This window comes from Haliotis rufescens, unplaced genomic scaffold (genome assembly GCF_023055435.1).
Source record: "Haliotis rufescens isolate VD_foot unplaced genomic scaffold, xgHalRufe1.0.p SCAF_20, whole genome shotgun sequence".
Classification (NCBI taxonomy): Eukaryota; Metazoa; Mollusca; class Gastropoda; order Lepetellida; family Haliotidae; genus Haliotis; species Haliotis rufescens.
The window spans coordinates 10,759,697-10,831,785 of NW_025963891.1; the positions used below are offsets into that span (position 1 = coordinate 10,759,697).

Here is a 72,089-nt window from a genome sequence, read left to right on the forward strand (position 1 = left end):
TATTGACGTCAAACATTTGAGCAAACAAAGTTCTATATTGTTGGTTAATGTGATAAACCAAGCAAACGATCTCTGCCTCTGTTTTAATTAAGTAAACGTTTGTTTATTAGGTTATAAAAACTATGAAAGCATTTATTGCAGCGTGTGAAAAAAAATGGATTGTAGTACACATAAGTTGTACATAATAGAAGACAATAATCGTTTTTATGAGAATTTATTTTTATCAATGAATGTCAAATTTATTTATATGAGATTTGGAATTGATATTTAACTCCGTGTTTTAGTCTTGTCACGGCGTGTCAGTTTGTTGAGGGAGCAAAGCCCACAGTGACCACCAGTGTAGAAGACTGTCTGGTGTTGCCCATCGGCACGGGTATAGTGTGGGCAGACCTGGGTGCCGTTGTTCAAAGCGATCGTAACTCACATACCTTAACATCGACTTATGGGTACAACGGCAGCCAGGACTGTAGAAGGGTGTTTGGTGTTACCCATTGGCACGGGTATGGTGTTGACAGACCAGGATTGTTTGTAGAAGGGTGTTTGGTGTTACCCATTGGCACCGGTATGGGGCTGACAGACCAGGACTGTAGAAGGTGTAAGGTGTTACCCATGGGCACGGGTATGGTGCAGACAGAACAGGATTGTAGAAGGCTGTTCGGTGTTACCCATAGGCACGGATATGGTGCTGACAGACCAGGATTGTAGAAGGGTGTTAGGTGTTACCCATGGGCACGGGTATGGTGCTGACAGACCAGGACTGTAGAAGGGTGTTAGGTGTTCCCATAGGCACGGGTATGGTGCTGACAGACCAGGATTGTTTGTAGAAGGGTGTTAGGTGTTACCAATAGGCACGGGTATGGTGCTGACAGACCAGGACTGTAGAAGGGTGTTAGGTGTTCCCATAGGCACGGGTATGGTGCTGACAGACCAGGATTGTTTGTAGAAGGGTGTTTGGTGTTGCCAATAGGCACGGGTATGGTGCTGACAGACCAGGATTGTTTGTAGAAGGGTGTTTGGTGTTGCCAATAGGCACGGGTATGGTGCTGACAGACCAGGATTGTTTGTAGAAGGGTGTTTGGTGTTACCCATTGGCACGGGTATGGTGCTGACAGACCAGGATTGTAGACGGTTGTTAGGTGTCGCCCGTAGGCACGGGTATGGTGCTGACAGACCAGGATTGTAGAAGGTTGTTAGGTGTTACCCATAGGCACGGGTATGATGCTGACAGACCAGGATTGTAGAAGGGTGTTAGGTGTTACCCATATGCACGGGTATGATGCTGACAGACCAGGATTGTAGAAGGGTGTTAGGTGTTACCCATGGGCACGGGTATGGTGCTGACAGACTAGGATTGTAGAAGGGTGTTAGGTGTTACCCATGGGCACGGGTATGGTGCTGACAGACCAGGATTGTAGAAGGTTGTTAGGTGTTACCCATGGGCACGGGTATGATGCTGACAGACCAGGATTGTAGAAGGTTGTTAGGTGTTACCCATATGCACGGGTATGATGCTGACAGACTAGGATTGTAGAAGGGTGTTAGGTGTTACCCATATGCACGGGTATGATGCTGACAGACCAGGATTGTAGAAGGGTGTTAGGTGTTACCCATGGGCACGGGTATGGTGCTGACAGACTAGGATTGTAGAAGGGTGTTAGGTGTTACCCATGGGCACGGGTATGGTGCTGACAGACTAGGATTGTAGAAGGTTGTTAGGTGTTGCCCATGGGCACGGGTATGATGCTGACAGACCAGGATTGTAGAAGGGTGTTAGGTGTTACCCATATGCACGGGTATGATGCTGACAGACCAGGATTGTAGAAGGGTGTTAGGTGTTCCCATGGGCACGGGTATGGTGCTGACAGACCAGGATTGTTTGTAGAAGGGTGTTTGGTGTTACCCATTGGCACGGGTATGGTGCTGACAGACCAGGATTGTAGAAGGGTGTTTGGTGTTCCCATTGGCACGGGTATGGTGCTGACAGACCAGGATTGTTTGTAGAAGGGTGTTAGGTGTTACCAATAGGCACGGGTATGGTGCTGACAGACCAGGAGTGTAGAAGGCTGTTCGGTGTTACACATAGGCACGGGTATGGTGCTGACAGACCAGGATTGTAGAAGGGTGATAGGTGTTACCCATGGGCACGGATATGGTGCTGACAGACCAGGATTGTAGAAGGGTGTTAGGTGTTCCCATGGGCACGGGTATGGTGCTGACAGACCAGGATTGTTTGTAGAAGGGTGTTTGGTGTTACCCATTGGCACGGGTATGGTGCTGACAGACCAGGATTGTAGAAGGGTGTTTGGTGTTCCCATTGGCACGGGTATGGTGCTGACAGACCAGGATTGTTTGTAGAAGGGTGTTAGGTGTTACCAATAGGCACGGGTATGGTGCTGACAGACCAGGAGTGTAGAAGGCTGTTCGGTGTTACACATAGGCACGGGTATGGTGCTGACAGACCAGGATTGTAGAAGGGTGATAGGTGTTACCCATGGGCACGGGTATGGTGCTGACAGACCAGGATTGTAGAAGGGTGTTAGGTGTTCCCATAGGCACGGGTATGGTGTGAACACCAGAAATGGGCTTCACACATTTTGAGAAATCGATCCCGGCCCTTCGGCGTGACGAGCGAACGCTTTAATCAAAAGACTACCTCACCGCCCCTGTATTATAAACATTAACACAAGGAGAATGCGTTTGTAGAATAGCATACAAAAAAGACGTAATTCTCAGATTAAAATTTAATTCGTAAATAAGTACATTTGTTATGCGCTTAACACCATACCCTCGGTGAATGCTCAAAGCGCTACATAAACTAGGGGACAACTCTGCTGATATGTACAAGACAAATAGATGTTGCAGTTGGTGTGGATTTTAGATTTGATAAAAGAGTCTGACCACGAATGTCTTGAGATGGGACTGGAAAATTGATAGAGTTTCTGCTCCTTTCACATGTGATGGGAGATGGTTCCATAGAGTGAGTGAGTGAGTGAGTCGGTTTTAACGCCGCTTTTAACATTATTCCAGTTATATCACTGCGTGTCAGCTTAATGTGTGAGGAAAGGCCGAAGTGATGCAGGTCTCAGACGTTTACCACTTCGGTGAAACCCACGAGCACAGGTATGGTGCTGACAAACCTAGAAACATAATCGGGGCGAACCAGAATTCGAACCCACAATCATAGGTTTCTGGCGTGCCCAAGGGACGCAACTCTGCACAGCGAATCGCGGCGCCAGAGACGACTGGGCCACCTGTGCCCCCGGTTCCACAGAACTGGAGCAGTATAGGTAAATGTTCTCTGCCCATACACATTTAGTAGCTTATTGTACCTTGTACTTATGGTTGGTCTTTCACCATGTCCAAAGCCTATATACGATTTATAACATTTTTAGTTACGACTACCGGTAGATGTCATTGTAATATATTCGATTAAGTGTTTGTTTGATGGTAATGATAATAATAATGATAAAGGAAACAATAGAGTTCATAACAATTACAAATGACGGTGTGCCTTTTTGGTACTTAAAAAAACAAAACTTTCTAAGTGTATATGTATTTCACTTGCTTCTTGTGTTAAATAGATAAATAATCGTGTCGAAACATACACTGTTATAAATCGGCAGTCAGTGGCGTTCACATAATCACAGCTGAATACACCGGATATAAGTATCTTCACGGTAGATGTGAGGATCTTGACCCTCAAAATCTTGAAATGACTTAAGGCTTGTTGGATGCTTGTACTCTGGTAATTAAACTTTTCGCCTTATGCGTGAAGCTGTCACTACCATCGCTACTACCTGACCTGCATGAGTGACGCCCAAATGTGACAACAGCTTCCATTGCTTACCAAAACACACGTTCCAAACTATTTCTCCCATGATAATATTTCAAAATATATATAATTGAGCTTTTACAAACTCTGCATGATATATATACCTTCACTTTAAAGAAGTAAGAACTAAAAAATTAATCCATTGAATTGAGGGACGTAATCCCATACGAGCCACACTCTTCTGTCATTGGATTAGGCAAAGTTATCTGTCACGGTCAACGAAGCGGAACGAACAGTGAACGGAATCCACATCAAAGCTTCACTAGTTTGCCGTAAGCTAAGATCGCCGAGTGCGCATTATTTTAGGCCATATGTATTGACATTCTTTTAAAAATTAGCTACTATACTGATGGATCGGTTTGAAAAGTAAGCCACTGATTTACGTGCCAATTGGACAGAACCTCGGGTATTTATCATCGGGGTTCGGTCACAACAATTTGGTACATTTCTTTTGCAACATAAATATAGACGGATGAAACTGGGTCTTGGTTTCAATTAAATAATGATTCCAGAATTCCATCTGTGTGTGTGTGTGTGTGTGTGTGTGTGTGTGTGTGTGTGTGTGTGTGTGTGTGTGTGTGTGTGTGTGTGTGTGTGTGTGTGTGTGTGTGTCCGCATAGCCGCATAGCCACAGGCCACAGGCAGGTGACCGCACTCGACAACCTCAACTAACCCATGATCGTTCTGGGGTTTCGGTCCTGTCGACCATAGGTGAAATGGGGTTAAACGTAGCGTTCACAACTATTGCACTTACACAGCGACGTGCATGCATGCGTGCGTGCGTGCGTGCGTGCGTGCGGTGTGTGTGTGTCTGCTTGAACTATCATACTCCGGACTAATTCCGATATGACAGTGCTAGATACCAAACCGCAGATTTAGAAGAATACCCCACTGAGTATACTGACTCCGAGCCGACCAGTCATTGTGGTATCCCCATAGTCAGAAGCAGAGTAACACCTGGTACCATCTTTTAACTTCTTTTTGTATGACGCGATCGGGAATCAAACCACCGACATTCCACTCCCTGGGCAGGCGATCTATCCACGAGACCACAAAGGCGCTCATGAATCATATATGCTGTGCATAATAATGTTAGTCTAATTGTTTATAACGGTTCCCAAAAGTTATTCCCGTGAGTTATTTTTTTTATATATTTTTTTATAATTATTATTATTATTATTATCATCATCATCATCATCATCATCATCATCATCATCATCATCAGTATCATCATCATTATTATTATCAGTCGTAGTGACATTTTACTCATTTGCCGAAATATGTGCAGTTTGAGTTAAACGTTCGGGGCGAATCTGGGACCTAAACTCACGATCCGCTGACGCTAGCAGCTAAGGGACACAACTCTGCCCTGAACGATGCTGCGCCTTTACCCACGGGTCCTTGCACATGTAGTGTGTCGTAGCTTTAATGAAACACATATTTCGCAAAACCTGATTGTCACTTTGGAGCTCATCGTAATTTATTGCCTCCCTGTGGTACTGAAACTGGCAGCCTGAGTATATCTCTTCATCCTGTTCCAGCAATTCTTCATCAGAGTGCAGTTCACACAGATCACACGCACGGTAGAACTGTCAGACCTCTGACTTTGGCGTCAAGTCATACGCGCTCTCCGTTTTTTTAAATAGAATCGTCAGTGATAACATTGCTCAAGTTGATTTATTGGATAGCACCAACAGCCTTGCATTCCATCTCATAAATCAGGATCAGAATGGTCAATTTGGCTTCAGTCATATCACTCAATGTCCATTTGGTAAGGATTACATACTGTTTATTCACAAATTATAGATTATGTTTGACATCATCTTAATATTAGTCGGAGGAATAAATGTGTTCTTAACAAGACAAAACAGTTACTATTTTTTCGCAAAACTTTTATCATTCATAATTATTTTTGCTAAATACATTCCCCATAACTCCATAATTATATCCTATTTTTGCTTCTACCAAATGTTCCCGTGGTTATTTTTACAGGTGAAAAGTTGTCTTGCCTTTGCATGTGTTATTGACGAGTGCCACCGTTGGGGCAGGATACGCTCACCTTTTCGAGAACACCTGCTATCATCACTATTTGATAGTGATTCATAAACACATGCTCATGATATAGTCGGAATCGTACGGAAAGGGTTTTGTTTATTTATAAGGTAATTGTGCAAACAAAGATCTGGCATCAAACATTCTTAAAGCAAGGAATCATATCATGATAGTAAGATAGTTTTGGTTTTATTAAATCCTGTAACGGGGACAACCAAAACGTATTCAGTTGAACACGCATCTGCTTCAATGTATGGCGACAACGCTGAATACTTATAAATTAATAATAATTCATAACGTATACCTAACATATATGACATGTTAGTTTCCACCTTACGCTAGACATGCCACGCGAGAATACACGTGACGTTCTAATAAGTCTCGCGACCCGTGTGATATCTCGCGTGACAGGTCGGCAGACATTTTAATAGACTTCTTTCCTTCCAGAAGGCTTCCCACTTAGTCATTACTGAACGCACGCTATTTGGCTTGTAGGTTAACACAATGTGTCTTACTGATTCATAACAAATGGTTGAGAAGAGCAGAATTGGCTTGTGCATATAAGTTAATTATTTGTTGCATTTCTGGCATTGTAACAGCATAGGAAAGTATCCGGGGAAACGTTATTTACTAGACTCTGTCACGATGTGAGTAGACGATGTTCTGAACATACGAACAGGATGAGAAATCTGATTGACATGTACTTATCCGCGTGGAATTCCCAACAAATTATAGTGCATGGTTATGAGTTTAGTGATTGAAACGTTATGTTATAGCATGCTATGGAGGTTTATTTTTGGCATCAGCTCCCGGTTTTAAATGTGTACTTCGGATTCGACGTTTAAATGTTACAGAAAAGAATTGCACTGTGGAAATTGTAAATAATTTCTCTTCCTGTCGACCAAAATTTGCGTCGGAAAAAAATCAATATATGTATGGGTTTGACGCCGCTTTGAAAAGTATTTTAGTTATACTATAGCGTGAGTATGGTTTTATGTCACTTTAGCAATATTCCAGCAATATCACGGTCGGGGAGACGAGAAATGGGTTTTACACATTGTGCCCATGCTATATATAATCCCGTTCACTTCTTGTGAATAAATATGTTTAAATAAAAAATCAACACCATAGCCACCCACCCACCCACCCACTCACTCACTCACTCACTCACTCACTCACTCACTCACTCACTTCGGAGCGGAGAGTCACAAAGTTCAGACAGTCCGGCTTGGGCCTGAACGGTTGCCCTGCGAAAAAAACAACCATGCATTGCAATGTGACATGTATACATGTAGTTCATGATGTATGACCCAAACTCATGATGATAATATAAAACAGAAGTATTTCCTCATAAGAGATTATTTATTATAACGACATTTTATTGTATTTTTGTCTTATCATCAAGCGACTGTCAAACCCGGTTGATTGGCTTGGGGCATAAACAAGTCCATCAGTGGGGGATATGAAACACTGCCCTGTTATCCATGTTAGTGGGTTTCATCAAAGTGACCTGCGTCCATGTCGGCTTTTCTCCACAATAAATGTTTTCAAATCGGCGCTGAACCTAACTCACTCACCCATAAATTTCAATGACCTCACATGTTGTATTGACCCGCGCAGATCCGCGTTAGAATTACTGGCCTTCAGCAACCAATGTTTCCTGTAAGAGGCCACTGACGGAATCGGGTGGTCAGACTCGCTGACTTGGTTGATGCATGTCATCGTATCCCAATTGCGTGGATCGATGATCATGATTCAATCACTGGATTGACTGGTCCTGACCCGATTATTTGCAAACTGCCGTCATATGGCTAGAATATTGCTGAGTGCGGCGTTAAACAACCCAAACAAAAACACTGGATTGTCTGGTTCAGACTCATTACTTGCAGACTGCCGTCATATAGCTGGAATATTGCTGAGTGTGGCGTTAAACAACACAAACAAAATCACTGGATTGTCTGGTTCAGACTCATTACTTGCAGACTGCCGTCATATAGCTGGAATATGGCTGAGTACGGCGTTAAACAACACACAAACAAAACATATGTTGAATTACCTATCTTCCGGTCGTTGTAAACACCTGGCCCCGCAGTAGTTTATATAGTCATGTTTTTTTTCTGAGAATTAGGTCCGCCCAATGAGTAACTTAACATCATCAAAGGTGTATAAACGTTCTGTACATGGTAAAAATGGTAAAAATGTTCTAACGCGGTGTTCGCCGCTGCCTACGGAGACTAAACATCAATTTGTGTGTGGTTCAACATAAGTAGTGTGGTGGCTTTAACAAGTAATAAAATGTTAGTTATTACTAGATCCTCTCTTTATCACAGATCTGTCAGTATGACTCACTTAGTCTTTATCTATTTAACCGCTTAGTTCTTTGCTATCTCTAATCGGTGTCTAGTATATCCTAGAGGCTGCCTGCGATAATAACACATCACTGAAATGGGATCTCAGTTTAGACGTCGTTTCATGTTTGAGTCCTTTGGCTCAATGTTAAATTTTGTTTTAAATATACATATATATGTGTTGCAATAAATCAAAGACCCAACGTGAATTAAAAGAAAGTCAGATGAAGGTTGTGACAAACTATTAAAGTGAAATGTATTGCGAGCCGTTGTTATAAGAAATATTATGGCGGCTAATGATATGCAGGCTGTCAATTGAAATGTAGTCCAATGTTGAGTTTTAAAGAAAATCTTGCAATATCAGCTTTCATTTTTAGCCTAGTTTTGATGCTACTGATCCGGTTCATCTTTAGCCTCGTTTTGATGCTATTGATCCGGTTCAGAGTACTGATGTTCTTGGCCCTACAACCGCAAGACACATCTTTAACATATAAGTCAGTGTTTCGCTGTGGGCACTAATACACGTTAGGTATACGAGAACACTACACTATACTGCTTATTCCTGGCTATAAATAATTTATGAGGGCATTGTCCTTTGCATTCCGTTATTTATCCTTGTTAACTTTGTAAACTCGTTGAAGCACTCCATACAAAACATATAGCTCGCTCTTGCTGTTGCTTATATAGTAATCGGGGGCATGGGGGGGGGGGGGGGGGGGGGGGGGCAAATCGTCTAAGGCGCGTCCCTTAGGCACGCCAGACACATATCATTGTGGGTTCGAATCCCGGTTCGCCCCGATTATGTTTCTAGGTTTGTCAGCACCATACCCGTGCTTTTGGGTTTCACCGAAGAGGTAAACGTCTTTGTCCTGCATCACTACGGGCCTTCCTCCCACATTAAGCTGACACGCCGTGAAAAAACTGGGATACTGTTAAAAGCGGCGTTAAAACCAACTTACTCACTCACTTATATATTGGCTCACCAGACAGCTGTGCTTCAGACATCGTATAGTATGGAAACATATAAGGGACAATGTCGCGTTGTCGCTTTGCGCCCTTTGGGAAAATAAAAAAGATTATTCAAAACGCGAAATTACGGCTACGTGACAATGCGACAAATGGCCAAAATGTCGCGTTGTCGCATTGTCCCATTCTCGTGCTTTGGTTAATTTTGACAATTATTGCTTGTTTTTGGAAGGTCGACAATGCGACATCACGACATTTTGGCCACTTGTCGCATTGTACAGAGCTTTTTTAACCCCATTTAAGCATTCGAAATGAAGGAAACGATATGATTTGGACCCTTTTTAGCCCACAGGATCAGTATAATTTAAGAATTAGAAAAAACCAACATATGTAAATCATTATAATAGGTATCAAATTATCATTTACCTTTGTTTATTTCAATACCACCATGTTTGGGCCTCACAACAAGAATAGCTACATAGTTTGGGCTATGGTGTGTCAAAAAGGCTGATATGAGACGTTTTCAGGAAGCGTTATAATAATATTTGAAGATGAGCATTCACTTGCTTGTACTTTATATTTTAATAAGTTGGAAAATCGCTCCTTTTAAATGAACGTGACAGAAATTCCAAATTTGCAAATGTGCGAAAGAAACAATGGTAGAAGTAAGCCATTTTAACATTCTCAGGCGTTTCATAGCAACATGTCAAACATGACATTTACATTTATCATACCTGTCATTAAATCCTTTGGGATGTTGTGCAGGTACAAGGACAGGCATGCTACGATACGACTGTTTATAAAGTCCAGTGAGACCCAGCCAACTTGAACTGGGCAAATCGTGGAAGGAGGTATCACCGATATAAATCCATAGTCAAGCAGAATATTTATCGGCAATATCTTGATATGGGCAACCCATATGTATGTAAGTAAAACACGATATAGCTTTTCCCCACGATCCTGTACACTCCTGATCACAAGGACTTCAATTTATTCAGGGATCCAGAGTTACAGAAATGTCCATTTTCTATTAAATGGACTGATGTTCATGTTCTAAAGATATTTTCTCAATTTTGGTGATGGCATAAAAGAATATCCTTAGACTAACCAACATCATGAAATCATGTCCAAATGTCATTTGCCTCAAGCAAAATCACTAGGGATCCCCTAAATGGACTTACCCATTGAGTATTTACTCGCATGTTATCATTTGCATAAGGTATGGATAGTTAAATTCGTGTATTCAACATGAGTATACCTACAGACATTAAAGAGGGTACTTGTTGTTACCCTGCCTGGCGCTCGGCATTAAGGGGATATGTACACAGACACACACGGACACGCACACATGCATGCATGTCGCTATATACAGTAAAGTACGGTTATAACGAACTCAAAGGGACTACTAATTTTAGTTCGTTATAACCGTAGTTCGTTATAAGCATATATACAGCATAACTACAGCAAGTAGTCGGGACCAAAAAGTAAGTTCGTTATATCCGTCAGTTCGTTATAAGCGTGTTCGTTATAACCGTAGTTTACTGTAAGAGCAATAATCTTAGACGCGACGTTAAACCCCATTTCGCCTAATCTCACCTCACCCAATCTCACATAACTCAGGGGCAACTCATCTCTGTTTTTGAGATAATTTCCTTCGTATGCATGCCCGTGGTGCATCTTGCTCAATGAGTTAACGTTGAGTCGTGCTTGCTCTGATTCGTTAGGCGAGGTGTCTCTCATCTAGTCTTCATTTACAACCTGTGGGTTGATTGGCTGCTGATCAGTTTATGTTTATAATATAACTAGTCACCTGATTCATGTCACGACACAAGATATGTTCACACGCCAGAAATGGTTATCGATCTTATCATATGCATCTGTTTTGTTTATAAGATTTCTTGTCATAAAACTATTGTTGAAAATATGTTTTGAAATTTTATAATTAGGTTTGAGCGAGTATATTTTTCTGTTCATTGAGGTACGAATCGAAAGGCCCACGTGAACATCGGCTTTTCGATTCATACTTAAATGTATCGATAAAAATATATATGATAGTCATGTTTAAAATGAAAGGTTGTGATAATCAGTTTTGTACACGTTCAGACCGCCTCCGTGGTCTTGTGGTAGAGCGCCCGCACGGAGAGCGGAAGGTCCAGGGTTCGAGCCCCGACCGCGTCATACCAAAAGACGTTAAAATATGGTACTTGTTGTTACCCTGTCTGGCGCTCGGCATTAAGGGGCTAAAACAAGGACTGGTCGGCTCGGAGTCAGTATACTGTGTGTGAGTTGGGTATTCATGTTAAACTGCGGCATTGTATCTCAGTGGGCTAGCACTATAAATCGGCATCAGTCCGGACTTGTACATGCAGGCACACACACACACACACACACACACACACACGTGCATGCGCGTCGCTATATGAGTGCAGGGATATTGGACGCGGCGTTAAAAGTGTATTAGCAAAGTGACAATACTCGGTAAATTCCGAAAGGCCTCACGGAACGTAACGAAACTACAAACCATTCCGGGGGTACGGGTGGCCCAGCTATATGACGGCGGTCTGTAAATAATGGAGTCTTGACAAGACAATCCAGTGATTTACATCATGAGCATCGATTAACGCATTTGGGATACGATGACCACTCGATCCCATTAGTCGCATCCTACGACAAGCGTGGGTTGCTGGAGACCAATTCTAACCAGGATCTTCACAAGTTCTTCAGGGAATTGGGGGCCCGTGATTTGCTGTGCAGTGTCGCGTCACTTTGGCACGCCAGAAACCAATGATTGTGGGTTCGAATCCCGGTCCGCCCCGATTATGTTTCTGGGTTTGTCAGCACCATACCCGTGCTCGTGGGTTTCACCGAAGTGGTGAACGACTGAGACCTGCATCACTTCGGGCTTTCCTACCTCATTAAGCTGACACGCCGCGATATAACTGGAATAATGTTAAAAGCAGCTTTGAACCAAACTCTCTCACTCGCTCACAAACCATTCCAAATGCGGCGTCAATTAGTTCTCATATATGCATTTCCACCTTACAAGTTCTCCCTCTTGACCCCAGCGAAGGGACTTCACGTACACAGCACAAAATCACGTACTATCGGCCTCTTTGATGAGTAAATTGTTTGTCGATTTACCCTTCGTCCTCCGATCGACACTTCTCGTTCACGCGAACAGGTCACGTACAGTCGTGACATCTCGTGAAACGCGCGGTGTTTGCGTCTTTGTCGCTCTGAATGAAGAGCTCGTAAATCTCATTGTGCGTAATGTTGACTTTTTACCAGCACTCCAAACCGAGCAAATGTGAACCCCTTGATAGGGGAGTCTATAAGAACACAAGAGTAAGCCTTTCTATCATTTAATTTCCGAGGGTATTTTCATTCAATACTCTTTTGAGAAAGTCAGCAGCAACATGTTTTGTTTGTTTTGTTTGTTTTGTTTGTTTGTACTCAACAATATTCCAGCGGCGGTCCAGTGATTGACACCATGAGTATCGATCTACGCAATTGGGATACGATGACATGCATCAACCAAATCTCCGAGCCTGACCACCCGATCCCGTTAGTTACCTCTTACGACAAGCATGGGTTGCTGAAGATCTTCACAGGTCACCAGCAACATGTATATACCCTCATAGGGATTCTGGGTTACAAGTGGTCCCCAGTAGCATCTCTTCTCGGAAGATGCGTCTCAGTAGATCGGGTTGCAGGGCTCGGTGACCTGGTACGTGTCAGCGTAACCTGAAGACGAGGATCGTTGCTCACAACATTAATCACTTGTTTGTCTGGCCCAGACTCGATTATTTACAGGCCGCCTTCATTAAGCCAAACTCACTCACTCACGTGCTCGGTTTCAACTGCACGACCACAGATTCTCAAACTTGTCCTACCAGGTACTATAAAGGGGATCGGGAAATCGTAAAGTGGTTATCACGGCCCCGATCCATAATTATCAAGTATTGACAATGTCATGTTTTATGGACCCACGAAACATGGCAATGCCCTAATTTTGGTCAATTACTGTTTTATAACATAATATAATATACATGAATATTTAAATTTGAGTGTTTATCAATTTCATTACAATCAGATCTGAGTTCTCGCTGCCGCTAAACAAAGATCTGAGGACATCCGATTACGGGTCACGTCGGAACGACCTTTTGCGAGCTTTGACCGACCACTGAATTGACTAACAAGAAGTCGCCAATTAGAAAGCAGCTCTCTCGAGCTTTAGGGCACTCGTTTCAACCTGGCGACTTCCATTTCAGAATACGCTTGAAAAATATGTTGACAAAGTTCTCGATTAAAATTTTAAAAACTGAACAAACGAACATTACTTACTTACTTACTTTGGAGATTTAACGTGCGCTTTCCGACTGATGCGTATTTCGCACACGGAAACGAACATTCCGGAATGTCTAACATATGGTTGAGATTGTATGGCAGTGCTTCCCACGTACTGTGCAACGCCTCCCTCGTTCAAATGTTTATCCCACGGAAGCGCGAGATAGACGATACTTTTGACGGAATCAGTCGTACGGGCCGTAAATGTCGTTCAGAATACCCCGTGTTAACGTTTTCGAGGTTGCATGATTAGAAAACACATTCCGACTGTCACTTTCATGATCTGATAAGCGACGCTTTGATTGGTCGGATGAAAGGTCATTCTGACGTGACCCGTAATGGGATGTCCTCAGATCTTTGTTAAGCGAAAGCGAGAACTAAGATCTGATTTTAATGAGACTGAGTGTTTAATAACCAACAACTTCAACAATAATTGACTAACATGTCAGGGAAGAGATTACTGTTTATTTCCCTTGAGTTCATTGGCTTAATCCCGTAGTGCAATACCACGGCAGGGTGGGTCTTAGGGCCCTACCATAGCAGGGTGGGTCTCAGGGCAATACCACGGCAGGCTGGGTCTCAGGGCAATACCACGGCAGGGTCGGTCTCAGGGCCATGCCATGTTTTAAAGAAGTAATGTTACCCTTTCGCACCCAATGAAAATACTGATATAATTTGTAAATGTAATAAAGCGAATTTATTGGGGTAATGCACCATGGCTCTTGCTGGAAATGCCACTTATTGAATGTAAGGTGTATGTTGATGGTCTCGACTGGCGACCAAGCGGTGGTTGTGAACCAGCTTACCACCAGCTAAGCAGTCCAAACCGACAAGGTACGAATCAGTGTTCGACATAGACAAATTTGTTCTCGGGCTGATAATTTTAAATTTCAGCAGGTCCTTACGGCCTGCAGTTTATTGAAGTAATTATTTATTCAGCATTATTTAAGTAATGTTATAAACATAACTTCCATAATTATACACAGTAGGATTAGACCTTTCAAATGTTGTATGACATGGTGTCTCTGGGAACTCTGGATAGCTTCTGTTGACTGGTTATGTCTCGTAATGTCCATTGCAAGACTATGTCTCCCTGCTCCAGCTGAAATGTTTGGGCCAACAGTTTTGCCACTGGGCCTATAGTTTTTGAATGAGTTTCCGACATTGGTACGAGTGTAACTGTACTGCGATATGTGGCTATATGTGGACCCACCAGCTGAAGATTGGCTTGAATATATGTGGTGACGAGGAAGACAACTGTGACCTGTCATGGTTGACCTGTTGCAATGATAAATGCTTCAGCCTGAATAACTGTCACACGTTTCATTTGTTTGTTTGTTTGTTGTTGAACGCCGCAGTATATTCCAGCTATATGACGGCGGTCTGTAAATAATCGAGTCTGGACCAGACAATCCAGTGATTGACATCATGATCCGCGCAATTGGGATCGGTGACATGCATCAACCAAGTCAGCGAGTCTGACCACCCGATCCCGTTAGTCGCCTCTTACGACAAGCATTGTCCCCTCTTACGGCAAGCATGGGTTGCTGAAGACCTATCCTAACCCGGATCTTCACGGGTCACGCATTTCATTAGATGAAGTTAATGTTAAGTTGTTAATGTAAGATAGCCACGCGATAAATCGCAAAGAACGAAGCGTGGTGTATTTCACGATAAAACATTGTTCTATCACGACGTCTCGTGGAGATTCGAACATGCCCCTGCAACTTGATGACGTCGTTCCCCACAGATGTAGCTGGGCAATTTGGATAAACGCAATGCTCGAAATAACACATCCAAACGTGGAAGATATACGACAATCGGAATTGGGAGAAAAGTCATCATTACTGAAATACTGGTACATATTTTTAAAGTTTGTACATTTTATTAACATCCTTAAAGAGGCTGTACATAATGTTATAATCTCAGAAAAGAAATAAACAACGGAGCCCCGAGTAGTTTATTCTCCCAGCAGTGTTTTATTGTACCATAAACAACTCCCACTCGTTGTTTAGTTCTCATTTATTACCCACGTGGTGAGGATACAGGTGGTAAGATACTAAATCCGTACGTCACACGTGTGTCTTACAAGGCTGACCTCGTTTTATTCGTTTTGATTGGATGGATAACCGTCTCACACCGGAACTACTTTTTTCATTCATAAAAGAATAGCGAGACGTCATTCGCTTTCTCAACTACAAAGCAGAAAGCGAGACATTTACACACACTTTATTAAACCAAACAAGATCGTAACACGCATTAAATTCGCTTTGCATTCTATATTAGTTATGCATAGAGCTACTGCAGACATCATATAATCGAGTCATGCACATCCATATGCAATGTCTACCGATGGATCGAGGGCCCCAATGAGCGTGACACACCCGACCATTTTCGCGACTTTCAACGGTTGTCTTTTCTTATACCGGTGGTGACCTTGCCCTTCGTTCGAAGCTGTCACTGACATGCAAACAGACTTGAGTATATTTTCACGTCTGCAGTATAGGGTGGTACAGTTAAAATGAATGTCTTTGTCGAACACTCTGATTTCCCTCTTACAAAATGGTACGGACAGGATATAAACCGAACCATTCTAATTACACAGCCGGGACACCGGCAGTGCGAGCTAGCGACCGTTGGTCCGCTATTCAAAGCGCGGCGCTAATGTGACTTTTCAATTTTTCTTATAGGTGTCCTGCGTACTAACAACATGGCGCTTGAATTACCTTAAGGTGAAGAAATTCTTCCAAAAGGATCGTGAGCGTCGGTGCTGTTGTATTAGCAAACACAACAGCAAGAGCATGTTGTTAATACGTATGCATAGAAATGTCAACAATGCCCATATTTGGGCATATATCAATATTCATGCGCATCCATATTTTGCAACTGGTTTCAGTTTGGTTTGTCAACGAAAGAAAGTTATTATGTAATTACACTTAAATATATATCTAATCTAGGTAATAAACAAAATACCACACTCATTCCCGTTAGATACCATTTTCACGTGAGTTGAGATCAAGTGATATCTACATTGTAGATATCGCTGCAATGAAATTGCATCACAATGCTTTGCAGACACTTGTGACGTCATTGGTTACCACGAAGTCACAATCAAATGACACCACTAATGGCTCTGCTACTGAAGCTGTTAGCAGTACGTTTAACACTTCAGACACTGCTTATTACTGTCTACAAAGTGAAAAGGTTGGAAGCATGAATGTTGGATGATAAATAAATTCTCGCTCTCGTCTCATGATATCAAATAAATCTGAGTTTCTCTATATCTAGTTACCATTGAAACAACTTCAATAGCTGTGACTCACATGAAGTGGGTAACAGGATCACTCTGTGGCATTAGTACTGGTAAACGTTGAGCCTTGGTGAAACATGACTATGCTCAGTTTAGTTTTCTTGTTTGTATGAACCGAAATACATGTTTGTTTCCGGTATACTTATAGTTAATTGAACAAACTTCCTCAAACTCACATTGTCTGTCGACCGCTTCCGTGGTCTAGTGGATAGAGCGTCTGCCAGGAGAGTGGCAGATTGGGTTCGATCCCCTGGACGTGTCATACTAAAAGACGTAAATTGTACTTGTTACCCTGTCGGGTGCTCGATTTAGGGGCTAAAAAAAGGACTGGTCGTCTCGGACTCGGTATACTGTCTGTGTGGGGTATTCATGTTAAACTGTGGCATGGTCTGTCGTGGGCTGGCACTTTAACGCACGCACGCACGCACGCACGCACGCACGCACGCACGGTATAGTGACCCCTACCAGGAGCCCAACATTTTTCCGAATGTTTTTAACATTAAATTTGGTTGATTATAAATATATAGTATCCGGTGTAGATGATTTTTGGTCAAGGACTGTCTATAACCACACTGCTAATTTAAGTATCAACAAACATTTCCAGCTGTTGTCATAAATAGATTTATTAACAATTTTAAAGGTTGCGAATATATCCCTGTTCTGCCCTACGCTGTTTGTTCTCAGTAGCCCATGCTTGCCTTACAAGACGACTACAAAGGGGATCGGGAAGTGCCAATGTCCAGGACTCCGTCCCATGAAGCGAAACTGTCTCTGTGAATTCCGGATTTGGATAGACCTTAACTTTGTGGAACACGGACCAGGCCTCGCCAGCCCCAACATCACAAAGACTACCATAATGATGTGGGAATTACGGTAATCTTACACGGAGATTTCTCTCTCTCTCTCTCTCTCTCTTATACTTTACTTTTATAAGTTAATCAATAATTCTGAAAAATTTATGTCACGCAAGATTCATCGATAGCCTCCAAGATTTCATAGCTTTTAGAGATGATGCCTTCTCAACAATGACTATGGTAGTCAATGTGACAAGCCAGCTTCTTACCTCTACGACGAACAGAACCAGTACGGCAGCGTCACATAGTTTGATAAATATCTTCACAAGCATGAACAACATGTGTGAGAAGCGGGGTTTATGACATCATATCACACCCGGTCACACCAAGAACCGGCTTAGCACATTGTATCCATGTGTCTGTTGAAACCGCCAGGGACTGCTTCTCTTAATCTCAGACTTACGACAGTCGTCGAGCGCTTTGAGGCATTAGTAGCAGATATACGTTATCAGAATAACATTAACTTTCTTCATCTTTGAAAAGATGACTGAAAACGTCCAGTTCCACAAATCCTGTTCCAGTGCTAGTGCTGGATGTTTTCCGAAGCCTGCTTAGACTGGAGCTCTGAGTCCCATCTCCCGACGCGTCGGACGTCCGACTGTGAGACTCCACGGGCATCTGTTGGTTTGCCCCGGCAGTTGCCAGAACAGCTGAAGGCACGAAGCCACTTGAATGGGTGCCACTCAAGCTTAAATCTACAGTCCTGTTCAAAGAGCCTCTTGAACATACAGACCTACTCCGAGGCTCATTTTGAGCTCCGGCTAAAGCCATAGCACAGTTTGGAGTTGTACGGCTCTGGGTTGACCTGTTGCTTGGCGTTCTGGTACAAGATTTGGAGGGTTCTTCACTGCCCTTGAATGACCTGGAGGCTGATCTACTTGGCCCTGAAGATATGGACATGTCTGATACGCGCCTGGAGGCGATGCTGGCGAGGAACATGTCTATATGCTCCTGAAGGAGTCGATCCACGGAGCTGGTCATTGATGAGGCGGGAAGTGAAGAGACTGAGCTCAGATGAGCAGCAGCTGGTGGTGTCTCGGTGTTGCCAGCTTCAGGGGACGGTGTTGGGACCAGACCAGAGGAACACTGAAGTGTTCGGGTACGGTACACTGCCTTGCGCAATTCCTCCAAGTAGCCATCAATGAAGGAATAGCCCCGTCTCGGTATTGAAATAAACTGAAACCAAGGCAAAATATATTGTCAAATACATCAGAACACATTAAGCAAACATATTCTGTTAACATTTATGTTTGATCATCATAAAAAATGCGTTATTCTGTTCAATAAATAATTAAACAGAACAGAAATAATGCTACAGTGAAACTCGGTTAAGTTGAAGTCGCTTGAACATCGAATATAATGTTTAGTTATCCGCATTCTGAGGTGTGGAGTACCGATATAAGACTACACCGCCGGCAGGGACTCCAATCAGGAGTTTTAGAGCACGAAGATTCATTGCATGTACTGTCATCGACTCCTAATGTATTATTGGCTCTTAAAGTCAGGGGGGCGGTCGGGTAGCCTAGTGGTTAAAGCGTTCGCTCGTCACGCCGAAGACCCGAGTTCGAATCCCGACATGGGTACAATGTGTGAAGCCCATTTCTGGTGTCCCCCGCCGTGATATTGCTGGAATATTGCTAAAAGCGGCGTAAAACCAAACTCACTCACTCACTCACTTAAAGTCAGGCTCGTCGTAATGGTTTTAGTAGATGAGAAATGCATGTACCTGTGATGACCCTATGTTTCCTATTGCATCAAACGTCGGTGCGGAGTTGTGTGGCATTGGGTTGGCCTGCTCTTCGTGGGTATCGTGACCAAACTCAAATGTGCAGTCATCAGGAACAGATCCACCTGTAGGCTGAACGCCGGCTACATGTTTCTTCGTCTCATCTTGTTTCCTACCGAAGTTCTCTGCTAAGCTACTATCCTGTTTGGAAGAACCAAAGTAAGGATCTATGAAGCACGGCATGCCAGCATAGGGCAGAGTTCCGGTCTCTGGGATAGAGAGATGCAGAGTCTCATCAGAAGATCCTGAAGGTGAACTTCCGGCCGATGCCTTGGGATGGTCCTCAGCCTCCATGCTGATGACCCGCATCAAATTGGTCGTGGTGGAGGTGCGCTGGGCCCAGGGTACAAAGAACAGGATCACAGCGCCAAGGATTACTGGGATGCCGGCGATGTGAAAGGCGACGTTGTAGTTGCCGGTCGTGTCGTAGAGGAAACCTGTTGATTCGTAAACATGAATAAGTAATAAATGATGTCGACATACAATTTTCATTCCGGTACAGATATTCGAGTTTCGAATAGGTTATCGTATACATTATATAGACGAGGAATGGGATGTTTATGGTGTTTTACCGGCTCTGTGTCACCCAGTCCCAACATCATGGCTCTCTGCTCACGCAACAATAACTAGTTCCGGCGCGCGGCTCAACTATTTACAGATATCCGTTACTTAGCGGGATATTGCTGACAACATTCACTCCCTCACCTGACACTGGAGGTCCCAATGAAAATGTCAAGGAGCAGACACAGGACATGAAGCACCATGCTAGGACAGCTTTGTCAGCTCCAATCAGGGAACTCGTCAGGATAGGCAGCAGCACAACGTAACACCCGTCCACGAGGCCCAGGACAATGGAGTAGGCCAGGAGGCCAGCGAAAGATTCAATACAAGGGAGAATCATGAAAGCCGTGCCCGTAATGATCATTGTAAGTTGGTGGAGGTGGAGGCGGTTTAGGAAGCCATATTGGACAATCTTTCCAGACAGTATACGACCGATGGTGGTGGCGCACCCTAGCCCCATGAGGAGATAGGCAGCAGTATCTGCGGATATACCCTGATCCATGGCATAAGATACCTAAGGAAGCGCAGGAGAAAGAACAGTAAGACAAGCTATCATCCGATAAACAAAAGTGCATACAGTCAACTATATTAGCCTTTTGTTTCTATTTCGGGGAAATTCGGTGCTTAAATCAGCAAATACACCGACGAGGCACATGTCTCACCAGTATCACAGTGTGTCCGCATGGTCAGGTCACAGGGGTTTATAACCTACACTGTGTGGGAAAACTGCGGGCATTGTATCATTGAAGGCAAGAATTCAAGCCAACGCACCCGTGTACGGATGAGGTGCTCAATGGACATCCGTGCTCCCACCACAGTAGAGCTCACCAGTTACAACAATTTGTTTGAATTATACAATATATCTCTTAAACTAAAGCATTATTGTATGGGACATTGCGCGTCTTTAAATACCGAAAGACAGCTTGTTAATGTGTTATGTTAACGCGTTAAAGTGACTGAAAATGAGTCCATCGTATTCGGCTTTAGGGGGCAAGTACAAATGCAAAAATGAAACATAAGCAGGTATCATGGGTAAATTGTCACTTACTAGATGCACGTTTGGTATGAAGTACCCAAACATTACAAACGCCGTTGCCACCGCCCACAACAGGAACACGCGATTTTTCCACAGCTTAAGATCTTCAATAAGTCCCCGAATAACAGGCTGACTTATGTTGTCTATTGGACGCTGCGACCCCCGGGGGAGGGGCTTGATGAGGAGATTGAGGAAGCAGAGGGCGATGTAGGCCCCAGTCAGATATCTGAAGGTCATTCTCCAGCCCACTGTGTCCACCAGGCGCTGGCATACCGGCGCTAGAGTGATGGACCCCAGGCTACTGCCGGCACAAACCAAACCAGTAGCGAGACCTATGTGTTTGTCGAAGTAGCTGTGGAATACAAAAGATATTCAATAATTCCATACAAAAACTCGCATAATTGTATTTGTTTGTTTGTTTGATGTTTAACGTCGCTCTCAACAAAATCCCAGTTATATGACGGCGGTTTGTGTAACAATCAAGTCTGGGGCAGACATTTCAGTGATTGACATCATGAGCATCGATCTATGCAAATGGGATACGACATGCATCAACCAAGTCATCGAACCTGACCACCCGATACCGTTAGGCGCCTCTTGCGACAAGCATGTATTAGCCAATTCCATCCCGAAACTTCACGGGAAACTCTCAAAGCGATGTGGCCTTCGGCACCGACGATTGACTAATACTTACGTGACCCTTGGTGGCATAGCTTTTCCTAACGTTACAACGAGAATAAGTATTTCATGTATATAACTGAACTTGAGTGACTGTTACGTCGAAACGTCCACTCATTAGACTTGACTGTCTGTTTGTTGTTTAATTTTCGAGGTATGTATGAAGGCGGCCCGTAAATAATCGAGTCTGGGCCAGTCACAGACTGACCATAATAGATCCAAACTTATCTGACCTCAGAACATTATTATAAATAACATTATTAACTGAAATGCGAATCCGTTACCAGCTGTTCCCACCCTTCTCACCTACCCGTTCGCAACTACCATGGCTGGGTTGATGACGAGGCTGAATCCAATGCCATACAGTAAGGGAAAGGTTACAAACATTACGTCGATGTTAGTCACAAAGGAAGTGGAAAGTACAGAGACGGCGCAGAAGGCACATCCGGTTATCATGGACATCCGGTTTGTGTATCGGCGCACAAGGACACTGACGACTGGCGCAAACAACTTCATAATTCCGTACGTCAGGGAACCCAGCCAGGCTGGAACACAGAAACGAAAGAACACATAAAACAAAAACGTTCTGCGGCCGTGGGATTCAATGGGGATCAAAGCGCGAGTGACAGATAATTTAGACTGCAACGTAAAATTGTTTGTTGTCCGAGGTGTCGCATTTCGCAGAGCAGGGTTGCGTCCCTTTGTTTTAACATGTTCCATTATCCGATTGTACATCAATCGAACACAAATTGTCAAATTACATTGTCGTGTCCAATACACAAACGTTTCATTCAATGACCGCCTCCGTGGTCTAGTGGTAGAACGTCCGCCCGGAGTGCGGAAGGTCCGGGGTTCGATCCTCGGCTGCGTCATACCAAAAGACGTTAAAAGATGGTACTTCTTGTTACCCTGTCTGGCGCTCGGCATTGAGGGGCTAAAACAAGGACTGGTCGGCTCGGGGTCAATATACTGTGTCTGAGTGGGGTATTCATGTTAAACTGGGGCATGGTATCTCAGTGAACTAACACTATAAATCGGTATGAGTCCGGACTAGTACAAGCAGCTACAAACACACACACGTACATGCACGTTGCTATATAAGTGCAATAATCATGGACGCGACGTTAAACCCCATTTCACCTCACCTCACCACGTTTCATTCCACAATTACCACACTGTAGATACAGGAAAAGGGGAAAAAGATGATTATGGAATGAAGCGTTTGTGTATTGGACACGACAATGTAAGTTTCACAATTTGTGTTCGATCCATCGGACCATCGGACAATGGGCTATGTTTAAAACAACATTTAGTGTCTGTTGTTCGCCTTTACAAGTCACACTAAATCTACATCCGAAACGCTTTAATTGTTGCTAAGTGTGTTTCCATTTCTCGATCCGTATGTTCATTTTGGGTACATATGTTTGTCTGGGTTTTGACCAGTTCAAAACCACGTTTGTGCACGACAGCAATGTTTTACGGAGGCCATGGCGCATGCATTGTATGAAGTATGCAGATAGGCATGAACATACACGACTTTCTCTTGGCGATGAACTTATATGACCCAAATTAACGCATCGCCCAGCAGCGAATACACTCATAGTACCTGCATGCACTCATAGTTCTTATAACGCCCCCGCCCCCAAACCCCTCATATTCTTACTATACCAATTACATGATAGTTAAATAATTTAGCAGGGCCGAGGAGTATCAGGCGTCACGACAGTCATCATTTGTTTGTAAACATAACGGTCAGTCATTTGCGAGTTCGACTCCAAGCATGGTTGTGGCCGCCTATCACTCTTAAGCTGTGACTGGTGGTGGCGATCGTATGCATGGAGAGCCCCCATGAACGGGCTATCGCTGTGAAGAGCTTTGCGCATTCGTGACCAACTCATGTTATTCCGGGACAAGCCGACTCGTGCTCCTCTCGTGGCCATTTTTGCGACCGGGTTCCGTCTTAGCGCAAGCAAACAGGCATACCTAAAACAATTGTCAACTCGTTGCGTAATGGTTCACATATATTTCCCCATATATTATATATATTTCAGATACAAAATAAAGCACATCTGGACATGCGGAATTATACAGTATGATTGAACACATTTAACTGTGTCTTGGGTATTTTTTTAGATGCAAGACATATGAAAAATCAAAAATTATATCTGAGGGATTCTTTGACGAAGAACTTCGCGCATTCTGATTGGTTTGTTGTATTTTCGCACATAACATTCATCGAGAGGGGGACGAGTCTTCTTGCAGGTTACGGAGAGGGGCGAGTGGTGACGAATGGAGCTTTGCGTTGTTATGGTCAAAGGGAGATAACGTCAGTGTAAACATTTGCCCCTCGCGAGAGGACGGTCACGAACAACATCCGAACTGGGACCAAGCACGAGGAGACTAATTTGACTGGGTTTTGATCGATGCGACGAGTTTTCGTATATCATAATGTCGGCATTCCCTTTATATTTTACACCGCTTCCACAGACTGTAATCTGTCAACCGTTGAAAGTTTTGGATGACATGTTCTTTGCTGGTCCGTCTACTTGATACAGACCTGTTATATATAACCTGTACTCAACACTTATATTATTATAACACACATATTTGATCAATATAGATTATACGGACTGGCAAAAATACATCCTTTGTTTCCAATGTCTTGTTAATTTATTCATTGTTTTGTTCATTCTCAAGGTACATATTTTACGCGGTATGATTGACAACGGAAAACAATTATTAAGGATACATGTTCTGTGTCAGTACCTGATATGCGTAATTTTCCGTCAAAGACAATTCTTTTTGCAGCATCAAACAATATCCGGTAACTGCGGTAAGATACACGTGAAGGGATAATTCTAGAATGAGGCCTTTCAGCCCCTAAATTTGAAAAAACCCACATTTTCAAAAACTAGTACAATGGGCATTTCAACATTGTGCTGTATGGGCAAGTGTGGGTGTCCCTCTGGAATATTTTAAATTTTCACATAAAGGGCCCATGTCAGAACATTCCTGGAGTGAACCCTGCATGTGTACCGGTAAATTATCAGAATCCCAAATGTCATATACCCCTGACATAGAAAAATAATTGATCAATTCCGAAAGGATTATGGTAACTTTATGGCTGATATATTGCCGGTGTGACGTTGAATATTAACTCACACTCCAAAAAGGATTACATTTTCCTACAGTGCATAAAATAGCGGAGCCGCTATAGAATACAATCGCCACCATTTTGCAGGACTAATGGTAGAGTTAGTGGTAACCTACCCTTGCACAACTTACCCAATAAATGTAAATATATATCATGTATACGTTATTATCCTTGATATATATCTAGGGGTTTTTTATGATGCCGTTGAGTGGTACCAAAACAGCGACCAGCAAAGTATAATTTGCCTAAACGTATTACATGCTGAGTGATATTCAGTCAGATTACCTGCTTTGGCTTTGCTGGTTCCGAATTCCTTTAAAAACTCGACATAAAACACACCATAAACGTTTATCAAGCCATTGATAAACAATTGGTCGAACACAGCACAGACACAGGTTATCCAGGCAGCTCTGCTGTCTTTGATGTCCTTGACACCCCCATCCTCCTTCCCCTCCCCGTCTTCGTAAACTACATTGTCGATCAAAACCTTCTCAAGCTCAACCGACGCCATTTCTTTCCATGTGTACTGCCTCACATGACAGTTCAGTGTGACGTCATAAGCTTTGTAGCGATGACGTCATGTAACACCGACACGGCAACCGTGTGCGCATCAGCGTTGGTAGGAGTGATGGACGCATTTTGATAGCATATTCGGACCCTGTGGTACCGCGGCATTCATGGTATCGCGGCATTTGTGATTTCCGGTAGTTCACGCGGGACACGCCTCTTAGCGGCTGTCTATATTAATGCAAATCAGTAACCAATTTGTTCCGTAAACAATTTCAATTTTCTCGGAATGTTCCGTCTGCTATAAGGAGTCATTATCGTGGTGATAGCCTGCAACCTCGGGGTATAGCGATACTTGTTATGTACGCTAAACGGAACAAAATGCACTCACTAACCTTTATGATTATTCGTGTTCTCTATATCAGGTGTCATTTATTTTATCTAACAATGCATATTTTACTGATAAAAGTTCATTATTTACATAAGTAGCTCCGAGTAAAAGCCGGGCCTCGCGCTCAGTTTGACAGAGAAAGGTTTGTATGGAGGTCCGAATTGGACAGAAAGAGGACATAATTCTACCAACCACTTGGCCAGACATTAGTGATTTGTCCAGACAAGTGCAAAGACAGCACTAGTAAAATTCTAAATGTGTTATCAGTAATAGGTATTCAATGCATATTTACCGAAAAGTATGAGAAGAATATTTTAAAAATCAACAACAAAATATCAGAAATGATATTCTAAGATGGTTTGTTTTTAAAAAATGGCTGGTCATTATTTGTCACAAAATGGAAAAATGTTAAAAGTCAACAATAAAAATTTTAAAAACTCTCCTAGTATGCCCAAAGAATGTATTTATCTTTTGGCTACTAGTGAAGAACGTATTTCTAAGTTTGGCATTATGGCCCTTATGATCTCCCAATAGATTACCTTATTAGTATCCTTGAATATGCTGATGATCTAGTTCAGGTCGATAGAGAAAGTTTACTTGGGGAACTGCGAGTTATATCGTTGGCCATTGGTAGATGGGGGTAAAAAAGATGCAAGAAGTAAGTATCAACGTATTAATAACTCCTTATTTACATTCCGAGGAAATTGAAATTGTTTACGAAGTGAGCACTTCCTGGTTACTGATTTGCATTAACAGACAGCCGCTAAGAGGCGTGTCCCGCGTGAACTACCGGAAATCACAAATGCCGTGAATACCATGAATGCCGCGGTACCACGGGGACCGAGTATACTTACTTCTGGCATCTTTTATTCCTTTTCCCCACCTATCAACGGACAATGATATAACCCGCAGTTTCCCAAGTAGACTTTCTCTCTCGACCTGAACTAGATAATCTGCATATTCATGGCGACTAATAAGGTAACGGAAGTTACATAGTCCGCACATTCTTTAACGCTCTGTGAGCAGAATTTATGAGGAGATCATTAGGGCCATAATACCATACTAAGAAATATGTTCTTCACAGCTAGTAGCGAAATGATAAATGTATACTTTTGTCATGAAAGAAGTGCTTTTTATATATTTAGTGTTAACTTTTAACATTTTTTTCCATTTTTTTAAAAACAAATTATTGTTATTAATATTTTTTTCTTACTTTTCGGTTAATATGCGTTGACTACCTATTACTGATAACACATTCAGATTTTACTTGTGCTGTCTTTGCACTTGTCTGGCATCATCATACGTTTTTGTCAAATTTGGACCTCCATTCACAACTTTTCCCTGTATCGCGATACGATGGAGTTATCTCCCTTGTCAAACTGAGCGCGAGGCCATGCTATTACTCGGCGCGTCTAATGTAAATAATGAACTTTTATCAGTAAAATATGCATATAGATAAAATAAATTACACCCGATATAGAGAACACGAATAATCATAAAGTTTAGTGAGTGCATATTGTTCCGTTTAGCGTACATAACAAGTACCTCGATACCCCGAAGTTGCAGGCTAAACGCGGTATGTAGCACCCTTAAATGGACGTTGTTTCACGCCACAGTTAATAGGCTATAAATATTCCAGCTATACCACGGCTGACTGTCAATAATGGAGTCTGAGCCAGGCCAGACCAGAGGTTGATAGAATGAGCAACGAACCAACTCGTCGATGTAGCAGCCAGGCTATATACTAGGAAAAAAGAGACTTTTAAAGTGTTCATTTTAACCACAGATGCTGTTTTATCAATATGGCTCCAGGGTACACATTGTATCCACCTGATCGTAAAAATCGGCTATGGGCATGGGTTTCTATGGTGACCTGTCCGTTACTATTGGTTGCCGAGTTAAACAAGAGAAAGCTGTATTTATTTTGACCTGTATTATTATAGATGTCGTCGTCGGGGTACGAAGGCACATCCAGAATATAAATACAGCCAGACAATTGTTTGTTTGATTATCCTTTCCTTGTCGGTTGAACAAACAATACCTACTACCCCAAAAAGACCCGATTATTTCACATAACTATAGTTGAAAAAAGCCTGATTTTTAAGATATAAATATCGTTAACCTGTCACGTAAAACATCATTGGCATGACTGATTTACTGTAGTAATATATACAAAATAATGTCCATGGCCGATTAAGTATAGTCACATGAAAAAATCTGCGCCCCTCATGGTTTATTCTCCCTGTGGTGTTTTATTGTACGATAAACAACTCCCACTCGTTGTTTGTTTCTTAAACATGGAATGCAAAGCGAATTCGATGTGTGTGACTATCTCGTTTGGTTTAGCAAATCTTTGTAAATGTCCCTCCCTTTCACGATTAAGCCTCAAAGCTGAGTTTCAAAGGCATTCATAAACATAGAAAATAGGGCATCAGCATCGAAAAAGTACTCGAAAATAGAAGTTCCACAACAGCGAGCGACAACCTCACGATCAGTGACATCCATCTGAGCCACCCATTATCTTTCGAAATGAAAACGTTACATTTATCTACAAAAAACATTTAATTGAAGCCGTTGTGTGTGTGATGCGAAGAGACGGGTCCCAGACTAACGTCCTTGGCTGACCGCAAGGAACCCTGGGTACGGGAGTGGCTGAGCTGCAGATGTCACGTGACACGAGACATTAACTCATGACTACAAAACAAATTTAAAGAAGTAGATTGCGAAAGATAAACTTGTACACACGCAATGTAAGATACTGTATTTTAATCATCTTTGGATTTATTTATGCCATAATAAATGGAAATCTAGTCAACGAAGGTTACCAAATTGACACTGAAAATGCATTTAAGCTGAAACACACATAAAATCGCAATGTGCGATTGATTTTGGCTTGACATTTTAAGCTCTGAGCTTTCCCATTGTGACACGAAAAGTTAGCTCTCTCATTAGAATTTTAGACAGAACGGATAAAAGAAGCATCACCCAATCAGTTTCCTTTTTTGCTTGATCCCTGAAACTGTGAAACGTGATTATTCGATGCATAGCAGGTATCACATCATGGTTTTTTTTTCGATTTTCTTTCCGAAGGAGTATTTGAGGCGAACGTAAAATATATTTTTTAAAAACACTCCCAAAAGATTTGACTTTAACACTAAAGACTGTGAAGTTTTCGCGAATTTTTTTCAGTGTGATCCTTCACAGGTTGGGTGAAATGGGGTTAACGTCGTGTTTAATATGATTGTACTTTTGGTTCCACTGAGATACAATGCCGCAGAGCATCTGCACGGACGGGGAGCGGATGGACGGTGGTTCTTGCCCTATTTCACTAACGTCCTTAATGTATGTTGTCTATCACACTCAATGCAGACCACCCAACACGGCGTCCTTACCTCAATAATATACACGGATCATAGGCGTCTGCAATTACACTCTCCAAAGCCAGTAGAAACTAACACGTACGTGATGTGGGGTGAGGTGAAATGGGGTTTTACGTCGCGTTCAAAATTATTTCACTTACACAGCGATGTGCATGTACGCGCGCGTGCGTGCGTGCGTGCATGCGTGCGTGCGTGTGTGTGTGTGCGCGCGTGTGTGTGCGTTGGCGCGTGTGTTTGCGCGGCTGATTGTACTAGTCCAGGCTAAGGTCGGTTTTATAGTGGAAACCCGCTGAGAAACATACCATAGTATAACGTATTGGGTGAGTGAGGTTTTACGCCGCTTTTATCAATATTCCAGAAATATCACGGCGGGGAACGCCAGAAATGGGCTTCACACATTGTACCCATGTCGGGACTCAAGCCCGGGTCTGTGGCGTGACGAGCGAGCGCATTAACCTCTAGGCTACCCGACCGTCCGACAATGTACTGTGTTCTCCCCTTAATGCCGAGCGCCAGACAGGTACTACATTTTGAAGTAAAGTAACAGCTTGTACTATCTTCTAACGCCTTTTGATATGACGCGACCAGCGATCGTACCACCGACCTCCCGTTCTCAAGGCAGATAATCTTCCTGTAAATACAAAGAAACAACAGTTCACTAGTGTAATTAATGATGTTTTGAACAAAAACAAAACAATATTTGTCCGAACTGTTATTTTCAAGAATTATATGTGAAATTAAATACAGCGTTTATTAAGTTACGTCATCTAATTTCTTATACAAAGCCCGACGTCCGAGGGGGCACAAAGAGGGAGGTAACTCTTTTGTCACTATGTGGTTTGCAGTGGGCTAAAAAAAACACTGCGTACACTTCAGTCGGATTTAACTCCTGAAACAACTTTTACGCCATCAAAATGAAATCTAGCATTAAATGTATATTACCGGCAGATAGATAGTCATAGTCTTCACCGGTCTAGGCGGATGGCTGATTGGCTTTTTACCCCAAAATACGCTAAATGGTTTTATCAAAAGAAAAATATCCTCTTTTGAATACGCAAGGGTCGGGATATGTTTTCCGTGAACATCATATGCAAAATGGCCCTGACTCGTACAGTTCTTCACCAGTGGTGTCAAACTGGCCGTTCCCGTTTTGGAAAGGAACGTGTGCACTAACCATTCATTATACAAAAGTGAGGGGCAAAGGATAATATGGCTAATTTATTTTTTATGTCATTGAAAATTTAAAGAACTGTTGTTTAATTTGATTATGTCTATTTAACCATCACTCATTCCTGCAATAGTTTGTAAAAAGTAATATGAGGCTAGGCACTTTTGTTTAAGAATAAATTGGTTCAATGGAGACTGGGGTAAGAAAAGAATTTGAAACCACACGACCCTACCATGTTTGAATTATAAAAATTATTGATTTTCAAACATAAGATGACTACGGCATCCATCAGCAGTAGTGTATAATGAGATTTTTAAACGTTTTAAATAAAATTTTATTTTAAAAATACAACCATAAAGAAGTATTCTTTGCGTTCTGACTAAGCGACTAAGTTCATTTTGTTGGTATAATATCGCAAACTAAAGATAGTTTCAATTGCAAATCAAGCATGATGAAATCAACTAATTAGTATGGTTTCTTTAGTCCCTCAGTTTAGATGTAGGAAACCCGTTTGCGACGCAATTTGTGTTCAGTGAGTGAGTGAGTGAGTGAGTTAGTATACTTATACGTCGCTTTTGGCAATATTCCACCAATAGCACGATGGGGGACACCAGAAATGGGCTTTACCAATTGTAGCCATGTGGGGAATCGAACCTGGGTCTTCGACGAGACGAGCGAAAGCTTTCACCACTATTTTGTGTTCAGAAGTGGTATTATTTTTGTTGAAAACATTTAACTCAAAAGTTAATGATAGTTTTGTATTGATAGTCTCCTGGCAGATCGACAAAATAGGCCGAGTTTAGCATTAACTGTATTGTCCGTTTCAAGATAAAGGGGTACTGGACGGCCGCGGATACCAACAATGGGCTTCGCACATTCCCCATTATGAGACTCGAACCCTCTTTGACCACTTGGTTACCCCACCGCGCAGCCCTTGTTGTAGATGATCAACACGATTAAGGGAATCAATGTTGTTTACATCTGGCAAGGACAAACCCGTGATCGATAACAGGAGAAACTCTTCGCTGTGGACGTGTAGTGGCACACAACGAAGTAGCCAGACCACCCACGCGGGGATTCCTGATCCCCAGCAAACTATGCTGGTCGTACAAGGTGACGATCATTGCCCAAGATATGAATCACTGGATTGGTCGTTGGCACATGGGTGGAATATTGCAGAATGCGACAAACAAACAAACAACCTTCATTTTGACTATTTCAGACGGAATCGCAATCATAGCTTGACTCCACTGTCAAATTTTGACAACTTCCATTTCAGTAAGTTTGACATATGCTGCATTGAAAAACATTTTGCTGAAGCAGTGTCAATAAACATAAATAAATAGGGGCGGTCGGGTAGCCTAGTGGTTAAAGCGTTCGCTCGTCACGCCAAAGACCCGGGTTCGATTCCCGACATGGGTACAATGTGTGAAGCCCATTTCTGGTGTCCCCCGCCGTGATATTGCTGGAACATTGCTAAAAGCGGCGTAAAATCATACTCACTCACTCACTCATGAATAAATAAGGACTGAATGTCGATTGATTTCGGTTCATTGAGGTGTAAATCGAAAAGTCGATGTGCAAACTGTATGAATCCGTCTGCTTTGATATACACAACTGTTTGGTTAAACTAGTGTACATGTTTTCGTTGTTGAATTTAATTATAAGGATTGACTGTGGTTTTGTTGCGGCTCATTGAGGTATGAATCGAAAAACCGACTTGCAAACTTTTGTAATGAAGGAATCACAAAGGACACAACGAAAATTTAATCATTGCCACATGTAGGTAACATGCAGGAGGAGTATGGTGGTTGGATTTAGCGCTGGATGTTGTGGGAAAGCCGTAGTTGATGATAGTTTTGTATTGATACATGTAGGTAACATGCAGGAGTATGGTGGTTTGGTTTAACGCTGGATGTTGTGGGAAAGCCGTAGTTGATGATAGTTTTGTATTGGCACATGTAGGTAACATGCAGGAGTATGGTGGTTTGGTTTAACGCTGACTGTTGTGGGAAAGTCGTAGTTGATGATAGTTTTGTATTGATACATGTAGGTAACATGCAGGAGGAGTATGGTGGTTTGGTTTAACGCTGGATGTTGTGGGAAACCGTAGTTGATGATAGTTTTGTATTGGCACATGAAGGTAACATGCAGGAGTATGGTGGTTTGGTTTAACGCTGGATGTTGTGGGAAAGCCGTAGTTGATGATAGTTTTGTATTGGCACATGAAGGTAACATGCAGGAGTATGGTGGTTTGGTTTAACGCTGGATGTTGTGGGAAAGCCGTAGTTGATGATAGTTTTGTATTGGCACATGTAGGTAACATGCAGGAGGAGTATGGTGGTTGGGTTTAGCGCTGGATGTTGTGGGAAAGCCGTAGTTGATGATAGTTTTGTATTGATACATGTAGGTCACATGCAGGAGGAGTATGGTGGTTGGGTTTAACGCTGGATGTTGTGGGAAAGCCGTAGTTGATGATAGTTTTGTATTGATACATGTAGGTCACATGCAGGAGGAGTATGGTGGTTGGGTTAAGCGCTGGATGTTGTGGGAAAGCCGTAGTTGATGATAGTTTTGTATTGATACATGTAGGTAACATGCAGGAGGAGTATGGTGGTTGGGTTTAACGCTGGATGTTGTGGGAAAGCCGCAGTTGATGATAGTTTTGTATTGATACATGTAGGTCACATGCAGGAGGAGTATGGTGGTTGGGTTTAGCGCTGGATGTTGTGGGAAAGCCGTAGTTGATGATAGTTTTGTATTGGCACATGTAGGTAACATGCAGGAGGAGTATGGTGGTTGGGTTTAGCGCTGGATGTTGTGGGAAAGCCGTAGTTGATGATAGTTTTGTATTGACACATGAAGGTAACATGCAGGAGGAGTATGGTGGTTGGGTTAAGCGCTGGATGTTGTGGGAAAGCCGTAGTTGATGATAGTTTTGTACTGATACATGTAGGTAACATGCAGGAGGAGTATGGTGGTTGGGTTAAGCGCTGGATGTTGTGGGAAAGCCGTAGTTGATGATAGTTTTCTATTGATAGTCTCCTAGCAGATCGGCAAAATAGAGTTTAGCATTAACTGTATTGTCCGTTTCAAGATAAAGGGGTACTGGACGGCCGCGGATACCAACAATGGGCTTTGCACATTCCCGGTAATGAGACTCGAACCCTCTTTAACCGTTTGGTTACCCCACCACGCAGTCTTCGTTGTAGATGATCAACACGATTAAGGGAATCAATTTTGTATTGCTACATGTATGTAGCATGCAGGAGGAGTATGGTAGTTGGGTTTAGCGCTGGATGTGGAGGGAAGCCGAAGACGACACAGGTTTGAGACACTCACCACAATGGTGCAACCCTCAAGCAGGACCTGGTGTGTAAAGCTGGCATACCGCAATGGGAAGACAACAAACTATCAACTGACCCTCACAGCTAAGGGAAGCAGGTCTTCACAACGAACCGGAGTGGGATTGTATGAAAAAATATATTTGGGTTAATAGTTTTAATATAAAAAATACCCGGTTTTGCAGCTGTAGCTGGAAATATATCTCGCCTGAAAACAAAATCCCCTACACACAGAAGATCACACGGTCGGTCCCTCTGGCGGTAAGCTGGCGAAGCTTGCTTGGGCTAATGCATGTAATCTACGTGTAACAGAACCTGTAAATACGCACGTTAGACAGTTTCTCCTTGAATGTCCTCAGTTAACGACATAAAAAAATGGAATGTTGAATTTTTTTTCGGGAATGGCACACTTTTCGTCAGTATGAAAAAGGAGAGTAGTTCTTTTCTGGTAATTAATCTTGATTTATGTTCAGATAAAAATACGAATTGCAGGGCGTGATTCAGTCTATAGAGGCTCTGTAATTACAACGAGGGAATTGCCGAGGATTACGCACTGTGTATTTAAGACATATTTGTTACTGACACTGCCGTGATAATGTCTACTTACTTACGGTCCCCATGGTGCGTGGATGGAGCGTCTGTCAGGAGAGCGTCAAGTCGGTGCCCTCGCGATTGTTCTATCCTTAGGCGCGTCATATCAAAAGACGTGCACAGACTGTACTTCTTGTTACCCTGCCTGAAGTTCGGCATTAAAGGGATGAAAAAGGACTTGGAGGCTCCGAGTCAGTATACTGTGTCTGATTGTGGCAGCCATTTTTATTTGGGGCACGTCACTCGGCGGGCAAGCACTTTAAAATCGGCCTTAGTCCGGACTAGCACGCACACACGCACACACGCACGCACGCACGCGCGCGCGCGCGCACACACACATACATGCACACACGCACGCTCGCGCACACACACGCACGCACGCACGCACAACCATAACAAACAAAAATCACACACACACACACGTGCATGCACATCTCTATATTAATCTCTCAAGAGCGCAACGTTAGCCCCATTTCACTTCACATCAATGTTTCTACTGGCTTCTGAAAGTGCATCTGTAGATGCCTATATTCGTTGTATATAATAGAGGCACTACACATCCTGCTTGATGCCCTCCATAGAGTGGGATAGACAACATTGAGAATGTGAGTCTCGAACCACCGGCCACACCACGGGAGCGGTTGGAATAACACCTTTCAGAACAGTATAGCTCGGTTTTGGAGGACAGTCGAAATCGATGCAGGTCACGGGTTGTTGCATTCGTCACTACTCGCCCCTTTCCGTAACCTACAAGAAGACTCGTCCCCCTATCGATGAATGTTATGTGCGAAAATACGACAAACCAATCAGAATGCGCGTATGATTTCAAGTTCTTCGTCAAAGAATCCCTCAGAAATAATATTTGATTTTACATATGTCTTGCATCTAAAAATATACCCAAGACACAGTTAAATGTGTTCAATCATACTGTATAATTCGGCATGTCAAGATCTGCTTTAAATTGCATCTGAAAAATATATAATATATCGGGAAATATGTGTGAACCATTACACAACGAGTTGACAATTGTTTTAGGTATGCCCGTTTGCGCCAAGACGGAACCAGGTCGCAAAAATGGCCACGAGAGGGGCACGAGTCGATATTCGGCTTGTCCCGGAATAACACGAGTTGGTCACGAATGGGGTTGTTGCTGGCGGTCAAAGGGACATAACCCGACCAATCATCAGCGGATCCTGGCAAGGCTGAGTTCTCCCGGGGATTTGAAAGAGAAGGAGTCGGGAGGAGAGAGAAGGTTGATGGAAGGAAGGAGGAGGGTAGATATAAGAGCAAGTAGTGCACCAGAATCTCACGTAGATATCCAATCAAAGCAAATAAGCTGGGTAAAAAGTTCTCCATGCAGTTACGTACGTGGCACAGATAAACACATATGACTTAAGAACTTCAATTATTTGTACGTTTAAAAAGATGTATGAGCCTAGGAATATATAGTTTGACCAGAAATTATTGAGAATTTTTCATACCATTTTAATCTTCAATATTTACCATATCTAAGGTGTATGTAGAACTTTGTTTGATTTGATTCAAGGGAGACAACTCCGCGTGACATATTTCTAAAGTATGACCAGCGTTGTCTCCCTTGGTGAAAAGCGCACAGGCGGCAAACAAGAAGACTACCGTGGAAATGACAGCTTTGGAAAAAAGAAAGGTTATTTCTTAATTATACAATCAAGGAATCAAGTCATCACAGGTCAGTATATAGAGAACTCATAGTCCAATATCAACTGTGTACCGTGTTTGGAAAAATATTTAGAGTGGAGATGGAATTGAGCACAATGAAGGGAGTAGGTAGGCCAAAGAAATTGATTGTTGCTGACAGAAGGCGACTTGGTATATTGGCGTCTAAAAACATACTCATGAGCATAGAAACATATGAGGCATGAAATGATTATTAGAGGAACAGTACAGGTTTCTAAAGAGACAATAAGAATGCATTTGCATGCAATGGATTGGCAGAAATCACGAGGAATTCCATCACCACTCCTAAAACCTAAACAGCAAGAATGATGTTTGTGCATGTGTTTGGGACAATATTCAGTGTGGTCTAAATTGCATAAAAATTTGGAAGGAAGGGTACAGAAAAAACAATTAACCAGCGTCCAAAGTACTATCCTAAATTTCATTTGTGGGGTGGGGTGTCTGTGTTGGGTACCACACCATTTATGTGTATTTGAAGGTAACATGAACAGTACAGCGTACATTGATATTCTACAGGGACATCTTCCAACAGCGCAAGTGTTGTATGGTGACGGGTGGATATTCCAGCTAGACAATGATCCAAAACAGAGCGAAGCATTCTCAGGAATGGTTTAACGGGCAAAATGTTACCCTCCTGGAATGGCCCAGCTTGTCCGAACCTGAACACACTTGGGGAATCATGAAGGACAATTTCAATTACTAAAATGTCAAACATATACGTGATATGAAAGCAGAGGTGGGGAGGTATTGGGGCAGTATGACTCATGATTTTCCTTGATAGGCATTGAAACATGTATTAGGAAAGGAGGTGGTCTGAAGTATTGAACAGTTTGCTGTTTTGAAGCTTCAAGTAAGCAGTGTTTGTTGGACCAGCTTTTCAGTTGGTCTATGACTTAAATCTGTAATTTAGACAATGCGCTAATTTCTAATGGGTACCAGCGAGAGCTTTCTACATGTTGGGGAACAGATGGAAGTCTGATGGCACCAGATCAGGAAAATAAGATGGGTGCTTCATGAAGGAGTTCAAAGCCACAGCGGTGGGCTGGCTGGCGCCTTGGCAATGAGTGATTTGTGCACTGGAGCATTGTCCTGATGGAAGAACTCTCATTGTTTCAGCTTCTCGTGTCTCTTAGTCTTAATCTCATCTCATATGTGCCTCGAAGGTGCAGCATCATGGGCTCCGTATACGGTCTGGCCTTTCTGAATATAGTCCACCATTGTGCCACCTCCGGCATACAAGAACACGAAGGTCATAACCTTTCACAGCTGATGGACACAGTCTTTGTTTTGATGGTGGTGATGTCAAATGCTTCCACGGTTTAAATTGTTGTTTTGACTCAGGCTGGAAGTGGTGAAACCAGGTTTTATCAGGATCTTAAAAAGTAGCAAGAACCTTTCAGGATCAGCTTCAAACAGAGCAATATTCTAAAGAGACCTGTTGTGTCGGTACGTTGTCAGAAGGTGAGGCAGCCAGCGAGCTGATACTTTCCTCACTTACAAAGATTCTGTGATATGGAACGTACTCTAAACTTGGAAATTTCTTCTCACCTAGCAAAATGACGCCAAATCATTCGCAGGTCGGCCATCACCATGGTTTGGATCATTTCAGGTGTTGCTTCAAGGCTCTCCCTGGCACGTTTAAACTCGGCTTCCCACCTCTGTACGATGGCACAGGAAGGGGCATCTTTCCCGAGTGTTGTACCAATATATCTTCATGGATGGCTTTTTGTGTTAATCCCTTTTTGTGCAAGTACTTGATCACTGTTAGTTCCCCAAGTTTGTCCATTTTCCAAAGGTCAGAGACCCCTACTTATTGTCACAGCAAACAATTTCCCAAATGACTCAAGTCTTTGTGGATATAGCGCTCTGATATCTATAACAAAATATTTCACTGTTGTGCAATTCCTTCTATGTGAGGCTTAACACGTCCAGGTCAACCCTCGTATCATAGATAATTGAAGGTAGCATGTGCATTAGCTGGAGACCCGTGAAGATGCGGGGTAGAATAGGTCTTCAGCAACCCATGCTTGCTGTAAAAGGCGACTATGCTTGTCATAAAAAGGCGACTAACGGGATTGGGTCAGGCTCACTGACTTGGTTGATGCTTGTGATGTAAGGGAGGTCTTCTTTCACTTGTCATCGATCCCAATTGCGTGGATCGATGCTCATGATGTCAATCACTGGATTGTCTTGTCCAGACTCGATTATTTACAGACCGCGGTCATATAGCTGGAATATTGCTGAGTGCGGCGTTAAACAACAAACAAACAAACGAATCATATAGCTGGAATATTGCACTGTTAATTGTATTGTTGTTCAACAGTATACTCAGCAGAACCACTGCATTATACATTCTCAGAGTAGTATGGTTGACAATCATATAATAAGCTCTAAAGTGAGTGACAGCTACTGAAGTTTGATGTTTACTTTATTATGTTTGTTTGTTGTTTTACGCCGCAATATACCGGCGTGATTAAAACCAGAGGCGACAGTATGATCAGCGTCCTACGACATCTGGATGTGTATGTAGGCTCACCTTTCAATATCAATCTTTTTCGGCCTTGTCTAGTTTTGTAATTTAGAGTGAGTATTAACAAAATAATTCTTTTTGAGCAGAGAATCTCGATGGAAAAGAAAAGTTAATTATTTTCTTTGATATGAATTGGAACGCTGTGATTCTCTATCTAGGGATAAAACATGTATGTTCCGCTCAACTGCCCATAAGATGGACGGTTCAGTATATTATCAGATTAAATCAGTTAGTTAGAACAAGAAACGTAAAAGGATTACTTGATTTGTGCTGCTTGATAACAGAAAATCCTCCTTTCGAAAGCCCAGGAGAGACGAATTTGTACCAGAGATTATTCGCACATTCGCTATTATCAAAGGAATCTGGTTCCCATTAAAAAGGAATTTAAGAATGGAATGTTAGTAATTTTTGGAAAAAAACCTGACGGTTACATTAGGCGTTGTTCCTTTTTCATTCAATCAGAGATAATTTGTTACGCTAAATCACAGATTTGAGGAAATAATTAAGATTCATTTGTGAACTCCACCTCAGTGTGATTACATTACCTCTTAATGCCCCAGGAACACTGCAGGAAAACAGTGTTTGGATTAAGGCTGAAGAAAACTGATTAAGGGTTATTTCTTAAGGTACTTGCATTTTGCGTTAATAAAATATTACTTTCATAGCATAAAGATCTTCAGCTGAAACGATTACGAAAGAACTTTTCCACAAAACACCATCCCCGAGGGGATGCGGGATAGAATAAGAGACAAAATTCCCAGTTAGAACTGGTCCCAAGCTGTATAAGTTTGTCGTAAAAGACGATTGAATGGATGGGGTGACCGGCTCGGTAACATGGTTGACTGCGACACCTCATGACATCACAGTGCTCGATCGTTGAGAAAAATACAAGTCGTCAATCATTGTTCATGACAGTTCAGTGAAGTTTCCTAGTAGGGCCAAACGTGTCTCTTCATGTTCTCTCCCCAAATGTCAATGCTTCCCATGAAGATCCAGGGTAGATTAGTCTTCCGCATCCCATGCTTGCCTTAAAAGGCGACTATGCTTGTTGTAGGAGACGACTAACGGGATCTGATGGTCAGGCTCGCTGACTTGGTTGATGCATGTCATCGTATCCCAGTTGCATGGGCCGATGCTCATAACATCAGTCACTAGATTGTCTGGTCCAGACTCGAGTATTTACAGACCGCGGTCATATAGCTGGAATATTGCTGAGTGCGGCGTTAAACAACAAACAAACAAACAAACGAATCATATAGCTGGAATATTGCACCGTTAATTGTATTGTTGTTCAACAGTATACTCAACAGAACCTTTGCATTATACATTCTCAGATGAGTATGGTTGATAATCATATAATAAGCTCTGAAGTGAGTGACAGCTACTGAAGTTTGATGTTTACCTTATTATGTTTGTTTGTTGTTTTACGCCACAGACAGCAATGTACCGGCGCTATTAAAACCAGAGGCGACAGTATTATCAGCGTCCTTCGACATCTGGATGTGTATGTAGTTTCACCTTTCAATATCAATCTTTTTCGGCTATGTCTAGTTTTGTAATTTATAGTGAGTATTAACAAAATAATGCTTTGTGGGCAGAGAATCTCGATGGAAAAGAGTTAATTATTTTCTTTGATATGAATTGGAACGCTGTGATTCCCTATGTAGTATAGGGATGAAACACTTATGTTACGCTCAACTGCTCATAAGATGGTCGGTTCAGTATATTATCAGATTAAATCAGTTAGTTAGAACAAGAAACGTTTTTTTTCCAAAAACGTAAAAGGATTACTTGATTTGTGTTGCTTGATAACAGAAAATCCTCCTTTCGAAAGCACAGGAGAGACGGATTTGTACCAGAGATTATTCGCACATTAGCTATTATCAAAGGAATCTGGTTCCCATTAAAAAGGAATTTAAGAATGGAATGTTAGTAATTTTTGGAAAAAAACTGACGGTTACATTAAGCGTTGATCCTTTTTCATTCAATCAGAGATAATTTGTTACGCTAAATCACAGATTTGAGGAAATAATTAAGATTCATTTGTGGACTCCACCTCAGTGTGATTACATTACCTCTTAATGCCCCAGGAACACTGCAGGAAAACAGTGTTTGGATTAAGGCTGAAGAAAACTGATTTAGGGTTGTTTGTTAAGGTACTTGCATTTTGCGTTAATAAAATATTACTTTCATAGCATAATGAATAAAGATCTTGAGCTGAAACGATTACGAAAGAACTTTTCCACAAAACACCATCCCCGAGGGGATGCGGGATAGAATAAGCGACAAAATTCCCAGTTAGAACTGGTCCCAAGCTGTATAAGTTTGTCGTAAAAGACGATTGTATGGATGGGGTGACCGGCTCGGTAACATGGTTGACTGCGACACCTCATGACATCACAGTGCTCGATCGTTGAGAAAAATACAAGTCGTCAATCATTGTTCATGACAGTTCAGTGAACTTTCCTCGTAGGGTCAAACGTGTCTCTTCATGTTCTCTCCCCAAATGTCAATGCTTCCCATGAAGATCCAGGGTAGATTAGTCTTCCGCATCCCATGCTTGCCTTAAAAGGCGACTATGCTTGTTGTAGGAGACGACTAACGGGATCGGATGGTCAGGCTCGCTGACTTGGTTGATGCATGTCATCGTATCCCAGTTGCATGGACCGATGCTCATGACGTCAATCACTAGGTTGTCTGATCCAGACTGGATTATTTACAGACCGCCGTCATATAGCTGGAATATTGTGATCAGGCGTTAAACAACAAACAAACAAACAAAATGTCAATGAGTAATACATAGAATAACCTACTCGAAACTCCCTCGAATAACTCTCTCAAAAGGTCGGGATTAACACCATTCATTCATTCGTTCATTCATTTCATTGCGCAGATACTCCTTAATGCGTTATTGTCCTTCGTTCTTCAGAGACAATGTACAAGTGCGCGTGTCAGAAAAAAACCCTATTAACATCAATACCTTCATGTTTGCAAGAGGTTTCCACAAATGCCACAACCCATGATTGCCGTGAAAGGCGACTATGCTCGTCGTAAGAGGCGACGGACGGGATCGGGTGGTCAGGCTAGCTGACTTGGTTGATGCATGTCATCGATCCCAATTACGTGGATCGATGCTCATGATATTAATCACTGGATTGCCTGGTCCAGGCTCGATTATTTACAGACCGCCGTCATATAGCTGGAATATTGCTGAGTTAACCAACCAACCAACTACAAATGCCGTGAAGAATATCCAACCAAGAGAAATAGTCTATAACCCTTGAACCACATTTGGTGATTAGAATACGAAGACACCTTAGATACGTGTCCTAATGAGCCACGATCCAATCACCCACACTGTAACAGTCGTATTTACAATACAAATAGAAAGAGAAGTGACTTATTTGTATTGCTGCTATGTATGAAATGAGGTAATCATCTCTAAACTATGAAAATGTCTGTCTGTCTCATAAATCTACTTGGCTTTTCAAAACTAATTTCCCGATCCATTTGAAAATGTACCCTATCCATTTGAAAAGAGTTGAGAAAAAATTAAAATAACTGAAATCGATATTTTCAAACCTAAACATACTCAGTCTATTTATGTACCCGATTAAACATTATCTAAAGTCTCAGTATAAAAATATTGTGTTGCCATTTCCGTCCATCAAGTGCAACCAGTTCTTTGAAATTTGAACAGGTTCACTTCCTAAAACTTTCTGGACGAAGACACTTGAGCACTGTGTTGTAAGTTCACAGTTCAGGCAGGGACCCCGGTCTATTGTTTATTGATTTAGAAACGTGTCAGAAACCCTCACACCTTCCCGATGTATATTCCTTTACGTTTACTGTTGTTCTGTAGGGAAATACAGATGTCCATTGCAATTGTCAATAACGATGCTGAAGTATGCTGCAGAATGTACATTAAACGTGACAGAAGTATCACATGGGTAATATACATTTCGGAACAATTACAACATGAGTGTTGATAACATATCTTAGATCATAAACGTAATGCCAAACGTTCATGATAGAACGGGGGCAATACTCGAGAGGATAAACGTGATTATTAAACAGACAAGAGAAACGTTCAAATGGGCCCCTTACATGATATCATATTTATGATAGATAAGAGTTTTATATCACAGTACACGCTGTGTACTTGAAGTTTCCTCTTTTTCCAGTGACTTATGTTCGTGTGGACTGTATGTGTGTATGATTGTATGGATGGATGGATGATGGATGATGGGTCCAGAAGTAGTTCTAAAACGTCTTTACATTTAAGAAAATAGTGAGTGAGTGAGTGAGTTTGGTTTTACGCCGCTTTTAACAGTATTCCAATTACATATATCACGGCGTGTCAGCTTAATGTGGGAGGAAAGCCCGAAGTGATGCAGGCCTCAGACGTTTACCACTTCGGTGAAAACCATGAGCACGGGTATGGGGCTGACAAACCTAGAAACATAATCGGGGCGAACCGGGATTCGAACCCACAATCATAGATTTCTGGCGTGCCCAAGGGACACAACTCTGCACAGCGAATCGCGGCGCCTTAGACGACTGGGCCACCCGTACCCCCTTAAGAAAATAAGTTGTTATCCATAAAAATTGTCACGTATTCAGGTTCTAGTGTTAATAACAAAATGTAAACGGTGTAATCTGGGTCCTTAAACTTATTTTCAAATTATTATTCTCACATAATTAATTTCCAGCTTGACCCGTCCCGTGGGGATTCCGGGTTAGAGAAAGTCCCCGGAAACCTAAGATTGTCTCAAGAGACCACTTGGATCGGGATGTCTGGCTGAGTGACTTGGTTGTCATCTGACATCTAAAGGTGTTGATCTTTAATCATATACGTCATTTGACTATGTTCATACCACCGTCATATGACCCAGATATTGCTGAATGTGGCCCAAAAAATCAATTTAACCCACTCCTGGCAAGAGTTCAGCCTGCTGAACATGTTGTACCATCGGATAAAGGATAAGGAAAGACTGCAACAGATATGAAGCCAACTGTAATTTATGCCATGTTTTAGATCTTTTAGTACGTGCACCTGGCTATGTGCCTTCTTGTACTAGTCCAGGCTTCTGCAAATTTTATGGATGCCCTATTCAGACACATTAAACTGACGCCAAGCCCAACAGTTCTTGTTTTATCCCCTTAATGCAGAGCGCCAAGCAGCGTAACCACAAGTACCATATTTTAACGTCTTTCGGTGTGACGCGAACAGGGGATCCCACCACCGCTGTCCAGGCCTATGCTCCATCTACGAGACCACGGGGGGCGGGCGTTGAATTATAACATCAATAATAAAACAAAACCTATAGCATCATTTAGTGCTTTAAACTAAATGCTTTAATGGCAGGGATTCCACCTGTTATTTGTTTAAATCAGTTGTTCCCACTAATTATGCTCAAACACACAAGCTTCATCTCTTGTATGTAAGCCGTACATGGCCATTTCGTAAAGCTAGGTGTCGCGGACATGATATGGTGTGGTGAGTTCGTTGACTTTGTTTCGCTATTGCCAAATACCCAGCCTCCGGATGATGGCTTTACAATACAAATGGATCACCTGACCATGTTAGGTCTACACCTACAAAACCGACTTGTGCTGAGCAGTTTAGCATTCCACGTTTATAGGAGCATTTACATATACAAGCATTCATCTCAGTAGATCATCAAAAAGCGAGATACATGAAGCTTACTCGGAGTAGGTTCGCAAAGCAGCCGTACGTTATTGTGGGAGATGGTTATTACAACTACGATATAAAAACATCCGTCAACACATGTCAAAGGTTCCGCATGGTGAGACAGGGCGCTTTACTGCATCCCACATCGTCTTCGCAATTTGGAAAGTACTTTCCTATTGTGACAATCAGGTAGTGGTATCTATTGATATTTACGTGGAGTGTATAAAATTCAACGTGTCAAGAAATCATGGAGATTCACAATATCCAACAAGGTATATCAACATTCATCATGATGGCATTGCCGATGCCTTGTCTTGGTTTGGTTTGGTTTGTTGTTTAACGCCGCACTCAGCAATATTCCAGCTATATGACGGCGGTCTGTAAATAATCGAGTCTGGACCAGACAATCCAGTGATTAATATCATGAGCATCGACCCACGCAATTGGGATCGATGACATGCGATGCCTTGTCAAGACTTCCGGAACGCAACATACTCAGCGGACACACAGTCGATCTGGTGGATCTGAATCGCGAGGCGGGCAGGCTCTGGCATGGATCCCTTGCAGCAATAGATGGTCAACCTGTACCATGCACGAACCTAGGTTCTTATAAGATCATCACATAAGCTTCCAGAATGGCCAGTGCCTGAAAATATCACCTGGTACACTTCATTGTCAGTGACAGGTCATGCGCACCAAGTACGATAGCTTAGACTGCGGGCATTGTAAAAAACTTCATCATAATTGTTAAACTTAGAATAGGTATATATAGGTCAGCAGGCAGTCTTAGAAACCACATTGGATTTACTCCAAGTAATAGTTTCCACTTACAGTTCGTCTGTAGATCATCCTATAAGGCGCGGCACTTTAAAGATGGCACCTGCACAGCATGGTTTGTATAACGTACATTGGTACACACCAGGGAATCTCAGCCACGGTGTGACATTCAAAAGCCGATAAAACAGATGTTATTATATCAGATATCACTTACCAAAACCTGTGTCCAGTTACGTCGCTCAAGGCCTACTTTGCTACATGACCAATCGGTCAACAATGAGCATGCATCCATTTGATTTTTTCCCGATTACAAGATAGCAGTTTTAGCTGTGTAAGCCCACAGTGCCGGTGCAACGGCCTCATACATGTACGTCTCGGATAGGTGCAGCTTGAGTGGGTACGGCAGTTTTGTTTGTTTGATATTTAACGCCGCACTCAGCAATATTCCAGCTATATGACGACGGTCTGTAAATAATCGAGTCTGGACCAGACAATCCGGTGATTGACATCATGAGCATCGACCCGGGCAATTGGGATCGATGACATGCATGAACCAGCGAGCCTGACCATCCGAAATCGTTAGTCGCCTCTTAGGCAAGTATGGTTTGTTGAAGACCAATTCTACCCCGGATCTTCACGGATCGAGAACGGAAGTAATTATGCACTGTGGTAGGCGAGGTCACAATGCAATATTTCGGTATGCCTACTTGTTAATCATAACTTTGATAATAATCACCGTTGTCATAACGACAAGGGTTTCTCCTTTCAATATGTGTTTCAATGTGGCTTTTCAGGCCCAGCCACCTGACCAGAGCCAGGCAGAGCAAGGAGGACACCAACTCCCTGGGATGTCTTTGGTTGGCCCAAGGAGGAATGCGTCAGAAGGAGGTGGCTGTTCTGGTTGAAGCCAAGTGATGAGCAAGCATCCAGTATTAACCTAAGATCCACCAACCTGGCTTACTTGGCAACGTGGTTCATACTACGATGTGTTGACTGTTACAGTTGCAACTCCTACTCCTAAACTCACACCAATTTTGGTCATAAACGCTGCAGAACATGGCATATGCATAGCGACGGCGATTTGCTTAGCAACGGTAGTTGCATTAGGGTTCGGTTTAGCTCACATTCTAAAGCCAACTAGGAACCACATTCCCGACCATTAACACCCATATTCTCTCCTGTATATATTTATACATGTATGTATAATTTACGTTATCCTTTGATAGACCTGCTTGCGTCACCCTCAGTGGGGTGACACGTCCTGCTTTTAAACAGTACAATATGTCCGGAATGACAATTCTCATAACTTTAATTGATATTTCACATTAACATGATAGAAACAAACACATTTCAAAATCAGTAGACGTGCAAATGAGAGTTGATCGTAATTCAGACGGAGACATCACTCAGTGTACCTGGGGAAATCAGGACTGTCTGGAAAAGGTTGGGATTTGATCTCGGGCAATTTTCAGAATCAACGTGATAAGATCAGGTAACTTACAGCGAGACTTGTTCCTGTCCAGTTTAATCATTGTGGACTTAAGCAACTATTAGGTCAAAGCATGACGTCTTCCTTTGAGAAAATGCTTTTCCTATGACATATATATTTGCTTGTAACCAACCACCAGTCCAAAAAGAAAAGAAGTCAGGTGTGCGCTATGGTTATTGACAAAGCTGTTCCGGGCGGTGATATGATCACAGACGATTCTCGAAGTTATAAAAAATTTGACAAGGAAAAGGAACTGCTTTTCTCCATTGCAAATTGTGAAAGGATCACGTAATTTGTGTTGTTGTATCATAATAAATCCTTCTCTTAAATCCCACACAAGGAGGATGAGTGTCAGGGATTATTCAAACATTCAATATTATCAAAGATATCAGCGTTCCAGAACAAAGGGATTCAATAATGGAATATTACATTCATGTATTCTTTGGAAAATAAATCTTACGATAACAGTGAGCGTTTGCTGCTTTCTTCATTCAAGTGGAGCTCTTTATGCAATGTTTATCACATATTTGAAGAAATATTGCAGATTCATTTCTCCAATCTCTCTCTCCGGATTAAATTACCCCTTAATGCCTTGCTTGATGCATATATAAACTAAGCATACTCAAAGAAAACAATTTTTGATTAAGGTTGAACATGCTTGTTTGACAAATTGGTTACATTTTTTTGTTATCGTATTCTACCACATGTCCAGAAACGATAGAAGAAATCAGTCGTATCGGAAACATGTGCGTGCTTGAGCTTCGATACTTCGGAATTTAACAAAGTTTGTTGTTCCTTTATCTCAACTAATTAAGAAAGGAATAATAACTAACAGTAAAATAGATAACGCACAGGACGTTGTCAGTAAAGTGAGTGATGATACGAGGGTTTTCACGAAACAAATTGTGGGCCTAATCACATTTCCTTGCAACATAAGTTTAAGACGTAGGAGACAAATCACTAGTCCTTTCTCACAATGAAATCACATACACTTAGGGAGTTACACTTGGTACACTGATTATATACCATCGAATCTGCGAATTTGCCATTATTGAAATAAAATAATTTGTTCAAATTAACCGTTTCTCCTTTTCTTTTGGGAAAATACCCAGCTTATATTTTCTTTGACTTCAACATTTCAACTACTATACAGTTAGACGAATAGACATCTCAGAAGAAACAAATTGAAACGTTGGTTACATTGGAAAGATGCGGTTGTCTTGAGTGGTCCATTTTCAGTGGTCAATGGTAAGATTTTCAGGGGTCCTTTCAAATAATTCACACCTATATTGCCCTTTGCGAAATCTGTTTCGGTGGATAATCAAGATGGTTATTCTCTTGCTTTGACATTTTAAACTTAGTTCTTCCCAACGATTGACTTCTTTTATGTGTACGGCGACACCAATCGGCAGGATACCCTTACATTTGCTGAAACAAGGGGTGTCGTCTCTATTTGATAGTGATTCAAAAACACTTTTCATGATATAGTCGGAATAGTACTATGGACTCTCCTTTAAGCAGTGATTTCTAATGATTATGAAAAGGTATGCACTCAACGTTATAAAACTTCTTCTTGCAAATTGATGAATCGTTTCAAAGTAAATATATTTATTATAATTATAAATATAATTATAAAGATTCATAACCGTCTAGGTTTCAACGAGTAGTCAATAAAAAGCGTAACAACGAGTGAGAAATTGCTTTCCTCGACAGTTTCACATATACATATTTAATGCTGTCTAAGATAAACCTGTCTTACAGTTTTAACGTAATGCCACCATTGTAGTGTTAAAAAGGTGCGTTACTAAAATGGCCGCATAGACTTAAATGGTTATTGCTTAAAATTGTCCCTTTGGATAGGAAAAAGGTAGTGTTTTTAAACAGCAAATCAGTCTGTACTTTTTTAACAGGTATACAGTCTGTTTTTCTCTTAAACAATGCATATGAAAACATTATCTCAATTGACTTAGCAAAGTACTCAATGCAGTATCTTCCTGGCTAAATGTTTACCCGTCTCCGCGGTTTAGTGTCACCTTTCGATATTTACGTGGAGCGTATCGAATTCAACGTGTCAGCGTTAAACTACTCCCAAGGTGTAATATTTCTTAGATTAATTCTCACATGATTTAGTACCAGACAATTAATTTCCAATTTATACACTTTTGTGCCGTTGGTTCAGCGTGCCAACATTGCAGTGATGTTTAGTGAAAGGTTTACAGGAAGACTTCAAGTTTTTGACACAGTAACGTTTATTTTATGATGCAGTCCACATTTATAAATCATCTTTTTCGACAACTTTCCGATATATTTTGATGTAGTTATGATAATGTAATTTTTGTTGTGTACAGAAAAGGAATTAATCTTATCAGTTTCCCCCAACCTTCGATGCTTTACATAATATTATATACATTCTAATCAATTTGATTATATTTGTATATAACTAATCCATTTCTCTGTAGAAAACTAATCTTCAGGTTTCTTAATTTCAAGATGTCATCAATAATTCATCACCAATACAATTGTTTTCTAGAATTAATATTTCACCCGACCATGGATGGAGCATATTTCCTGCATCAGAAGACGTACACAGAAGGTGGAACGTCATTAAATGGTGAAGGAGACAAGGAAATCACCTTTCCATTCCGTATGCGACTCAGTGTACCTAGGGAAATCAGCACTGTCTGAAGAAGACTGGAACTTGAGAGGGTGACGATTTACGGAGTCAGTGTAATAGGATCATGGATAGGCACAACGTGCGGAGTTTCCCGTGCGATTTCAATAACAAAGGGACTGCATATAACTATTGGACCCGTGTATCCATTGTGCCTTTTCTATTCTGCAGTCATATATATTACTGTGAAACCACCTGTCAGTCCAAAATGTTGTGCCCGTATATTTGGACTTGATATTTCCTTTTTGATAATGAAGGATTAATTGCTTATATCAGTTTACATGACAGGAGATCCGTGGATATCGGGTTCAGAATCTTCAGCAACCTATGCTTGTTGTAAGGGTCGACTAACGGGAACAGATGGTCAGACTGGCTGAATTTGTTGATGCATGTGATAGTGTCTGAATTGCGATGGCTATGATGTCAGTCACTGGACTGTCTGGTCCAAACTCGAATATTTACAGACTGCCGTCAGCTGGAATTGATTAGAATGTATAGTTAGAATGACAGAATATATTGTCTTTACTTTTGATAAAATGAGTATGTGGAAAGTTATTTTCTATCTATGTACAATGCATGTTTCTCATTTTTCATCTTTGTGGAAAATTCAATAGCTTCTAAAATTGATTTACTTTTCCTGGCCTGTACCTTTGAAGTAAATGTTTTGAATTTGTCAAGATCCACATACGATTGAGTCCACTTGTCTCCATGGTTCCTCTCTGCTTTGTCCACTCGATGGCATACTTTTCGGCAGCATCCATGATTTTATAGATTAAATTCTAGCACCAATTTATTTTGTACTGTTTACCCTATTCGGAATCACTCTGAAATGGAAATATTTTAAACTCTGAAATGGAAATATTTTAAATTTTCGCGAGATCACGAGTGATGATATGGATTGCAATCACACTTGCTGGAGGTGCCATCGAATCAATTCGACTTTAGACTGTGCAGGGCGTCTTTTTAGTTAACTATTTCTTATGCAATCAATCATATTGGTATAGGAGAGCGATAAAATTGTTTCATTTATATTATGAAGATATGGAGGAATGGTATTTTTTTCACAAGATATTGCTTAAATTGATTAGATCTACGCACTTGTTCAAAAACATCCAAATATATTAACACCTTAACCTTATCATCAGCTAATTCGTCATCGTTTTTTGTTCAAGCGCCGCTGAGCCACATGCAGCATGGTGCCCTGAAGTCAATATGCTTTAGTTCTAGAATCCGCTTTTCCATTTTGAATCATTTAATTCTGGAATCTCTGAATTTCCCGAAGGGTAATGGAAATTGGATTAGTGTGGATTTCATGGAGACCAGGTCGTTTTCAGAAAATGTAGAAAATCATTGAATATAATTCAAACATCATCTGGTTTGCTTCCTTCCTTTGGCCGTGACTTCGGCAACTTCTGGGAAATGGTAAAAACAAACTCATCACGTTAGTTTGTGAATTACCAGATACTGGAACCAACCCATTTAACCTTATCATTGCATTCATATGTCATGGCAGTGCCAAGGTCAATGGGCCAGAAGTGTTCTCTTTCAAACCTTCTGGTCGACTGATTGGGACTGTTGGGTCGATAGTGAATTGTTCCAGGGTTCTCACTTTCATGCAATCAAAGGAATGATTATGAATTTATGATCACATAAACAGGGTTCCATTGTTATATACCAGATTTACTTAAGAGGAACAAACCAACCAACCAACCAACTTAAGAAGAGTGGAGTTGTGGTTTTATGTTTACATTCTGTTACTGTTTTAATTTTAAACAAGTTCAATGCCTTTTTGGAAGCTCACTGTTTTGGGTGCAAATAGCTTCAAGATTACTATATGAATATATGAATGATAAGATTAAAATGGGTGGAAGTAATGGAAGATTTCTTTCACAACTTTTGACAGGATGGTTTCATGTTACATAACCATGGCAAGTCCCATGAGTGACATACGACAAATAGATCGTTAAGAAATGTACTCTACTGCCAACTTCATAAACTGTTCACGCAGAGAAATTGAGTTGATATTGACAGCATACAATATATCATAACTGTAGTTTGACATAATGTTTGGGATTGCGTTGTCCGAATACACTTGTTTGATAACCCTACTGCGCTCTTTTCGTGTTTGTTTTCTCTTGATCATCTATTCCTTGTTAAATGTGAGGGTTTCGCTTTCGAACTAATCTGTAGTAATAACCAAAGAAAATATTTCTTTTAGATCAAAACATACCTCACGAGACAAGGATATGTCTCAGACATTATTCAAACAACCACTATTATCAAAGGCATCATAGTTCCATTTTTAAAGGAGACTTCGTAATGGAATATTACATTGATGTATTCTGTGGAAAATAAATCCTACAATACCAATTAGATTGCTGTTCTATTCTGCATTTTTATTGCAAGTGCAGTCAAATATTTGATGAAATAACTTGGATTCATTTCTCCATTTCCCCATGTGATTACGTTACGTCTGACGGCATAGCATGGAGTGATTATAGATTAGGAACACTGCAAGAAAATCGCTGTCATTTGATAAGAGCACAAGATATTTGCTTGTGACATTCTAATTTCATTTTAACATCTTTCCAATTGTCCAGTTCAGAAAGATGTTATGGATGTAACAGGTTAATTTGCATGTGGCTGTTTTTAACACCATCTGTTATTCTTACATTGCAATTAATTCATAATAGAATAAAAACAGCTGTAAAGTGTCGGCAAGTCATATTGTATGCTACTATACTTGAGTGATAAATGGATTTAATTTCAACCAACCTTCACTTGCGTTACAGAAGGTCCGGGGTTCGAAGCCTGGTCGCGTCATACGTTAAAGGACGTAAAAAGGTGGTACTTGTTGTCACCCTGCCCGGTGTTCGGCATTAAGGGGCTAAAACAAGGACCTATCGACTCGGAGCCAGTATACTGTGTCTGAGTGGGGTATTTGTTTTAAACTGCGGCATGGCATCTCGGTATAAAAATCGGCATTAGTCCGGACTAGTAAAAGAACACACACACACACACACACACACACACACACACACACACACACACACACACACTCACGCTCACACACGTGGCATGAACGTCGCTATATAAGTGTAATACTCTTGGACGCGACGTTAAACCCCATATCACCTCATCTTACCTCACTTGCGGTACTGACCCGTGAAAATAGGTCTTCAGCAACCCATGCTTGCCGTAAAAGGCGACTATTCTTGTCATAAAAGGCGACTAACGGGATCGGGTAGTCAGGCTAGCTGACTTGGTTGATGCATGTCATCGTTCCCGATTGCGTGGATCGATGCTCATGATTTTAATCACTGGATTGTCTGGTCCAGACTCGAATTGTAGCTGGAATATAGCTGGAATATTGCTGAGTGCGGCGTTTAACAACCCACAAACTACTTGCGGTACTGGATGATTATCCTTCTTCATAAAAAACATAATATAATCATCAGATTAGCAGGCCACTGGGGTACTGTTGTGTACGGCGTTAATGAACAAATATACAAACAACAGTTACTTGGTTTCACTTGTAATTCAGCAATGATGTCTGCAGTTTTCTCTCCGCATTCCCTTCGTATTGGCCGTGTTACTTTAACGCAATGTGTTAACAAGATTGATCGTAAACATTTACAACACTTTTGTATCAGTAAACCCGTTGAATTATGTGAACGTTTTCAGAGACTGCATATTATCCCTCGCACTGTATTGTTTTAGCATATTAACTACAAGGGACTGCATGTAACAGGTAGGGGATTGCTTGACTTAATTCACGTTCTCTCCTCAGAGTTCAATCTTTTCGTTCAGCCATTTGACAGCTTACTCTTCAATGTCCCCAAATGAAGACAAAAAAAGAATAGGAATGTATTATATTATGGGAGAATAACACAGTTCAGACAACATGAATAGAGAGAGTGGTTCTCTCCTGGCAATTAATCTTGATCTTTGTTATCAAGACATGGTTTGCAAAGGGAGATAAAGTCTATACAAAAACAATATACCATTGAGAGAATTGCCGAGGATCACGCAATAAATATTGAACGCATATTTGTCACTTGCGCTGATGCTAAACTGTCTAGGGATGTTATTTCCCAGGAAGTGTGTTGTTTTAACGACTGTTCGCGAGGAAATAACGGTTATAAATCTGTTGGTAATTGTGCTTTAGGGGATGTGATACACTTACGAGAAAATAATTGACACGCTCGCTTAACCATCTCAGTAAACCCAAAACAGCTTATCGATTTTGGAATGTGTGACAAATGAATAGAGTTCGTTGTGCTCTTTGTATAGCTAATATATATTGACAAATACTCTTTAGGGTTCGTGTGCTGTGCTCAAGGGAAATATACGTTTCAACTTATGTCCCCGTTAAAGCAGTTAAAGCACGGAACGTGTATTGAATGTGATGGAAACAACACAGAAACATACACATCCCCCTTGTCAAATGTTCCATGGAAACAATGCATCACATATCTCTGTTTCAAAGTTTGACAGTCCTCAAGAATGTTAAGACATTATTATGAAGGTATTTCTTTTACATATTTACTCGAAATACAATATATATGCTGTAAAGTCATGTCATTGTCTCTCTAACTCTCTATTGTCTCTACGGCAGTAGTAATCAATATGACCTTTAGGCTTGACTCTAAAACCTGAAGACATGTCCATTACTGGATTCCAAAGCTCCATAAAACTCCGTTCAAAGAGAGAAATATTGCTGGGTCCAGCAAATGTACCAGCAAATCCCTGTTTAAAAAAAATAACCATTATCCTTAAAACAATCAAGGAAGGACTTTCTTTATATTCACAAACAGTACTGGAGACAAGTGGAACTAATACCATGCGGATTCTCAAAAATTCAAAGGATTTGCTTGAAACTTTTAAAATCTCAGACACGAACCAAGTTCAATTTTGTCAATACATTTAAGGGTTCGTGTGCTGTGCTCAAGGGAAATATACGTTTCAACTTATGTCCCCGTTAAAGCAGTTAAAGCACGGAACGTGTATTGAATGTGATGGGAACAACACAGGGACATACGCATCCCCCTTGTCAAATGTTCCATGGAAACAATGCATTGCATATCTGTGTTTCAAAGTTTGACAGTCCTCAAGAATGTTAAGACATTATTATGAAGGTATTTCTTTCACATATTTACTCGAAATACAATATATATGCTGTAAAGTCATGTCATTGTCTCTCTAATTCTCTATTGTCTCTACGGCAGTAGTAATCAATATGACCTTTAGGCTTGACTCTAAAACCTGAAGACATGTCCATTACTGGATTCCAAAGCTCCATATAACTCCGTTCAAAGAGAGAAATATTGCTGGGTCCAGCAAATGTACCAACAAATCCCTGTTTAAAAAAAATAACCATTATCCTTAAAACAATCAAGGAAGGACTTTCTTTATATTCACAAACAGTATTGGAGACAAGTGGAACTAATACCATGCGGATTCTCAAAAATTCAAAGGATTTGCTTGAAATTTTTAAAATCTCAGAAACGAACCAAGTTCAATTTTGTCAATACATTTAATTTTTCAACTTTCTACACTACTGTCTCACGTGAAAAAAACTTCATGAAAAACTTCATTCTTTGATCATTGGGGCTTTTGGTTTACAAGACGTGGTGACCATAGATAGTTACATATCTATCTTCCGAGGTTCAGGACAACTTGCCAAGAATGAAAGCAAATGCTATCTGAAGTTTACTGAGAAACAATATGTGAAATGCTGGACTTCCTCATCGATAACATCCATATAATATTTAGGGGAAAGTCATTTCGGCAAGAAGTAGAGGTACAATCGAGGATGCTCTGTCTACCGAGATTTCGAAGAGCGTCATAAGAATCGTGCTGAGAAGTTGGTTGACCAAGGTTTTAACATTCAAGGTCTCAGTTAAAACGTTTTATGGTAGGCATGTATAGGTGGGACATTTCCAAATTTGACGCATCACTGACAAGAATTAGTCCGATGCAGTTCCCTATTATTACTTCCAGTGTTTTCTCAGGTGAACGAATGACTTGCCTTTGCATGCGTTTGTGACGGGTGCCACCGGTGGGGCGGGGTACGCTCACCTTTTCGCAAACACCTGGTACCATCATCATTTGATAGTGATTCATCAAATATCGGTGAAAAAACATGCTCATGATATAGTCGGAATCGTACAATCGACTCTTTTGGCAGACTCTTTCGGAAGAAACTCTAGGCTTGTTATTCTCTTGCATTGACAATTCATATTATGAATATGGTAAGGGTTTTGTCGCTATTATTCACGAAAGAAAGCAATTCCTTGTGTACTTCACTTGATTTAGCACGTATTATGATATAGTACATGACAAAACGGTGCAAATCGTGACACGACCTGCTGATGGATTGCATCACTTCAAAATAGATTCACCATTGGGATTTAAAACATCAAAGGTGGAGAGGATTAAAATAATTATAATAAAACCCATTCTATTACCCAAATGACTGATTCAGCCATCCCTGATTGGAATGTATTTCCACTATCAGAGGAGTCATTCCCACCTTTGTCATAAAAAAACACAGATTGTTGAAGCAATGGTATAATGAGATCGAGAGCTTACTTGTACTCCAGATCCGGGTTAGAATAGGTCTTCAGCAACCCATGCTTGCGGTAACAAGCGACTATGCTTGTCGGTAAAGGCGACTAACGGGATCGGGTGGTCAGGCTCGCTGACTTGGTTGATGCATGTCATCGATCCCAAGTTCGTGGATCGATGTTCATGATATTAATCACTGGATTGTCTTTTCCACACTCGAATTATTGGAATACTGCTGAGTGCGGCGTTAAACAACAAACCAACTAACCAACCTGTACTCCAGTCATTATAACGAAAAGGACGTAAAATACTCACCAGCCTAAAAAAACGGCATAATCATGGAACTAAATTAAAACTGGACAATAAGTGATATGCGTCTGAGTTTACTGCACAATGCCATTAGGTATTCGCAAAGCTATATAGACCACGGGAAGGGGGATGGTGCTGGCAATGCAGAAACATGATCAGGGCGGCCCAGGATGCAGAGCCACTAAACGAATTGCGGCGCCCCAGGTGAGTGTGCCACTTGTGTGTTGTGTTCTCCCATGAGTTGTGATGACCCCATACCATTACATTTCCACATTCCCCACGACTGAAGATGTTGAGTAACGCAAGCACAACCATCAGAGTTGTCCAGATGAAACTTGGGACCATGTGAACAGTATACTGTCCTAGTCTTCTAACTGGATCCGCAGATGCTGTCCACATCAAGCTGTGCGTCCCTGATGGAGACGTGGAAGCAAAATTGGGCGAATCGCTGGACGTTGGGTCCGGATGTTGTGCTTCCTCAGCCGGTTATATACGCTTCTGCCACTTATTGTTCTCAACCTTTGGAATAGTCCGAACTGTTAATGTGGCAGTTTGGTATCGATGATTTAGATGCACCAACCGAATACGGTTGTCTTATTGACGTGACGAAATACCGGTCCGTGAGAAATCATGCGTGTTGCCCTGCTGCAGATAACGTCTCCAAAGAGAAGAGATCGTCTTTCAATGAACATTACCATGGTTGGCAATGTCCTGTTTGAAGCATTCCAACGACGCGTGGACGTTTTCGTGGCATTGCGTAAGCGTTATTTACGGTTAAACATAAGTGGTTTTATGTGCACCTGATAGGTAAACATTTAGAAAGACCTGAATGGATACCATGCTTCAAACTCTGACACTAACATGATTCTCTTTAGCAGAATTGTTACTTCGGCTTCTTTACTGTTACTGGTAAAACACAATCAAAATGTAAATAATGACTCCAACAAACAAAACTGAAATACAAAAGAAAAATTAATTGAATAAACGAGAAAATATGATTTTCATTACATCATCAATGCTCCTATTCCTGTAACAATTAAACATTTGTATTGTAATCAAACGATGAAGCTGTTGCTGGATGTTTTAACATCTAACATTAATGATACAAGTAACAACCTAAAGCTTGAAAAGGATTTTCGTTGTGCAAAAGGTAAAGATATATAGCATACAAAAACATATATATCGTGTATATAGAATACTAAACGAGCTCCCGTGTAATACCAATTTTATGAAACGAGTGAATAGTTCTGGTATCTGACGAGCGAAAGCGAGTCAGATACCACAACTATTCACGAGTTTCATAAAATTGGTTTTACACGAGAGCGAGTTTAGTATATTATTTATTACTTGTCATTTATAATGTTTTTAGAATTATACTGTTGAGTGTAAATAGGCTGACACCTACACGATCCATGGCATAATCCAATTGAGTTTAACAGAATAATACTTCAAACACGTCAAAAGTTGAAACGTATGAATTTAATATCATACAATGGTCCACCTTTAGAATTCAGGCGTTCGTCCCACAAAATTATCGTAGTGCTAAGGCTATCACAACTCACATAATTTAACTTAGACTAAAGACTCTCGTTGCGCTAGAGTACGATCGCCTTGTGGAACGGGGCCTTGCAGCTCAAAGTTTACAATGACGTCACAATACCCGATGACGTAATTTGTTGAATTTTGTTGCAAGATCCATCGGCGAAACAATGCCATGTGACGTCAGCCTAGCAACAAGGTTGCTGGGGTCATCGAGTGTGCATAAGCTCCTCCCAGTGATCTATCATCTCCACACACAATGTCGTTGAATACGCCAAGGGATGTTGAGAGCTTTCAATATTTGTTCGTGAAACGTGTTCCGAGAGTACATAAGCACGCGTTTTGGTATTACACAATGTGTAATAAAGCTGTATGTTTATTAAACGGGTGATCTCTTCACGGGAAAGTAATAAAAACAAATAAGAAATGGCATGGCTAATGTAAAATTATTTTATTTCAGTTAAAGATCAAAGTTACAAAAGTATACATATCCCTATTACAATGATATTAAATTGCATATATAACATATTAGCACGCCATTCCTGTAAGTGGTTTTGTTCTATATTAATAGAGCAGATAAATAAGGCATCTTAAAGCGAATACCAGGTATCAAAATTGTCATATATCGATGGTTGTCTGGTTCTAGAACGGTATTTCCAGAGAACGTGTTTAATACCTTATAAAGACATACAGATAGTGTAGTCGTGAAGAGATTTGTGGAGAAGCACCACATGCCTCCATGTATGTATATGGTACAAGACTGCTATTAATGAATGATTTTAAACACCATCTGGTAGCTATTGTTGAGGTCATAACGAGTGAGAATGAACACCCTCAAAGGAGAATTTCGTTTAATGACTACAAATATCATGTTCTTTTGGCAGTAGTTCATGTTATGTCATATTCTCACTTGAACCAAGAACGTTCCAATTACTAAAGCAAAGTATTGACGAAACTGAATACAGGACTCGCATGACATCGTGGATCTCCAATGCTGCCACTTCAACAAAAGAAATACGCTAAATACCTCTGTATCAATACTCGGATTTGTCAAAATGATTGAACACGCTACATTCTTTTGGTGTTGTGAATGACGTTGATAATCATTTTTTTTGTCGCGAAAAAATATTTTTGTGCTAAAAAGGCCCAACATTTTTGTTTGAATGTAGCGTAATACCTAAGAAAAATAATAAAACTGTCTGGTTGAGTTGAATGTCAGTAACGTGAGATACTTCCAAAGAAATCACCAAATGTAATTATTATCGTATACATTACGAAAAAAAGTGGCATTATGAGTAATTATTCATTAGACAATTTATGTGGGACTACCTCAATGTGCATGTATCTTAGGACGCCCCTAGGCTGAACTATTTCTCCCGAATCCTGAATCCTAGACGTGCAAATTAAGGGGGATTGTGATTCAGGTATCAATCAGACAAGGATCTTACCATGCTATTCGGGATGCGACTCCGTGTACCTTGGGAAATCAGCTCTGTCTGAGAAAACAGTTGGCAATTACTGAATCAAATTGACAGGAACATAAATCTGGAGATTTTAAGAAAATATGACACCACTAAAAATATATCATGTTCTTCTATTCGTTCCAGAGAGAATTTATGTTTATGCGGTTTTTATCACTTTTTTTAAGACGCATGTAATTCATGATCATTAGACAGAGATTTGATTTATATTTACACTGTCGAAATTGGTGTGGGATTTTGTTGAACAAAATAGTGCATTCCTTTCGGTTGAACTACAAGATAACTGTAAATTATGTTATTATGTAGATGTGGACCCCGAATGGCCTGTAACGTTTGTCAGGCATGGAATATCATATATTGCAGTGGGGGAGAGGTGGTCAGCTATGATCGTGGGTTCAAATCCCGGTTCGACCCGCCAACTGCATCACTGGTCAATATAATCAAATGTGTATAATAAATTGATTATAAATTATTTATTTGACTACCTATCTTGGCATGACATCGATACTAGATGGTGATATCCTCCCTATAAGGTGAATCACTTGACATTGCAGATTACACCTTGCTGAAATACTGAATGTAATGTCATCAGATGCTAACATATCGCTGTCTTCAAAGTGATATCATTTTTTAGCAAACTTAGTTCTTTTCTCCCAATCTGTTATGAACAACTTGCACAAAAGAAAGTTTATAAAACATGGATAATCGCTAATCCTTATGCCATACAAAACAATGTACACAAACATACGATCTATATCCGCGTACAAAAATGTTTTGAAACATCAGTTTTATAGTATCAATTCCATAAATGACTATTGATTTTACAATATATATGTCAGAGTAATATTAGTTACACACTCTCATAAAATGGAACAGGTGGTTTAGAAATACCCACATGTCCAATGATTTAGACATCGAACTTGAGAAAAACATCATTTATAATTATGTTATCAATGAACCAGTGAAATATTGAAGAGATTCCGCATAGTTTGTTTCGTCATAGGATATGTTAGAAGATTAAAGTAAATCCTTCCGTGATATCAATTCACTATATTCCCTCTGAAATCAATATTAATGCAAACTAAGATAATCCTTATGAGAAGGGGTAATGTGTGTTGTCTGCCTAAGCATTTCCCCAGTTAGATGCATCCCAGCAATGGAATGTAAACCTCATCTCTCATGACATCCTGAAGATATGTTTGATCACATTTAGATGTCCTCATTTGATATTTTGTATTATGTCGTTTTTCACAATACATGAGATATTACGTATGTCAATTAACAACCGTAACAACGATAAAATTCAACTATCAATTGTGTTATACAAAGCAAACAGACCAGTGAAGATCCGGGTCAGAATAGGTCTTCAGCAACCCATGCTTGCCGTACGATGCGACTAAGGGGATCGGGAAGACTTGGTTGATGCATGTCATCATATCCCAAATGCGTGGATCGATGTTCATGATGTCAATCACAGGATTGTCTGGTCCAGACTCGGTTATTTACAGACGGCCGTCATAAAGCTGGATTTTTACTGAGTGCGGTGTTAAACAACAAACAAACAAAGCAAACTGTTTGTCCATGATTTCTAATAATTTTACGAATAATTCAAACCGCCAAAGAATCAGCTCGAATATCTGTCGAGACAGATCCATTGCGCGTAATATATAAAATAGTCATAACAATTATATGAAGGTGTCGCTTATAGTCTGTCACGCAACTGTCTGTGTAGATTTGAACTCTTTAATCATATGCCAAGACTCGCTTGTATTGGGTTTGAACTACATGTCCCAGGCATATTCTTTTTGCACAATACGCATTCTTAAGGTTTTCTTAGCCTTCTTACCCTTTTCGCGAACACCTGGTGTCATCATTGATTTTCAGTGATCCATTCACATAATTTACACTACTATGTTGCCTTTTACGCCCAATACAATCTCTTTCGTTGGATATTCTAGACTTTGGCATTGACGGCTTGTTTTCTATGTGCTGAACGCTTTCCTCTTACATTAACGCTCACACGCTCTGATAAAACTATAATCTATCGTTCAAAGTGGATTAATCCCGTATTTGAGTAGCGATTAGACAACAGGGACATGGTTTAAAATAAGATTACATTAATTGTGTGAACGATAATCGAAATATTATTGGTTTCATTATATGTAACTATTTCGTCAACGGATATATGTTATCTCCTACACTGCAATTATCCTTTCATGCAGTGGTGAGATAAATACCACATTAAATAGAATCTATCGATTTAGAATCAGGAAATAGAGGTTGAAAGCCAGTTGAAAGTCGGAAGTGTGATGTCTTGACACTGAATACAACATGCAGTGTTTCACCGGATTTCGCTGAGGTCTTTAAAAGTCGGACTGCTTGAGTTATCAGAGCATTATCGACCAAACTCGAGATTGGTAACATGGGACTGAGGAAACCTGTAACCGTCTTTGAACCAAAAGCAATCTTGCAATTAGAAATTCTGTATTAATTAAGGATTAATTGAAACATTTGAGGACTGATGCATATTTTCGATATACATGTATTTAACAATTTAACACACTTGTCACGAAAAGTGTACAGTGTAGTTTTAAGATTACTTTCGAATTTCTGAATTGTCTAAGTATAAATTGCACTTACCTTGATCAAAGCACCAATATAAACATGAAGCGACAAAAACCTAGTTGTGAGCGTCTTTCATGTGCACAGGCAATAAACATTGTTGTACATAATGTTATCTGTGTACACATGCTTGGATGGTTTTGTAGCTGTCAATTTTTCATGCAAATGAGCCGTAAATAACAAAAAAAATGATATTATTTGCCAAAATAAATCTTCGATTGTCAGAAGCTTTGCATTAAACACGCCATCGTGAGTAAGATCGGTGTTAGTAAATGATAGCGTCAAATCCTACTCCATAGTCATACGAAATCTCCACTAAAACTATAAAATTAGGATGTGTTTAGGAAACACTATGAAATAGTTATGCAACTAGGTGTTCAAGAAAAGGTTAGCGTATCCTGCCCCACCGGTGACAACCGTTACAAATACACACAAAGGCAAGTAAATTGTTCACCTAGGAAAACACGGGATCACCAACATGTCTACCATACACGTTTGGAAGTTACTGAAGCCTTGAATGGTGTAACCCTAAAGAAACCACTTTTGAGCAAGAGTCGTATGACGCTCTTTGAGAATTTGTCAGAAAGAATATGAAAGTTCCTGGAATGTTGCTCGTCGTAAAAAGTTTGAAAAGTTGAAGTCACCCCTCTTGTCTTGTGGGGGTATTTTGTTTCACTTTGAATGTTTCTATCTTATTTTGCCATCTCTATTATTTTTTTTGTTTCAGCGAACATTGTTAAATATATTTATAGAGAGAAATTACCATTTTATTTGCCTCTTCAGGAGTGCGGTGGTTCGATCCCCCGGTCGCGTCATACCTACCATTGAATATGCATACAGTGATATACATTTTACAAGTGCACCATTGTATTAGATACAGTGATAAACAGTCGTTTAAAATTTAATGTACAATGATACACAGTAGTTTACAATTTAATGTACAATGATACACAGTCGTTTATAATTTAAAGTACAATGATACAAGTCGGTTAACACCAGTCGAATAATACGCTCTGGCGTCATAACTATTGAGACATCACCATTACGTCAACAATGCCGAAGACCCATGAAATAATTCAATTACACATGTGGCTTTTTATTAACTCACTTATCTTTAAGTCGTTTGTAACGCATATAACGTAGTGTTATAAAGAATCACACATGAATCCATGAATCTTTTGGAAAGACTTCATGTTACTTGTACTCGAAGGGGGTTAAAGTACTGTAAAATTATTGTCCCCCTGAGAGGATATCGTAAGTCCCTGTCATTCAAAGAATATTTACTTCTGCTACGTTTTTAAACGTAGAATGTTTGACATTTTAATTGTAGTTAAACGTACATACAATCGCCAATGACTGAAGGGATGGTGTAAATCCTGCTGGGGTCCATGCAGGTAGCAAAGGCACTGTAAGTCCCAATGGACCCTAGTATGGTGATCTATCTTCAGAGGTTGGCGATCTATAGCTCATTTTTATCTTGTATTGTTGCGTATGGTGTTATATTTTTATGGTTATCTGCTAGTTTTACATAAAATCTGTGATAAATCTAGTTATTTTACTGTCCTTCGACGACAGGTTTTTATAGTCTAGGTATATCTAATTTGAACATAGTACTTTTTCTCGTCACGATATGGCTGAAATAATGCCGATGTGACGTTAAATTTTAACTCACTCACTCATGTTACTTGTGTCCAGCCATCATCGATACCGCGATCGGTTCAATTCTGTGGGAGTTGTTAGCGCCATCAAAGTGATGTTGAGGTCATACAAACTGTCCGTATTTGGGGTCAAGCTGATGGCTGGGAATGTTTCGACTGATGAGGAAGTGACATTATCACTGATATGATTGATTCTAGGAGCATTTTGGTCATCTCGTTTGTTTCTAATGACTCAAGTTTTCACTGATACACAGTCGTTTACCTCGGAGCATTGAGTAAATTAATCACGGCTACGCGATGAAGACAATAGACCCCCTACGTGGGTTAAATGATGGAAGAGTAGATATCAGTAAGAGTACCCATTGATTTAGGGAGCCGTGAGATAGATATCGTGCATTTAATGCCTTAGTTCGTGATTATTCTGTCTACACCAGAGGGCAGCGAGAAATGAAACCGTTGACTCGCGATAGCGGCGGAAATTGTATACATTGTATGAATCATACGCTTTATCGTTAAGGTTAACATGGCCATACTGTCCCACTGTTTACGACTTTGTTTGCCAATGTAACAACATCGACTATTCACAAAGAAGGATCAAGTTGTTATAGTTTGCGTTCAGAGTTCCCTAATGACAGGAGCTTGAACAGTTCTTTAACAATAGTGGCTGTTGGTACTGTCCCCGGTGAAGCAGGTCGGCATGACTGTCAAATAGTAACTTATCAACGTGAGCGAGTTAGTTAGGTTTACTGCAGCTTTCACCATTTTAGGTCAGTTTCTCCAAGTGGCATTATACGTTGGTGTGATGAACAAGGGAGATGGTAGTATGGACATACAACTTCCTCTTTACAATGTATGCGACGTTTTGGTGTAGATACTTCTAATATTAGTGATGTACAGAACTGTGAAGTAAACACCACACATACGGTTAAAGTATGAAGAGATTGGTGTGAATAAGTAGATTGGAAGCAAGAATTTACAGAATTGATTATATATACTAGTATACTGGCTTCCAACCCACTTGTCCATGCCAATCACTGTATTATTTTTACATGTATATCAATGCCTCAGTAGAGACGACAGACTCTAAATCCACCATCTCTGGCCGTATCCAAGCCTACCCAGGCCACAACAGCCACTGGAACAAAGTCATCGTAATCACCAAACGTCATACAAACTACAAGATCAGAAGACTCCTCCAAGCGTCCACATCAAAAGACTCCGACCAGCCATCAACAGAGATCAAGGTTATTAACAACCATGAGCTCATCAGGTAAACAATCTTAATCTCATTTCCATTGTCCGTTATATATATATATACACTGAAAGGGAAAAGAAACGTCACTTCTGAAAATACTGATAAAACTTAACAGACACTGGCAGTTACATGTTCTGTGGTCAATAAACTCATTTAACGTTCTACTGCTTCTTTTTGTTGCCTTAAAGTCCATTTAACAATTGAGTTTAAAATGGAGTGCTTTGCTCAAACGCAGCCTACAAAAGTGCAATGGGACTCAGTTGCGGAAAAGTCATATCAAAAACATGATGCACATGCATATCGTGGATGGTATGGGTATAAAAGACACCCAAAACTGTTAAGCTGGCTTTCGTTATTTCGATTCATCAGCCATGCCAAGATTATCAGGAAATGAGAGACAACAAGCGATCGGAGTGAGTGCACAGGTCATTGCAAATGCATTCAATGTCAACGTCAGAACGATATATCGTTTGCAACATCGACACAACACCACCAACACCACCGACGACCGACCGCGTAGTGGTCGTCCTAGAGTCACTACTCCCGGACAAGATCGGTTCATGATACGCCAACATCTGCAGAACCGATTTCGAATGGCCACTGAAACAGCTCGGCAAACCATTGGCAACCACCAGCGTGCCATCAGTGATCGTACAGTCCGACGTCGCCTAACTGCCAACAACATCTCATGCCTCCGCCCTGCTCGTGTACCCATCCTGAGAGATCGTCAACGACAGGCCCGACTGCAATGGGCCAGGCAGCATCAAAATTGGCGTCAACAGCAATGGAGAAGAATCATCTTCACTGATGAAAGTCGCTACTGTTTCAACGGTGGATGGCAGAGTCAGGGTCTGTCGAAGGAGGGGCGAACGTTATGCTGATGCTTGTGTTATGGAACGAGACCCGTGGGGCGGCCCAAGCATCATGGTTTGGGGTGGAATCGGACTGAACCAGAGAGTGGGACCTGTGTTCTTTCAGAATATTGGTCCAGGCAGGGGTAATGGCATCACAGCTCTCCGCTACATTGACCAAGTCCTCAGACCCCATATCGTGCCCATATCCCAATGGCCTTCATCAACAGGCTAGTCCACTCCATATACAGGTGATGTGTGGCTGTAGTCAACGCCCGTGGTGGCCACACCAGGTACTGATTTTGAACTCCCCAGCTGTGATGTCTTCTGGTGCCTCCCCAAATTCACAATTCTCAAAAACATCCCCCAGACTGTTAATTTCATGTGGGTCAAACACTGACTTTCTCCGATGTCTTTACTTACATATATAAGCATTTGAAAATAAAGATATTTATATGATACATCCACATGACGTTTCTTTTGCCTTTCAGTGTATATATATATATTGTTCAGTATTTCAGTTATGTCCAATTGGTGCAGGTCTTTGATATTTACCACTTCGATGAAGTCAACAAACAAATGATGCTGACAAACCAGGAATCTTAATCAGGGCGAATCTGAGATACGAACCACGATCATTGGTATCTGGCTATTCTAAGACACCAAACTCTTCACAGGAATTGCGGTGCTTAACACGACTAATTACACGTATAATTTCATGTTCATAAAATATATTGAATGAGTCAGTGAATGTTGTTCAACTCTGCAGCGAGCAATAGTACAGCTTTGTCCAAGCTTTTCTGGAGTGGGCAAAATGTGACTGAAAGCATGCGCAACGATCCACGTCATCCGAGAACGATAACATGCAACTAGCCTGATCACCTGGAGCTCATGTATCTGCTATTACAACAAGCGTGTAGGACACCCTTGGTGCATATTCTACAAGGAATCCCAACGGAGACATCTTAAATGCGAAATCCTGATGTATGAGCTGAAACAATACAATGACAAAATATGTTGTTTTTTTATTCCCGCCGATGATTTCATTTTTTTGTTATTAATGTATAAAAGTACAACATTGTTTTAATGCCAATAATGTATGTGGTTGCACAGGCAAAGGAAATTGACTTAATTAGGATTGCATTCGGTGGGCATCGCGGATGTTCAGTTACTAGTGTATCAAAAAGATCTAATAATTGGACTGCCACGTGTGCATCCATAAACAAACATTATCTTCACCCTGTGATCACGCCATTCGCAATGAACGTAGCTCATTTTCCCCTAAAACTAAACCAGTGACAGTCCCCCATAGCATGTAATGAGAACATCATGATAGATCTTCAACACAGAGGTCTCAATGCAGCACTATGGCTACGGGTGGTGTTAAGGATAATAAGAGATACTTTCTCTACACCCAGAAGAGAAAATTTATACAAAATGAATAAGAATGCTTCAAATTACAAAATATATAATTGTGTATACAATATAAATATATACATCTGCCGAAACAGATTACATTGGGCGTAAAAGGCAAAATAGTGGTGACAATGATATGAACGATGACTAAGGTGTTCGCAAAAAGCGTAAGCATGGCCTGCCCTTCAGGTAGCACCCGCCACACACTCAGGGCATCTTTTTGTCCCTTTATCGACATTACTGAGTAAGGGTATATAGAGGTTATCACGCGAGTGTGTTTGGGGATGGTAAATATCCTGTATTAGGAATAAACATTGTATTTAGCGAGCCTTGGCGAGCTAAATACATAGTGTTTATGGTAAATATCCTGTATTAGGAATAAACATTGTATTTAGCGAGCCTTGGCGAGCTAAATACATAGTGTTTATTCCTAATACAGGATATTTACCATCCCCAAACACACAAGCGTGATAACCTCTTTATCATATAATGTCATTCTTTAATTCTGTGCTTTAAAATCGCTTTCCCTCTCTCACAAACATTACCGAAACATTGCGAGTTTTCCTGGAATGCGCGCATTCATATTTATTACGTCACAGGGTAAGTGATGTGTCAGTCGGACAATGACAGTAGCCAATATAGTTCCAACTAAAATCTGTTTCTTATACAGTGGCGAGCAACATATACGCAAAACAACAGTTGTTTTTAATTGCCTTTCGCGGCAATTCATCGGTCTGTCCGATAGAGTAACTGCCCTTTGTCAAAGGGAAGCTACTCTAACCCTAGTCTATGAGACGTCACGGCCACGGTCAGACGATGTTGACAGTCGGTCTGTCCTGTCATAACGTTTAGAAATGTAGTCAGATGTACACGCAGCGACAAAACGAAACAAGGTAATTCAAACATATTTCGGCCAAATCCAACTAATTTAATTTGTGGAAAAGGTTTCAAGCCGCAGAGGTCTACAAGCACAGATATGGCTACTGATCCCGCTTGGCTAGTAGTCCATGAGCCAGACCCCTGATTTTTATGTTTGACTACCAAATGGAGGGACAAAGTTCCATTGTGGTTTTCAGAGAGCCTGATGTCCAAACTACATGAAATCACATGATGGACATCCCACACGTCCAGCTAAATGTCATTTTGGCCGCCATTTTCAAGATGGCCGCCATTTTTTTCCAATTTGCTCCAAATTTCAGAAATAAGCATTAAAAACAGAATTTACAATTCCTAGACAACTTTTGTGTAATGAAATGTGTCAGGCACTAAATTCCACACATTTTGATATACAATTTGTATGGTTTTGTGTTATAAATATTTCTCTGTTATCAAATTATATTGTAAAATCTATTTTTTTAATTTTTTTTCATTATGCAAAGACATTAAGAATTGTTTACTTCAGTGTTATGACTTTACATAGCATTAACATTTTGTGATTGATAACAGCTGTTTGTTGTATTTTTTTATAATAAGTGATCACAGAAATTACATTGTTTTCTTGCACTGCAAAGCCTGTTTTCCTTGCTCAAAATGTTCTCAAAATTAACACACAAATGAGAACACATGTTTGAGAAATATCTGCATTTCAGTTTAATACAAAAAAAAAAAAAATTTGCAGATATTACCATAGTTAAAATAAACATTATCTACTTAAACCCTGCAAGAAAAATAAAATTCTTTCATATGAAGTTTAATTACTCACAATGAGACCTAAAATTGTGCAACAAAAAATATAATTCCCCAATTACATCTAAAACTACTGTCTGTTGTCAGTTAATGGATAAATACAATGCATCTGTGTTTATATAAAATTGATGCAATGACTGGTCCTTTCCACTGACACCAACAAGCATGTAGTTGACAGTTCACTTCGTGAGTATATTTGATTTTAAAGCAAGATAAAGTGAAAACAACAACATCCAGGAACTATGGTACTGTCAATACAAAAGTGTCTTACAGTATTAATTGTACTGTACTTTAATAAAACCTGTCTAACATGAGCTGTCTGCTATGTGGACAAGAAATTGAGCCTTCTGATCAACTACTTCCTATCTAGACTGTGGGGAAAAAGGAAGGTCCACACACACACACACACACACACACACACACCCCACCTCCCCCACATTGACATGGTGGATATTCTGCTTCGCCTACTTCGTGCTGATAGAGAAGGAGACTGGTATCTTCATCTTGCTTGCATCAGAAATGTCGTACCTTGGTGCATGGCAATGAACAAAACCAACTATGCACGGTTTCTTCCTGTGTACTTTGCTCAGATGACTCGGTTAAAGGAGACAAGTCCATGGATGTATGAGCACTTTCACAACAAGGGTTTCTCTGTTCAACGGAGGAAAATGAATACTTTTGGCAGGATTACAGTTAATGAGATCACAGAAGAAACGGTAAACAAAGACACCCAAACTGCTGGTGGGACACGAGGGTCCAGTCTCAAGCCAGGGACCGTGTCACGCTACTATCTCACTGCTGAACACAGAGCAGCTGCATTGAGACAACTACGTGAACAAATTTCAGTGCAGTCACGTTCCCTTAGCCATTCAGACCTGGACAGACCACGCATACGTAGAGATGAACATGACACCAGATCATTAGTTGATACATTGGAGAACTGGACAAACCCGCTTTCTGAAGACTCAGATCTTGTTTGCATATCCACTGGAGCAGTGCCACCCTCTTGGTCCACTACCCTGGTCTCTTGCAAATGGTGATGGCACAATGAAAAAGACAAATAAATCTGCTCTGGCAAAACACTTGGAGACTAAAGTGTCGTTTGCAGATGGTACCCCCCCACCCAAATTGCTGCTCTTCTTGGTGCTATGGCCATCATTCAGAAAATCCACGGCGAAAATCACACATTTGATGAGCTGTCTGATCAAGGGTTTGCCCAGATGTTGCATGCTGGTCAGGGATGTAACAGAATTGATGTGGTGTTTGATGTGTACAGGGAACAGTCAATAAAGTCAGCTGAGCGTCTGAATCGGGGTTCAACTGAAGGCATTATCTTCACGCAGATAAGAGAAGGACACAAACTGAAAAACTGGAGACGACTTCTTGCATGTACCGAGAGTAAGAACAACCTCACTAGATTTCTGGCACAGAGTTGGAAAGAGCTAAGATGACGTGAACAGCTCGGTTACAAAAGTATGTTTGTTACACACGGAAGTATGTGCATTCAGTTAACGAGTGAGGGATGGCAAAATGTAACATGCCTCGAGTCATGCCACGAAGAAGCTGATACTCGTTTACTGTTGCATGCTAAGCATACCTCAGAAGAATATCAAGACCTGGTCCTTGTCACAGATGACACAGATGTGCTAGTTATCTGTCTTGCTCTCAGCACAAAGATCAACAGCAGAATCATTATCAGACGAGGTACAAAAGCTCGTTTGAGGCTTGTGGACATAACAAAACTTGCTGAAGCTTTAGGAAGTGAAGCTTGCACAGCATTTTTGGGGCTACATGCATCGACTGGGTGTGACTATCTGAGTGCATTGGCTGGTCACGGCAAGCTGAGGGCTCCAAAACTGCTTCTAAGAGATGAAACTTTCAGAAAGGCTTTTGGAGAACTTGGTACTGAGTGGCATCTTTCTCCTGAAGTGTTTAAGATCATCCATGCTATATTGAAGCAACACAACGGTAAACAAGGTCAATGAGCTGCGTTACCAGATATTTCGAGGTAGAGGCGGGGATCTTGAATCTGGACAGCTCCCACCATGTAAAGATGCACTTTTCCAGCATACCCTCCGTGCCAATTACCAGTCAGCGGTTTGGAAATAAATGAGACAGGAAATCTGGCAATCAAATGGATGACGGGCTTGCCAGCTCCAGAAGTGGTCCTCAGCCTGACGTCATGCTGATGTTTTCGTACTTGTCGACCACGTGAGTGCACATGTATATTAAATGGTTTTAAATGTCCCTCTGCCTGCAAGTTGTCACCCTGCTCCAACATGGATGACAATGATAAAGAGATACATCAAGATGCAGAAGACTCAAGCGATGAAAATGACTGAATTTGACAGTTGGATGTGTATCACATAGCAGGTTTTGGGACGGAATAAGACATCCTCATTGTTGAAATTATTTATAGACATTTTCTTGAAACTGTTACAAGTACTGGCCATATTCATGCTAAATTGTGTTACAGTGTTAATGTCAACGACATGAAACTCTAGCAAACAGTCTCCTGTTTAATATGGTGAGTTCATATTACTAGATGCTGATTTTTAAGAAGTAGAAGATTTGTGAAGTAGAAGGACTGTGGTGGCTTTTGAATTATGAACAAGTTATATTTGTCTGCAAATGTTATTTTTTATTTGAAAATATAACGTTAAGTTGGTACCAGACATTGATCTATGTTTCTTATCCATTTAATTGCAGAAGGGTCAGGTGGGAATGAAAGTGGAATTTTGTTTATATGTATACTTTTGATGTTATTATTAAACACATATAAATATAATATCACAATGTGTACATTTTAACTTTAAACCCTTTAGATTCTTGGAAATTTAGCTAGGAAATATAAAAACAAATTTTGGTTGCAATATGTACGACTTTCTTCATTTTTTAATTATCTGTGAAAAAGTGCACTATATTGATAAATGGCTGCTTATGTTTATGTACTATCGTGTTTTAACTTCCAAATGGTATTTTATATATGAAATTACATTAGACAATTTATATCTATCATAAGGTGTGAATTATTACTCAACAACGTTGCATTGGAAAGAAAAGATGTCAATAAAATGTTTAAAAAGGGTAATTTCCTTATATAATTTCAACATTAACTAAAAAATTATAACTCAATGATACACAAAAAGCATAACAGAATGTGTGCAATGTAGTGCTGAAACAATATCAGAAAATACAAGTTGTCTGAAATTAATAAATTCTGTGTTATAAGCTTATTTCTGAAATCTGTAGAAAAAGTGAAAAAATGGTTGAGACATCAAGCTAGCTGAAAATCATATTGGTAATTTGTCCCTCTGTTTGGTAGTCAAATTTTCTCTGGCTCACGGACTATAGGCCTCGGGTCGTGCCCTCGCAAAATTGTTTCGAAATCTCCAAAGTAGCCAAAACTTATAAAATGCCTTAGCTACGTCACAGTTAGACACTGAATTTCAGTATATTAGACTGTTTTGTTTTATAATGATAGCAATTATACCTGTAGTTTATTCAGATTCCCGATGG

The 72,089-nt window shown here is 40.9% G+C and overlaps 1 protein-coding gene across 1 annotated transcript; it reads right to left on the minus strand.

Annotated features, from left to right (window-relative positions):
- Window positions 1-18,069: 18,069 nt before the first annotated feature.
- On the minus strand, window positions 18,070-25,441 carry LOC124131341 (monocarboxylate transporter 3-like). Its single transcript, XM_046494562.2, has 6 exons — window positions 25,210-25,441; window positions 22,081-22,315; window positions 21,105-21,444; window positions 20,201-20,570; window positions 19,436-19,932; window positions 18,070-18,885 (listed from the first exon to the last, which is right to left on the minus strand). The coding sequence occupies exons 1-6, from the start codon at window positions 25,433-25,435 to the stop codon at window positions 18,169-18,171; spliced, it is 2,385 nt and encodes a 794-aa protein (XP_046350518.2). The 5' UTR covers window positions 25,436-25,441; the 3' UTR covers window positions 18,070-18,168.
- Between the last annotated feature and the right edge of the window lie 46,648 nt (window positions 25,442-72,089).

Excerpts from the sequence above, each read along its gene's own strand:
- LOC124131341 (XM_046494562.2), bottom strand. The coding sequence starts at position 25,435 with ATGGCGTCGGTTGAGCTTGAGAAGGTTTTGATCGACAATGTAGTTTAC. Across the intron at positions 21,445-22,080 it reads GCCATGGTAGTTGCGAACGG|CTACTTCGACAAACACATAG; the intron begins GTAGGTGAGAAG and ends TGTATTCCACAG. Across the intron at positions 18,886-19,435 it reads GAAACATAGGGTCATCACAG|TTTATTTCAATACCGAGACG; the intron begins GTACATGCATTT and ends CCTTGGTTTCAG.